Source organism: Camellia sinensis, chromosome 3 (genome assembly GCF_055761805.1).
Source record: "Camellia sinensis isolate YWXY chromosome 3, ASM5576180v1, whole genome shotgun sequence".
Classification (NCBI taxonomy): Eukaryota; Viridiplantae; Streptophyta; class Magnoliopsida; order Ericales; family Theaceae; genus Camellia; species Camellia sinensis.
In genome coordinates, this window is record NC_138963.1 from 178,891,910 (window position 1) to 178,963,998 (window position 72,089).

General features: G+C 36.9%; 2 protein-coding genes and 1 long non-coding RNA gene across 4 annotated transcripts; 2 read left to right on the top strand and 1 right to left on the bottom strand.

Moving 5' to 3' along the window:
- Nucleotides 1-23,162: 23,162 nt before the first annotated feature.
- On the top strand, nt 23,163-23,832 carry LOC145821202 (uncharacterized). The gene is made up of 3 exons (XR_014363233.1): nt 23,163-23,391; nt 23,507-23,646; nt 23,727-23,832. It is a non-coding gene; the product is annotated as an uncharacterized LOC145821202 (long non-coding RNA).
- Nucleotides 23,833-31,082: 7,250 nt separating this feature from the next.
- On the top strand, nt 31,083-33,858 carry LOC114293138 (uncharacterized). The gene is made up of 7 exons (XM_082918644.1): nt 31,083-31,409; nt 31,500-31,827; nt 31,940-32,021; nt 32,399-32,526; nt 32,906-32,949; nt 33,059-33,290; nt 33,386-33,858. Exons 1-7 carry the CDS (start codon nt 31,083-31,085, stop codon nt 33,856-33,858), a joined length of 1,614 nt encoding a protein of 537 aa, XP_082774770.1.
- A 10,298-nt stretch (nt 33,859-44,156) lies between these two features.
- Nucleotides 44,157-49,347, bottom strand: LOC114293129 (putative glucan 1,3-beta-glucosidase A). Of its 2 annotated transcripts, none has more exons than XM_082921559.1 (8): nt 49,063-49,347; nt 48,854-48,973; nt 48,526-48,726; nt 46,047-46,205; nt 45,686-45,855; nt 45,190-45,276; nt 44,732-45,084; nt 44,157-44,636 (listed from the first exon to the last, which is right to left on the bottom strand). In XM_082921559.1, exons 1-8 carry the CDS (start codon nt 49,255-49,257, stop codon nt 44,455-44,457), a joined length of 1,467 nt encoding a protein of 488 aa, XP_082777685.1. In that variant the 5' UTR covers nt 49,258-49,347; the 3' UTR covers nt 44,157-44,454. The 2 variants fall into 2 exon arrangements, with proteins under 2 accessions (XP_082777685.1, XP_028092962.2); XM_028237161.2 differs by having other exon boundaries at nt 45,190-45,345; nt 49,063-49,345.
- Nucleotides 49,348-72,089: the final 22,742 nt, after the last annotated feature.

Consider the following 72,089-nt stretch of genomic DNA (forward strand, 5'->3'; position numbering starts at 1 on the left):
TCCCGCTCGAGCGGCCAATCCCCTGCTCGAGCGTCCAACACTGCATAGGAAATACTGGATGGGTGTATTCCCCGCTCGAGCGTCAAAACCCTTGCTCGAGTGAATAGGCCAAAATCTGGGCAACTAGTTTTGGTTTCTAAACTCAACCAACCTGTAACAAACCTGCCCAACACATCCTATAACTCAAATACAAGGTAAGAAAGGATGTAAACAAGATAATGATCAACTACCAACATCCACGGACACATGTCCGGATCACTATACAACAAGGGTAAATCCGGGATCGCTATAAATGCTAAGTTCATCGTTGTGCTTGTTAATAATTTGTTGTACTAGTAGTTAATTTTATTAGGGTATCATTAATTTTAATTTGTAGAAACCTAATTCACACCCCCTCTTAGGTTGCTTTTTAGGTAACATTCTCATTAGCTAACTTCCATTTACTTTTTATTTTTCAATCCCACATCGGGAAAAGAATAAAAAAGTGAATTGTTTCACTTATATAAAGTGAATCTTATACTCATATTTATATAAGCAAAAAAAAAATTAGTAAGAAGCCTTATAATCAATATTTTTATTTTGTTTTTGTGTTTAATAAAACATGTACAATACTCCTAGCATATCACCCGTGCTATGTGAAGGTGTAATATGAAGGTGCTTTTGTAAATACAGTTTCAATATGCAATCCAATGTGCATATCCATTTAACTTTTATTTTACAATCTCACATCGGGAAAAGAAGAAAAAGTGAATTGTTTTACTTATATAAAGTGAATCTTATACACTTATTTATATAAGCAAAAGAAGATTTTTAGTGAGAAACTCTATAATCAATACCTTTTTTTTCTTTTTCTTTTTTTTGATTTTCTTAATTTTAAACATTAAAATTAAGAAAATCTATATTGGTTAACTTCCATTTAACTTTTATTGTACAATTTCACATAGACATTTTGATTTTAAAAATAATTTTGTATGAGATTTTGAAACTCTCATAATATTTAACTTTAAAATAATTACAATCCCGCACCTGGAAAAGAAATAAAAAGTGAGTTGTTTCACTTATATAAAGTAAATCTTATACTATCATTTAATATTATAGTATTATGCATGCTTCAGTTCAAGATGATTTAAATTTTAAAATAAAATTCAAAGGTTCTAATTAATTAATTTTGTTGTAAATTTGTTGGTCTTTTGACTTAGCCGATTAGGCTAAATCATTTTTGGTTTGACTGATTCACTAGTTTAATCACGATTTTAGCTGTTTTTTCAAAATATATTGCTTAGATTTGTTTGATTTGAAATAAACGAATATTGACCTAATTAAAAATTGAACGATTGAGATTGCTTGATTAGAAATGAACTTCCTGTCTAAACAACTGTTAACTTTTATTTTACAATCCCACATCAGGAAAATGAGAAAAAAATGAGTTGTTTCACTATATAAACCTTATGCTCCCATTTAATATTGTAATATTGTGTATGTTTCAGTTTAAGACAGTTTAAATTTTAAAATTAAAACAAAATTTAAAAGTTTTAATTAATTAATTTTTGTATTAGTTGATTTGTCCTTTGACCTAGCTGATAAGGTGAACCGTTTTCGGTTTGACTGATTCACTAATTTAACTGTGATTTTAGCGATTTTATCAAAATATATTAGTTACATTTGTTTGATTCGAAATAAATTAAAAATTGACCTAATTAAAGATTAAACGGCTAAGATTGTTTGATTCGAAATACACTTCCCGCCCAAACAATTGTTAACTTTTAAACAATTAAGAAAATCTTCATTGGCTAGTTTTCATTTAATTTTTATTTTATCGTCACACATCGATTAAAAAAGGAAAAAATAAATTGTTTCACTTATATAAAGTGAATTTTATACGCCTATTTATATAAGTAAAATGAGATTTTTAATGAGAAACCTTATGATCAATATCTCATACTAATTTTTTTTAATTTTCTTAATTTTAAACAAATAAGAAAATTCCAATTGCCTAGCTTCCATTTATCTTTTATTTTGCATAATATAAAAAAATTTAAATATACTTATCATATTTTTATTAAATAATATATTATTTTATCCCGTGTATAACACGAGTGATATGCTAGTCATGGAATTATATAAATATAGAGGGTGTAACTCATTTGCTTGGTTCTATTTTTCAAAAAAACACTTTTCAGAAAATTCTACTTTCTTATTTTCCGTGTTTTTTTTTGTTTTTACTGAATTTTTTTAATATTTTAAGAATTTTTTTTACTTTTTAGACACACCTAACATAAATACACCTAAAAAGTAAAAAAAATCTTTTAAAAATTTACTAAATACCAAAAATACAAAAAAAAAATACAAGAATTCAGTATATTTTTTGTATTTTTATGTATTTATTAATTTTTTTAAATATTTTTTCACAAATTTTTTACTTTTTAGATACATCTAAGTAAGGTGCTTCTAAAAAAGTAAAAAAAAAATGTTTAAAATTTTAAAAATATTCACTAAAAACAAAAAAACACGAAAACTAAAAAATTCAATTTTCAAAAAACTTAATCTAGAAAACTCAAACCAAACACACTGATTAGTGTTTGTCTTCCGTTCCATGTTTTTATTATTATTATTATTATTATTATTATTATTATTATTATTATTATTATTATTATTATTATTGTTGTTGTTGTTGTCGTTGTTGTAACGCCCTCAAAATAACACATTAAACCCATCAATATAGACATGCATTGGTAATAAAGATAAACATTCTTCTATTCATCAGAGTAGTTCTTTACAAAATTATTACATGTTAATCAACAAAAGCAAATGCCCTACGGGCTTACAGCTTCCCAAGTTAACACTTGGTTACAACAAAAGGGTGCTAACTCATTTACACATTAAGCCATTGGCTTGAATATACATGTAATACAAGAAATAAAACAACAAAAGTCCGCCTGCCTTTAGCCTCCCAAGCTACGTCCTTGGAGGTGGCGTGCTACCTGCACCTGAAAATGATATTCCCATATAGGGTGAGCCACAGCCCAGTAGAAATACACTAAACCAAATATGAGCAATGATTAAAAGATTAGCAGTTGATAGATGGCCAACACTGATACTTTCCTTTATCACACTTTACATTTTCATGACATACAAGTCCATATTACCATTCATTTTCCAATTTCTTTCAAATTCTCAATTTATAACCATGGCTCAGAACCTGGCCAAACAACTCATATGAGACAGTAACTCATATCAAACACTTCCCATTTCATAATAGATAAGCATATTAGCTATATCACACAACAACAGATAAGCATACAAGCTATATCATCACTTCCACAGATATGCATATGAGCACTATCACACTTCCAATGACAAGCATATGAGCTCTGTCAACACATTACTAGATAAGCATATGAGCTCTATCTACAGAGTCCATCCCCTATCTCCTCCCAACAACATCCGGTTTAGAGGTCCATCCCCTATCTTCCCCTAAACCGCGGAGTACATCCCCTATCTCCTCCAACACAACACAATGCATATAAACAATAATTATACACATCATTAACCAATACATAACATTTAATGTATTCATTCAACCGTCATACTCAATGACACATTCCGGTGATTAGTTTTAGTTTGCCTAATCATCATGCATTGTCTACAACAACCAAGACTATCCTCCACCGATAGCCCAAAGCAGTTATTTCTATACAGAAAATAAATGCAACAAATGGATATAAAATCGACATTCCCAACTAGGTGAGTGACATAAAATCTAACTACGCCCTTCAATCCCATGTATTCCCAATCGCAACATTTCCAATTCAATTCCTCATTTCTCACAATTAATTTTACAAATTAATCAACCAATGTAATTAAGGCATTTTCCATAATTAACATTACAACAATTAGGTTCCATTTTCATTAATGTCTTAACATTAATTTCACATTTTCCATGCCAAACATGCATCTAGGTTTGATATAGTTAAAACCCCAACTATTGTAAATTTACACAAAGCCCCCAAACTTTCACAAATTACTAAACCAACCCCAACATCTCAAAATACTAAGATTTAAAGACAAAGTTCATAAAGAGGAGTAGGATATCCCTACCTCAAAGTTTGAGCTCCAATGGAGATGAAGACCAAAACCAAAATGCTTCAAATTCTGAAATTTTCATATTAAAATGTAGCTCTCGACGATCAACACAACTTTCGTAAAGACCAAAAGTGAGCAAACAACTCCTACTAGATCAAATCTAAGAGAGAAGGGTCGGTTTTAGAGTGAGAAGCTCTGAAAATGGCTTTTTTTGAAAAGTAAGAGAGAGAAAAGATCTTGAAAAAGTGATCCAAAAGTCGGATCTCGGATTTATATAAAAGTCGCCCCGCTCGAGCGGCACTCACAGACTCCCGCTCGAGCGGCCAATTCCCCGCTCGAGCTCCGGATGCACACTCCCAGAACTTTTGCAGATAGGTCTCCCGCTCGAGCGTCCAACTCCCCGCTCGAGCGGCTCTCACACAAACCCGCTCAAGCGGCCAATCCCACGCTCGAGCGTCGAACACAGCACAGGAAATACTGGATGGGTGAAACTCCCGCTCGAGCGACAAAACCCCCGCTCGAGCGGACAGGTCAAAATCTGGGCAACTAGTTTTGGTTTCTAATCTCAACCAACCTGTAACAAACCTGCCCAACACATCCTATAACTAAAATACAAAGTAAGAAAGGATGTACACCAGGTAATAATCAACTACTATCAACCACGGACACATGTCCGGATCACTGTACAACAAGGGTAAACCCGGGATCGCTATAATTATAATTATTATTAGTATTAATATTATTATCCTACACCTTGAACTAGATTTTTTTTTTTTTTTTTTTTTTTACTTCCACTTCAAAGATGTGCATTTATTAATTGAGTTGTAATAAAATAATTCATTTTTATCCATTCAAATCTCTTTCTTCTTCTTTTTTCTCCTTTTTTTAGATAAATTATAAATACACCCCCCAAGATTTGCTTAAAATACGAATTTCCCCTTGTGATTTAAAAAATTACAAATACCTCCCTATCAGAATTTTTTATTTAACAGAATTAATTGAAAAATTAAAATTTTTAACTGTTCACCTATATAATAATAAAATTATTTGAATTATTAATTACAATTAAATTTTAAAGTTATTAAAAACTGTTAATTAACTTGATGATTTATCAATAAAAAGACTTATTTGTTATAAAATTAGAAATCTTATGGGGCATAATGTAATTTTCAGAATTAAATAATATATATTATCATATTTAAATATAATTATTATATTTTTATTAAATAATATATTATTTTATCCCGTGTATAGCACGGTTGATATGCTAGTCATGGAATTATATAAATATTAAGGGTGTAACTCATTAGAGTTTGTCTTCCATTCCATGTTTTATTATTATTATTATTATTATTATTATTATTATTATTATTATTATTATTTTGATCCTACACCTTGAATTAGATTCTTTTCTCTTTTTTTTTTTACTTCAACTTCAAAGATGTGCATTTATTAATTGAGTTGTAATAAAATAATTCATTTTTACCCATTCAAATCTCTTTCTTCTTCTTTTTTCTCTTTTTTTTTGGATAAATTACAAATACTTTCCCATCATAATTTTTTATTTAACAGAATTAATTGAAAAATTAAAATTTCTAACTGTTCACCTATACAATAATAAAATTATCTGAATTATTAATTAAAATTAAATTTTAAAATTATTAAAAACTGTTAATTAACTTGATGATTTATCAATAAAAATACTTAGTTGTTATGAAATTAAAAATCTTATGGGACATAATGTAATTTCTAGAATCACATAAAGTAATTTGTAATTAAAGTAAACCTCAAGAGGTGTGTTTGTAATTTACTCTTTTTTTTTTTTTTTTGGGATCAAATTATTTGATATTTACATGCCTCTAGTTCATTTTAAATATTCATGATTAACGGTCCACAAGCTGTTTTCCTCCTATCAACGGGCTAGGTCCATTGCATTAAAACTTGATGATCCTGGGGGATTTTTTTTAAGGTCCCTAATAATAACAATTTAGAGGATAAAGGACACCCAAAAAGATAGTCATGCATCAGGTCCCTAAAACAACTTGGCGCGCGTTTTTAATTATTTTGTGGACCAAAATACCCTTGCCAAAATCGACACATAAACAAACTCATTCCGACGTCTGAGTTACATTCCAAACATCCAGCATCTTCACGAACAGGAGAACAGCAGAATTAGGGTTTCAACATCATCTGCACCATCGACATTAGAGCTTCGTTATCTTCTCCAAAAATCATTCCCATTCCTTCCTCACAAATTTCTCTGACCTAGGTTAAAGCTTCGTTTTCACTGCTCATCATCATCTCAGTCCATCTTCGTCACGTCGCATCTTCATCTCGGGCCATATCAGCTCATCATTCAAGTTTCATCCTAACTCTGGTCAGTTTTTCTACAATACAACCAGATTTTCTCTGGAAACACAGTTAATAGCATTTTATAATAACCTTTCATAAATTAGGGTTTCAATTTCGTAATAAAAAGCTACCTGAATTTGGAAAAAGTTATTTCTGTGTATTTTGAACTTATTCTTCAACATGTTTGTGTGATTTTATCTGTAAATTTCTCTGGCATTTGAATTTCTTTGATTTTTGATTAATGTACGTTTCTTCTTTCAATTTTCTCTGGCATGTTTATTTTCACAAAAACAATTTTCTGTGTTTTTATCTTATTCTTGAACATGTTTCTGTAATTTTGTCTATAAATTTTCCTGTTCTGTAAATTTCTCTGTAATATGTATTTTTAATTGGAATGTCTATCTTAATCTGGAATGTCTATTGCTTTCTTGCCTGTCTTAAGTTTCTCTGGTATTTATAATTTTCTCTGACCACATCACATCACTTTCGTCCCTTGTGTGTCTTTGTCATTTTTAATTTTCTCTGGAATTTTAATATTATGGACTAGAATGAATGTTTCTTCTTTGAATTTTCTCTTCCATGTGTACTGTAACGCCCTCAAAATAATAACATTAAACTAACCACATTCCTTTATTTCATTGAGTTCCATTACATAAGTATTACATGTTAACATCAAAACAAAATGCCCTACGGGCTTACAGCTTTCCAAGTTAACACTTGGTTACAACAAAAGAGTACTAACTCGTTTACACATTAAGCCCTTGGCTTGAAGTTACATGTAATACATCAAAAGTAAAACAACTACATTATGTCCGCCTCTAGCCTCCCAAGCTATGTCCTTGGAGGTGGCATGCATCCTGTACCTGAAAATGATATTCCCATATAGGGTGAGCCACAGCCCAGTAGAAATGCACTAAACCAACCATGGACAATGATTAAAACATTAGCAATTGATAGTTGGTCAACACTGATACAATCACATAAATAACATATTTATGTCAACGACTTACAAGTCCCAATTACTTTTCATTTTCCCTTTAACAACAGATAAGCATACTAGCTCTATCATCATTTCCACAGATATGTATAAAAACTATATCTCACATTCAGATAAGCATAAAAACTATATCCACATTCGCAACAGATATGTATAACAACAATATCCACAGATAAGCATACAAGCTGTATCCACACTTCACAAAGATAAGCATATGAGCTCTATCTTCACTTCTCTAGACAAGCATATGAGCTGTGTCTACGGAGTTCATCCCCTATCTCCTCCCAATACCTATCCGGTTTAGAGGTACATCCCCTATCTTCCCCTAAACCGCGGAGTACATCCCCTATCTCCTCCACTACACATAATGTATACAAACACAATGGTTCTATATACAATCACCCAATACATACAAATAATGTATTCAATCAACCGTCAAGTTCCATGACACATTTCATTGATTAGTTTCAGTTTACTTAATCATCATGCATTGTCTACAACAATCACGACTATCCTCCACCGATAGCCCAAAGCAGTTATTTCTAAACAGAAAATAAATGCACAAATGGATATTCGATCAACATTTCATTCCTCATTTCTCACAATTAATTATCTCAATTAATTAAACAATGTAATTAGGCCATTTTCCATAATTACCATTTCAACCCTTAGGTCCCATTTTCATCAATGATTCAACATCAATTCCATTCTTTTCATGCCAAACATGCATCTAGGTTTATTAAGAATAAAACCCCAACTTTTGTAAAATTACACAAAAGTCCCAATCTTTCACAAAATTACCAAACCAAGCCCAACATCTCAAAATACCAAAATTTAAAGACAAAACCCATAGAGAGGAGTAGGATATCCTTACCTCAAATTCGGAGTCCCAAAGGAGAAGACGACAAAACCCAACGTGCTCCAAAACCCAAGATTTTCAGATTAAAATGAAGCCCTCGACGATCAACAACTTTTTTGTAAAGGCCAAAGGTGAGTAAATCACTCCTACTAGATCAAAACCTAGAGAGAAGGTAGAGTCTAGAGTGAGAGGCTCAACAATGGTGATTTTGGAAAAGTAAGAGAGAGAAGAGAAAGTGAAAAAGTGATTTGAAAAGTCACAATTTCGGGACTTTAACCCAGGTCTCCGCTCGAGCGTAAAACACCCCGCTCGAGCGTCCACTCACAGACTTCCACTCGAGCGGCCAACCGCCCGCTCGAGCGCAGAATGCACTCGCCCAGCACTTTTGCAGAACCAGGACTCCGCTCGAGCTCCCAACCATACGCTCGAGCGGCCACTCACACAGATCCGCTCGAGCGGCCAACTCCACGCTCGAGCGTACAACACTGCACAACAAATACTGGATGGGTGTATTACCCGCTTGAGCGCCAACACCTCCGCTCGAGCGTACAGGCCAAAAATCTGGGCAACTAGTTTTGGTTTCTAAACTCAACCAACCTAAAACAAATCCGCCCAACACATCCTATAACTCAAATACGAAGTAAAAGGATGTAAACAAAATAATAAACAACTACCAACATCCACGGACACATGTCCGGATCACGGTATAACAAGGGTAAACCCGGGATCGCTATAACCTCCCCCCCTTAAAGAATTTCGCCCCCGAAATTAAGCACAAGTTTTCAAAACAAGTTTTTCTTCATTTTAGACAATGTTACAATTTAACATTCAACAATTCGACCCATTACCGGTCATCCCATCCCTTTAACAAGAGACATATCACAATATGTAAACAACATATGTATTTTCAACATGCATTAACATTATGCACTATCTTTCCAATTTTAACAATATATTCAACACATATAGTGTCACATTCAACTTCCATATGAGGCAAGTTCCAAACATACTTCCAATAATCAAAACATTTCCAATGTTTCACAACTTAAGACATATATAAAAGCTCTTAAGTTCAATAAAAAGTAAAATTTAAATACAAGATTACATATCAACAAACAAGTCCGGATATTTCTCACGGACTCCCGACTCACGTTCCCAAGTGGCTTCCTCCACTCCATGATGTTTCCACAAGACTTTCACCAAAGGAATGGTCTTGCCACGCAGGACCTGATCCCACCTATCCAAGACCCGTACCGGTCTCTCCTCATACGAGGCATCCTCATCTACCTCTAAATCAGTCCAATCCAACACATGTGATGGATCTGGCTCATACTTCCGAAGCATACTCACATGAAACACGTCATGCACTCCGGACAACTGCGGTGGTAAGGCTAATCGATAAGCAACCTCACCAATCCTCTCAAGGATCTCAAAAGGACCAATAAACCGAGGGGATAACTTCCCACTCTTCCCAAACCTTATCAGGCCTCGTCTAGGTGATATCTTCAGAAAGACATGATCACCTACCTCAAAAGCCAAAGGCCTCCTCCTACGGTCGGCATAACTCTTTTGTCGACTCTGGGCTGTAACAAGCCTCTTACGGATAAGCTCAACTTTCTCCGTCGTCTCCCTAACTAACTCTGGACCCAACAAAGGTGCATCACCCACCTCGGCCCAACACACTAGAGACCTACACGGTCGGCCATACAAGGCCTCAAACGGTGCCATACCGATGCTAGACTGAAAACTGTTGTTGTAGGCAAACTCTACCAATGGCAAGTGCCTCTCCCACGTCCCACTGAAGTCCAGGACACAACCCCGAAGCATATCCTCGAGGATCTGAATAGTACGCTCGGACTGCCCGTCAGTCTGAGGATGATAAGCCGTACTAAAGGTCAACTTAGTGCCCAAGGCACTCTGCAAACTCTGCCACAACCTAGCAGTAAAACGAGGATCTCTATCTGAGACGATCGTCACTAGGACCCCGTGCAATCTCACTACGTCCCGAATATACAGGTCGGCAAGATGATCTACCAAATCTCTCACGCGCATAGGAATAAAGTGCGCCGACTTAGTCAACCGGTCTACAACCACCCAAATAGCATCACTACCCCGCTGAGTCCTCGGAAGACCTACAACGAAGTCCATAGTGACATGCTCCCACTTCCACTCGGCAATAGGCAAGGGTTGCAACAAACCCGCTGGCCTCTGATGCTCGGCCATCACTTGCTGGCAAGTAAGGCACTTCGATACGAAAACAGCCACATCTCTCTTCATACCCCGCCACCAAAACTGGCGACCCAAATCCTGATACATCTTAGTACCTCCCGGATGCACCGCAAGGCGCGAATGGTGAAACTCTCGGAGTACTTCCTCTCGACAAGACTCCGGTACAAACAAACGGTTTCGGTATCTCACACTCAGGTCGGGATACACCGTCAAACCCTTCTCAACTTTCCCACTGGAGATCTTCTCTCGGAGGGATTCTACCTCAAGGTCACCTCTCTGTGCCTCTAACACTCTAATCACAAGTGTAGGCTGCGCAACAACAGATAACAAGGTCGCAGCCTCGACAGATTCGCCCAGTAGCAAATCAAACTCGCCAAGTGCTCCCAACATCTCCCATTCCCGGATGGCTATACAAGCTACATCACTAATGGTTTTCCTACTAAGGGCATCGGCCACAACATTGGCCTTTCCCGGATGATAATGCAACTCAAAATCATAATCCTCGATGAACTCCATCCATCTCCTCTGCCTCAAATTCAAGTCTCTCTGTGTAAACAGATACTTCAAACTCTTATGATCCGAGAATACCTCGAACCTCTCACCATAAAGGTAGTGCCTCCAGATTTTCAAGGCAAAGATCACAGCTGCTAACTCTAGGTCGTGTGTGGGGTAATTCTTCTCGTGTATTTTCAACTGACGTGAGCCATAAGCTACCACTTTCCCCTCTTGCATCAACACACAACCCAAACCCTCTCGTGAGGCATCACAATAAACCGCATAACCCAACCCTCTCTCCGGAATAATCAACACCGGAGCGGTGGTCAATCTAACTTTCAGCTCTTGGAACGACTTTTCACAAGTCTCACTCCACACAAACTTGACTCCCTTCCGAGTCAGCCTAGTCAACGGTGACGCTAACCTGGAGAAATCTTTCACAAACCGACGGTAATACCCAGCTAATCCCAGAAAACTGCGGATCTCAAACACACTCTTAGGCTGTGCCCAATCTTGCACTGCCTCAACCTTGGATGTATCAACAGACACTCCTTCCCCGGATACCACGTGGCCTAAGAATTTGACTTCCCTCAGCCAGAACTCACACTTCCCAAACTTGGCATACAGCCTATGGGCTCTAAGTAACTCAAGCACCACTCTCAAGTGTGCCTCGTGCTCCTCCTCAGAAGACGAATAGATAAGGATGTCGTCCACGAAAACAACCACAAATCGGTCTAAGAACTCCCGGAAAATCCGGTTCATCAAGTCCATAAAGACTGCCGGTGCATTGGTAAGCCCGAATGGCATCACCAAAAACTCATAATGGCCATACCGCGTACGGAATGCCGTCTTAGGAATATCTTCCTCCCTGACCCTCAACTGATGGTAACCCGATCTCAAGTCTATCTTAGAGAAACAACGGGAACCCTTCAACTGGTCAAACAAATCATCTATACGGGGCATAGGATACTTATTCTTAACCGTAGCCCGATTCAACTTCCGGTAGTCTATACAGAATCTCAAGGCACCATCTTTCTTTTTAACAAAGAGTGCCGGTGCTCCCCACGGTGAAACACTAGGGCGAACAAAACCCTTATCGAGCAATTCCTGGAGCTGAACTTTCAACTCAACCAACTCTGCTGGAGCAAAACGGTAAGGTGCCATAGAAATCGGCGCCGTACCAGGCACTAAATCAATAGAGAACTCTATCTCTCGGTGAGGTGGCAAACTAACAAGATCTTCGGGAAAGACATCCGAATACTCACAAACCACCCTTGGCAATACAACCTGGGTCTCACCACTCTCACCACTCTCAAAGCTGGCAAGTAGACTACTAAGCTCACTTCGCCCTCGCGAATCATACCCCGGTGGCAAAACACTACCAACCCGGTCTCCCAAGAAATGGAACCATTCCCCGCTCAAGGTACATAACGTGACCCTCTGGCGGTAGCAATCAATAACAGCCCGGTATGACGATAACCAGTCCATACCCAAAATAACATCAAAACCCTTCATGGGCATGACAACAAACGGAAAAGGAAGCCTATAATCGGCGACCTCTATATCACATCCTCTAACACCCTGTTTCAGGATCAACTCACCACCCAAAGGCGATACCACACAAATAGGAGATGCTAACTGTGCTAACTCCAATTCCAAAACAGATGCAAATACAGCAGATACAAAAGAATGAGATGCACCCGTGTCTATCAACACATTAGCAACTGAGTTGCAAAACAGAAAAGTACCTCTCACTACTGATGGAGCCGGTACTAAATCCTGCGCGGTAACAGCATACACGCGCCCCGTAGGCCCCTGGTCTACCTGCTCACCTCTCGGAGCAAAAGACTGCTGCACAGACTGGGATGACGAAACTCCCGGATTGGCCCTCGAGGCCTGCACAGACTGAGCTGGCTGAAAACCCTGCGTCTGCCTAGAACCAGACGCTCCCGAAGTGGCACTCAACTGTGGGCAAAACCTCTTCATGTGCCCAGGTTGTCCACACTGATAACAAGTCAAGAGCTGCCCCCTGCCCAAACTCTGACTCTGCGGTCTAGCTGAAGAAGAAGCAGCTTTCTGACCCCCACCCTTCTGCGGGCAAACAGAAACCTTGTGACCCAGCTGGCCACACTTGTAACAAGTGAATTCCCCCTGACTGCCTCTCCCCGAGCCTACACTCGGCACTGGAAAGGTCGATCTAGAGACTGCACCCTGAGACTGCTGAGGGTTATAACCCTTCTGTCTCCTGCCATCACCCTGACTATCCTGGCTCCTCTTGGAGCCTCTCTGACCCTCATCCTCCTCCTGCATCATAAGCTCCATATGAGCTGCAGCATCCACTAGGTGTCTATACTCTCGAATATAAGACCCACCAATTCTCAACTTGAGGCCCCGCCTCAACTTCCGCTCAAACTCATAGCAACGGCGTTCCTCAGACGCCACCAGTTCAGGTGCAAACCTAGACAGACTGGTAAAAGTAGCCTCAAACTCGGCCACTGACAAGCCCTGCTGATTAAGCCGGCTAAACTGATCCCTCAGCTTCTCCCTAGCTGCTGCTGATAAAAACCTCTCCTGAAAAGCATTCACAAACGCCTCCCAAGTACCACCAACACGAGCTTTCTCGTACTTCCACCATTGACCCGCATCTCCCTTCAGTTGGAAGGATGCCAAGGTCACTTTCAGTGCTCCGTCCTCGATGCCAAGCATCTCAAACGTCTTCGTTGTCTGTTCGAGCCATTCATCTGCCTTAAGCGGCTCTTTAGGATCCCCGATAAACTCGTCCGGATTACACCGAAAGAACTCCCTCTTCAAGAAGGAAGGCCCTGTCTCAGCTGCCTGATTCCTAGCTCTAAGAATACCCAAAGCTCCCGCTATCTCTCTGGCCAAGGCACCCATAGCCTGCTGACCTACTGGCTCGGCCACAGTGGCCTGCCCAACCCCCTCCTGTACTGCCGGAATCTCACCAGGTAACGGTACTTCCTGCCTCGCAGGTCTACCACGCCTAGCACCTCTTCCTCGTCCTGACATCCTAATAAAGGCAACACAGAACATTAGCACATTCATAAATGTGCCGAAACTAAACACTCACGTCCTAATACATGGACAACTGTAATTCACTCCACATAAGCACATAAACACATAAGCACTTACGAATTTCATTTCCGGATAATGATAGTCTCGAGACGTTACTAGAGTTCCGGTTAGAAACAGCATTGATCAAGTGCTTTTCCAACAAGACTCCCAGAAACTCAAGGATCCAATCAATATCCCAGAAATTAAATCCCATACCCACATAGTCACATAAGCATGTTATCACTTAAGCCCATAGCATATGATACCACATTTAAGTCTCTATCAAGCGAGACAAACCCATTGTGATCCTAATCACTTCCCACGTACCCAAAGTATTCGAACCCGGTACGCTCTGATACCAAGTTGTAACGCCCTCAAAATAATAACATTAAACTAACCACATTCCTTTATTTCATTGAGTTTCATTACATAAGTATTACATGTTAACATCAAAACAAAATGCCCTACGGGCTTACAGCTTTCCAAGTTAACACTTGGTTACAACAAAAGAGTACTAACTCGTTTACACATTAAGCCCTTGGCTTGAAGTTACATGTAATACATCAAAAGTAAAACAACTACATTATGTCCGCCTCTAGCCTCCCAAGCTATGTCCTTGGAGGTGGCATGCATCCTGTACCTGAAAATGATATTCCCATATAGGGTGAGCCACAGCCCAGTAGAAATGCACTAAACCAACCATGGACAATGATTAAAACATTAGCAATTGATAGTTGGTCAACACTGATACAATCACATAAATAACATATTTATGTCAACGACTTACAAGTCCCAATTACTTTTCATTTTCCCTTTAACAACAGATAAGCATACTAGCTCTATCATCATTTCCACAGATATGTATAAAAACTATATCTCACATTCAGATAAGCATAAAAACTATATCCACATTCGCAACAGATATGTATAACAACAATATCCACAGATAAGCATACAAGCTGTATCCACACTTCACAAAGATAAGCATATGAGCTCTATCTTCACTTCTCTAGACAAGCATATGAGCTGTGTCTACGGAGTTCATCCCCTATCTCCTCCCAATACCTATCCGGTTTAGAGGTACATCCCCTATCTTCCCCTAAACCGCGGAGTACATCCCCTATCTCCTCCTCTACACATAATGTATACAAACACAATGGTTCTATATACAATCACCCAATACATACAAATAATGTATTCAATCAACCGGCAAGTTCCATGACACATTTCATTGATTAGTTTCAGTTTACTTAATCATCATGCATTGTCTACAACAATCACGACTATCCTCCACCGATAGCCCAAAGCAGTTATTTCTAAACAGAAAATAAATGCACAAATGGATATTCGATCAACATTTCATTCCTCATTTCTCACAATTAATTATCTCAATTAATTAAACAATGTAATTAGGCCATTTTCCATAATTACCATTTCAACCCTTAGGTCCCATTTTCATCAATGATTCAACATCAATTCCATTCTTTTCATGCCAAACATGCATCTAGGTTTATTAAGAATAAAACCCCAACTTTTGTAAAATTACACAAAAGTCCCAATCTTTCACAAAATTACCAAACCAAGCCCAACATCTCAAAATACCAAAATTTAAAGACAAAACCCATAGAGAGGAGTAGGATATCCCTACCTCAAATTCGGAGTCCCAAAGGAGAAGACGACAAAACCCAACGTGCTCCAAAACCCGAGATTTTCAGATTAAAATGAAGCCCTCGACGATCAACAACTTTTTTGTAAAGGCCAAAGGTGAGTAAATCACTCCTACTAGATCAAAACCTAGAGAGAAGGTAGAGTCTAGAGTGAGAGGCTCAACAGTGGTGATTTTGGAAAAGTAAGAGAGAGAAGAGAAAGTGAAAAAGTGATTTGAAAAGTCACAATTTCGGGACTTTAACCCAGGTCTCCGCTCGAGCGTAAAACACCCCGCTCGAGCGTCCACTCACAGACTTCCGCTCGAGCGGCCAACCACCCGCTCGAGCGCAGAATGCACTCGCCCAGCACTTTTGCAGAACCAGGACTCCGCTCGAGCTCCCAACCATACGCTCGAGCGGCCACTCACAAAGATCCGCTCGAGCGGCCAACTCCACGCTCGAGCGTACAACACTGCACAACAAATACTGGATGGGTGTATTACCCGCTCGAGCGCCAACACCTCCGCTCGAGCGTACAGGCCAAAAATCTGGGCAACTAGTTTTGGTTTCTAAACTCAACCAACCTGAAACAAATCCGCCCAACACATCCTATAACTCAAATACGAAGTAAAAGGATGTAAACAAAATAATAAACAACTACCAACATCCACGGACACATGTCCGGATCACGGTATAACAAGGGTAAACCCGGGATCGCTATATGTACTTTGAGAAAAAGTTATTTCTCTGAATTTTGATCTTATTCTTGAACATGTTTCTGTGATTTTGTCTATAAATTTCTCTGCTTTGTAAATTTCTCTGGAATATATATTTTTCTCTGCAATGTCTATTACACTCTTGCCCCTGTCTAAGTTTCTTTAGTATTTATAATTTTCTCTGACCACATCGCACCACTTTCCTCCCTTGAGTGTCTCTATCATGGTTAATTTTCTCTGGTTGTGTATGCAAATTTCTCTTGCATTTTAATATTATGAATTGAAATTTTCTCTGGAATGGAAATTTCCTCAAGAATGTGTAATTTTCTCCAGAATGTGCATTTTTCTTTGGTATGTTTATTTTGTTCAATTCTTGATTTCAATATGGTGTAATTCTCAGTGGCATGTTTACATTACTTTGTTTATTTTATCTTTGCTAATTGTGGAATGGAAATTTTCTTTCGCTTGCCATGTTTACTTTTTTCTATCATTCATTTTCTCTGGTATGTTTACTTATATATGTAATTTAAACAATTATCGAAAATTTCTCTCCCATGTTTATGATGCTGTGTTGATTTTCTCTGGCATTTAATTTTTAATGTCCAATTTTCTCTGGCATGTCAAATTTTCTCTGGCATGTCCAATTTTCTGTAATTTTTCCTTATTTGTAATTTTCTCTGCCATCACCAATTTTCTCTTTTCTGTAATTTTCTCCCTTATCTGTAATTTTCTCTGACATGTCCATTTTTCTCTAGGATTTAATGTTGACGTCTCTATGTTTTAATCATTGTCTAGAAATGGCAAAACGTAAAAGCAGCAAAACACCAGAAACACCAAGCAAAAAACAGAAACTCTCTCAGTCTTCTTATGGACTAGGATCAAAAACCAGCAGCAAAACACTAGAAACACCAAGCAAGAAAGAACAACTCTCTCAGTCTTCTTATCATCTAAGATCAAAAACCAGCATCAAAACACCACAAACTCCTCCCCCAAAACACACAAGTCCAAGCTGATGAAGCAACTAGCATCCAGATGAGTACCCTAACTTCAAAAGACTCAAGCTCAAGGGGGAAAAAACCTGTTAAACTCCACAGAAAGAGAGCTCACTACAGCATTCAATTCCGATCTAACCTCTCATCTGTCGTCTCCTTCTTTCAAACACTTAAATTCAATTCAAAACATCTTCTAAAGCTTCAAAAGACCCCATTCTGGTATTTCATCCAAGCTCTAACCACTGGAAGGATGGATCCAAAGAAATCTAGGAAATCCGATAATGATGTAGTTGCCATAATCCAATGTTACAATGAAAAAACAAAAGCATTCACAGTTAGGAAAAAGAACCTGACCTTTACAACAAATGACATGACCTTGATTTTTGGTTTGGAAGGAGGTAAAGGAGCCATGTCATTAAGATACTCTAAAAAGCCAAAATCTGTATTCCTCAGGAGAAGATTCCAAAAGCACACAAGGCTCACTGGTCCTGTTCTTAAAAATGCCTTGGTCAAAGCAATGAAAGGCAAGCAACCAACTGACTTCAAAGATGTAGCAATCATTGTTACATTGTACTTGTGTCTCACCTATTTTTTTGCAACAAGTGGGAATTCAATAGGTTGGGCTTTTATAAAGTATGTGAAACCTCTTGAATCAATGAAACAGTATGATTGGCCGGAAGCAATCACATCAACATTGATTGATTCTATCATGGCATTACACAAAACTCCAGAAAAAGTTATGGGGCGTGTCATTGCATTGCTGGTAAGTATAATATCCATTCCAATTTGCAGTTATCATACTTACAAATTTGTGCGTTTACAAAATTTTATTTACTTTCATTTTCATCACAGTATTGGCTATGTGAACATGCAACTATCATTGGCTCGGAAGACAGTAACACAACTGACTTCCCAAGATGTGCCAAGTGGAACCTGCAAACCTTGACAAAACAGTTGCAGAAGACACCAGTCCACTCTCTTGCACCTCGATAGGTTAGATTCCTATTGCTACTGAAATCTCAGTGAAATTCCAAAATTTCTCTGACCACTGCTTTGTTTCCCTCCTTGTGCATTGATTGATTAAGATCAATTTTCTCTGAACTATCAATTTATGTTTTCTTCTTTGCTTACCACTGGTCTATTTCTGCCATTGTAATCAATTTTCTCTGCATCCAAATTTCTCTGACCACAATTGTAACACATTAACTTATATGCCCTGATTGATTTTCTCTAATATCTGAATTATGTTGGTTGTTTCATAATTTTCTCTGGCCCATCAAATTTTATCTCCTTGTGTGTAATTCTCTCTGCCCATAACTTATGTGCCTTGCATCTTTGATAAACACTGTTTATTTCTACCCTTCTAATGAATTTTCACTGGAATTCAAATTTTTCTAACACAATTATAGTAAAACATTAACTTATATGCCTTGATTGATTTTCTCTAATAGCTAAATTATGTTGCTTGTTTCATAATTTTCTCTGCCTCACAAAATTAACTCCATGTCTCTAATTTTGTCTGGCCCATACAATTTTCTCTGAAGTTTGTTTCCCATTAGTATCATTTAGATGAATTTTATTTTCCTTATTTGAATTTTTTCTCTCAGTGAATTTTGTAACATTTCTCTAATAAAAGAGTCTCCTGTTACAGATTGATAACAAGCAGCTGGTCAAAAACCCATCAGAGGAGTTCTGTCTTGGCAAAAAGACGAAGAAAGAATTAAAAAAGGCAATTGTCAAATTCAAGGAGACATTACAAGATCCATCTGAAGATGGAGGGAATGAACAAGCATAAGGCAACACAGAAGAATACGAAGCCAACAATGGACAAGAACATCAAGCAAGCACCACAGAAGAAGAAACCAGCGAAGAAAGTGAAGAAATAGAACTAGAAGACAAAGAACAAAATGAACAGAAAAAAGAAGACAGTGAACAAGAAGATGAAGGAGAAAATGAACAACAAAAAGAGAACAAGGATGAAAGTGATGAAGAAGAAAATAACGAGCCGATGGACCAACAACATGATGGCATTTGTGGCGCAACAATGCATCAGCCTGAAGAATTTGAGGAATCAAAGTATGCCCAAATTGCTGATCTACGTCAAAGACTGAAGGCACTTTCTCAATCTAAAAAAGAAGAAGACAGAAATTGGATTGAATTACTTGCTAAAAAGGATATTTCAATAAGAATCCTGACATCACATAACTCAAAACTTCAAGAAAAAGAAAGCACAATCCGAATGAAACTAAGGATGTTGGAGGTTGAAAAAGCAGACGATACAAAAACAATTCAACAGTTGAGGTGTTCAAATTCGAAGCTTGAAACTGAAAATGCTAAATTGCATGAACAAGTTCAAGAACTATCCGTCCAACTAGCAACACAACCATACCGAACACTATAGCGATCCCGGGTTTACCCTTGTTGTACAGTGATCCGGACATGTGTCCGTGGATGTTGGTAGTTGTTTTTTATCTTGTTTATATCCCTCTTTACTTTGTATTTTGAGTTATGGGATGTGTTGGGCAGGTTTGTTGCAGGTTGGTTGAGTTTGGAAACCAAAACTAGTTGCCCAGATTTTGACCTGTACGCTCGAGAGGGGGTGTTGGCGCTCGAGCAGGGAATACACCCATCCAGTATTTCCTGTGCAGTGTTGGACGCTCGAGCGTGGGATTGGCCGCTCGAGCGGGGTTGTGTGAGTTCCGCTCGAGCAGGAAGTTGGAAGCTCGAGCGGAGACCTGGCTCTGTAAAAGTGCTGGGAGAGTGCATTCGGCGCTCGAGCGGGAGTTTGGCCGCTCGAGCGGGGGTCTGTGAGTGACGCTCGAGCGGAGTGTTTTACGCTTGAGCGGGGCGACTGGGTTTAAGTTCCGTGTTTTGACTTTTCAAATCACTTTTTCACTTTCTCTTATCTCTCCTACTTTTCCAAAAACACCATTGTTGAGCCTCTCACTCTAGAACTCTACCTTCTCTCTAGGTTTTGATCTAGTAGGAGTGATTTGCTCATCTTTGGCCTTTACAAAAAAGTTGTTGATCGTCGAGGGCTACTTTTTAATCTGAAAATTTCGGGTTTTGGAGCACGTTGGGTTTTGTCATCTTCTTCTTTGGGGCTCCGAATTTGAGGTAGGGATATCCTACTCCTCTCTATGGATTTTGTCTTTAAATTTTAGTATTTTGAGATGTTGGGGTTGGTTTGGTAATTTTGTGAAAGTTTGGGGCTTTTGTGCTATTTTACAAAAGTTAGGGTTTTATTTATAATAAACCTAGATGCATGTTTGGCATAGAGAAATGGAATGAATGTTAAATTATTGATGAAAATGGGACCTAAGGGTTGAAATGTTAATTATGGGAATTGGCCTAATTACATTGTTTAATTAATTGAGATAATTAATTGAGAAGAATGAGGAAATGAAATGTTGATTGAATATCCATTGTGCATTTATTTTCTGTTTAAGAAATAACTGCTTTGGGCTATCGGTGGTGGATAGTCGTGATTGTTGTGGACAATGCATGATGATTAGGCAAACTGAAACTAATCAATGGAATGTGTCATGGAATTTGACGGTTGATAGAATATATTAACTGTATGTATTGAGTGATTGTATATAGAACCCATGTGTTTGTATACGTTATGTGTAGAGGAGGAGATGGGGGATGTACTCCGCGGTTTAGGGGAAGATAGGAGATGTACCTCTAAACCGGATAGTATTGGGAGAAGATAGGGGATGAACTCCGTAGATACAGCTCATATGCTTGTCTAGAGAAGTGAAGATAGAGCTCATATGCTTATCTTTGTGACGTGTGGATATAGCTTATATGCTTATCTGTGGATGTTGTTGTTATACATATCTGTTGTAGAATGTGGATATAGCTTATATGCTTATCTGTGGATATTGTTGTTATACATATCTGTTGTAGAATGTGGATATAGCTTATTTGCTTATCTGAGAATGTGGATATTGTTGTTATACATATCTGTTGAGAATGTGGGTAGTGCTTATATGCCTATCAGTCGAAAAAGGGAAAATGAAAAGTAATTTGGACTCATAAGTCGTATGACATAAATATGTGATTTATGTGAATGTATCAGTGTTGGCCATCTATCAATTGCTAATATTTTAGTCATTGTTCATGGTTGGTTTAGTGTATTTCTACTGGGCTGTGGCTCACCCTATATGGGAATATCATTTTCAGGTGCAGGTAGCATGCCACCTCCAAGGACATAGCTTGGGAGGCGAGAGGCGGGCACATTTTTGTTGATTTACTTTTAATGTATTACATGTAAACTCAAGCCAAGGGCTTAACGTGTGTGAGTTAGTACTCTTTTGTTGTAACCAAGTATTGACTTGGAAAGCTGTAAGCCCGTAGGGCATTTTGCTCTTGTTGTTAACATGTAATACTTATATATAGAATTCTGATGTAATGGAAGAACGTGGAACTTTTACATATCAATGCATGTCTTATTTGATGCCTTCATTGTTATTATTTTGAGGGTGTTACAAACACCAACACAACTTCAACCACAAGGTCAGTGAAAATCTTGAGCCACAAAAAGTTATGTCCTTGTGTCAACATAACTCAGAGAAATTTCTATTTATTATAATTTTCTCTGTCATTGGTAATTTTCTCTGGAAGTTATATCTCTCTGAACACATTACTGCTCATTTCATTTCTCTGTATATTTTCTTATTCCATTTTTGGGGCATGTTTGATTTTCACTGTGTATAGTTGGAATGCAAGTCGAACAACAACCAACAACCCAACAAGAACAAATACCACACAAACAACAACCGAAACAAAAGAAGAAACTCTATGGTAACTGCAAAATATTGAACTAAATAAATTTACATATTGAAATATCATCTGTTGCTTCAGAGAAATTTCACTTTTCCTAATATTTTCACTGTCTACAGCCAAAAAAGATCCGACGTCAATGATAAAAAATTTAAAGGCAAAAGAAAGGAAGGAAAAGCAGCATGATCCAGAATTCCAATATCCCAAAGTTGCGAAAGTGACTAGAGCTTCAAAACAAGCTGCAAAGCAAGTTGAGCAAAGCACGAAGGACAAAGAAGTGCTTGATGCTGATGCGTACGTCTTGCCTCAACCTATAAACATCAGAAAATCTTGGGTCTTTCCACAAACTCTTCCAATTTCATGATTGATAAAAGATCATATAAAAGACATCTTGCAGCACATATCAAATGTGTCTAGGCTTGAGTAAGTACAACAAACAAAATAGAACATAACAAACAACAAATTACAAACTTATGTTGCATTAACAACAATTCAATCCCTTCTTTTTCATCTTGTAGAGCTTTAATTTGGACAAGTGAGTTGAATCTCATTACCTTTGAAGACATTGGAAACCTAATAAAGCAAAAAGAAATTGCCAACAATGTAAGTCTTTCCCTTTCATCAAAATTTCTCTGCAATGTTCCGTCAGCCTTTATAAAACAATATTACAATTATAAATCATATTTTTCAGGTCATTGATGGCTATAGAGAGATCCTTTTGGCTGACCAAATGAGAGAAAGACAACAACCAACCTCATTTTTTTTCACATCCATGTGCTTAGTATGTTACTACTATTTTATTTGATTTTCTCTGGAATTTACTTACTATTTTCTCTTCTTAATATACTTCTTGAAGCCAGTTGTGTTACTAGTCATAACAAAACCATTTTTTGATTTTCTCTGAACACAGAATTTCATCAAGATGATAGAAAATCAAACTTTTCGAGTGTCCTTATTTGACAAGCATATTGAAACAGCATGGAGGAACTACAGGTTCCTCCATTTCCCAATAAATACTGCAGGTAATGAGAAGTCCACACATGGAAATCACTGGACCTTGCTTGTCCTGGACAAACAAGACAATTTATGGAGGTTCTACAACTCACTGAGGCCAAGGAGGGATGATGCAGAAGACAAATATGTCAAAGATGCAAAACAATTGGTAACGAGTGCAAATTTCTCTGATCCATCATCATCTTTATGTGATGATAATTTTCATAGAATCCCATTGACTTGTCCGTAAATTTCTCTGTTATTTAAAAATTATTTTTTTGCAGCAAGATTACGTGGAGAATTTTTTGAAAGCTTGCCTTGAAAGAGACACTCAATCACAACCCTCTTTCAAATTAATAAACTCACAAAACACAAGTTACGACTTTGAGTATGTCAACAATGCTCCACAACAAGAAAGCGATTCGTAAGTTTCATACATCTATAAATAAGATAATCCGATTTGCATGTTTCTTAAAACTAACCATACCTATAATTTGTATGCAGTCTGGATTGTGGCCTCTTTGTCTGCTATATAATGAAACAATATAGCAAGCATGAACCTATCAGCTCCAAATTGTCCACACAAGAGATAAGGTTGATGAGGGCAGAACTCATAAAGAGATTTGTGACCGAAGTTGGCCAGTCATAGACTGAACCAATTGAAATACCTCCAGAAAAACCACAAATGTAATAGCGAAACTAGTGAAAGGAAGACAATGTACATATCCACACAGAGAAAATTGTCTCACATATATGTATATATCCTTTCTTGTTGATACATTGAAGGAATGATGATCCTTGACATATATGTATATATCCTTTCTTGGCTAATCTAAATTTCATTTTTTTTTTATTTCGACTAATGTAAATTTCATACCTATCGATGGTTAAATATATATATATATATATATATTTTATTGTCATTCACAGAGAAAATTGTCTGCAGAAATTTCTCTGGTATGAACTACCAGAAATTCATAGAGAAATTTAACTCGTATCGTCCCAAGGGGATGCCTATATGATCATGTAATCTGTAATACTTTGTGTTGGTACAAAATAATCATCAAACTCAACAAAACACAAAGCACACAGTAATTTTATTTGCCACTGGAAAATTTCATTGCATGAATTTCAAATTTCAGAACACAATGCCCAGATAGTTTTCTCTGATGGTGGAAAATTTCTCTGGATGAATTTGACAGAAAATGGAATTTCTGAGTTATGAATTTCTCTGGGTTGAGTGATTTGGAGAGAAGGAATTTCTCCGAGTTGGTGAGGAAAATTTCTCTGGCTTTGACACAAATTTCTGAGTTGAAGTGAGTCCAGAGAAATTCCAAAAGAGCTTAATTTTGTTTCTTGGTTGTACAATAATTTTTTGTATGCTCTGCCTGGTGTGCACATTTCTTGAAATGACTGATATGAAGCTACCAGAAATTTATAGATAAATTTAACTCATATCTCGCCAAAGAAGGTGCCTATATGATCATTCAATCTCTAATGCACTGTGTTAGTACAAAAAAATTATCAAATTCAAAAAACACAATCCACACAGTACTTTAGTCTGCCATTGTCAAATTTATGTGGATGAATATGAAGCTTCAAAACACAACACGCAGAATTTTCTCTGCCATAGGTAAATTTCTCTGGATGAATTTGACAAGTACTACAAACCCACTGCCTATAGTATATATCAACAAACACACTTTAACTGATATTGGAAAATTTCTCTGGATGAATTTGATTGATATTATTATATACACTGTCTAAAAAATACATTTCACAAAACAAAATACACAAAGTAATCATCAAATGTATTATTCGATCAATAAAATGTATAATCCTCAACTATTTAACAAAGGTTCCTTGCATGTCCTCTTATTATGGTGACCAATACTCTCACAACGACTACACTTAATCACCCTTTTAAACTCTCTAGTAGAAGCAATTTTGTTCTTCTTCGGCCTCCCAGCAGGTCTCTTGCTCAATGGAGGTAAAATCATAGCATCTTCAATGCTACACACAGGTTTTTCAACAGTTGGAACTGGGCCAATCGAAAACGAGTATGCTTGACGATACATATCAGCATGAAAAAATGGTTCAACAAATGAATTCAAATTCTTTCCACTCCTAAAAATTGCAGCAACAGCATGTTGACATGGATACCCATTTATTTCCCATTTTCAACATGAACAAGTTCTCAACCCAAGATTAACCATAACCGAAGGAAAACAATGCACTTCAAAGACATTATCAGATAATAAACTCACATTCCATGTCCTTCCGTCCAAAAAAGACTTCTCCAACACACTATCCGTACGAGGACACAGAATTTTATTCCATTTACTAGAGAGCAGCCTCCTATCAGACCTCATATTCATGATTTGCAACCGTATCATGTCCACCAAATTTGTTATTGGCAAGTGCCGAGCTTCTCGTATCCATGAATTGAATGACTCAGCAACATTTGAATACATCTCGCCATAATGTTTCCCCGCAAAATATGTATCACTCCAATTTTCATATGGTAAACTTCTCAAGAAAACACTCACAATGTCTCCTCCCTCACTTTTTAATTCATTTAACTTGAAATGAAATGATGCCTTTGTTAGAGCATATGCACATTCTGAAAACTTGGACACAATTGTCTCCCTAACCAAATTTGTGTTTCCACATGACAACTTATCCCTCAAATTTCTCTTTAGATGTTCCAGACAAAATCCATGAAAGCAGTTAGGGAAAAACCTAGCAATTCCCTCCACAATTCCACAATGTCGATCTGATATGAAACTTATCACCCTTTCTGATCCTAATACTCCACATAAATGTTCAAGAAACCAACACCAATTGTCTTTATTCTCAGCATCAACAACAGCAAAAGCTACAGGAAAAAAACCTACAAAACAAATAGGAACAAGCATATTAGATATACACATGCAGAGAAAAATAGAACAATAAACAACCAGAGAAGTTTGACACTGCCAACATCCAGAGAAAATTCACTTAGTGCCCAACTCCAGAGAAAATTCACACATTAGCAACATCCAGAGAAAATTGACTTAGTGACCAGCTAAAGAGAAAATTCACACGATCATAATATACAGAGAAAATTCACTTAGTGACCACCTACAGATACAATTCACACAATGACAACATCCAGAGAAAATTCATACACTGACCAAAATCCAGTGAAAATTCTCACAGTGGCCACAACAATAGAAAATCCACACAGTGGCCAAAACCAGAGAAAATTCACATTCACTCAATTCCTACATGTATAGAAAATTCAAATACTTAGATAAAATTAGATATATTTACAATTACCTTCATTCCCATCTTTCCCCATTGCAGCAAGCATAACTCCTTTGTATCGTCCTTTCAAAAATGTTCCATCAAGAAAAAGCAATGACCGACAATATTTGAAACCAGCAATGCATACATGAAAAGCCACAAACACTCTTTTGAAACGCTTATCTTCAAAACCTAACTCAAAACGATTCCCTGGATTGTTCTTCAATGCCTCATCAAAATACCACCGTAATTGATCAAATGACAAACAAGAATCCCCATATGTACTACATTTTGCTTTTTCAACACCCAACCAACCACAGTTATAACTGATTGAGACCCCATACTTGTCTTTCATTTCTTTCACAACATCCACTGGACGAGTTAAAGGTTTTGCACTTACCTCTTCAAGTATCAGCCCAGAAACTAAGCTGGAAGTCATCCTCGAATGTTTACTCGTACGAACCGCCACACCACACGTATGTTCATTGTTCAAAGTCCTTATGCAGAAGAACCCATTTGTTTTTTCAACAGAAGCATGTACACGCCACATACATCCCCTTGATTCCTTATATGTACATTCTGTCGTAACCCTCAGCTTGTCATTTTTAACATACGTAAACTGAAAACCAACCTCAATAGCATACTTGCATAAAAAAGTACGGAACTCAACCACACCACCCTCAAACTTTTGTCCAACACTCGTAATATTATTCCGCCAACTAGCCGACAATAACACCTTTTCTTCGTGAGAACAAAACTTAGAGAGTGAATTCCTTTCAACATCCACCAGCCTATCACACTCACCATCCACAACATCTACCCAATTAGACCCCACTTCATCCTCTTCATCAGAAGTACTACATCTACTAACTGAAACATCAACTATATCAACACCGCGTGCACAAACAACCCTCAACATATTCAGAAAATCAATATTATTTCGAACCATACAATTCGGATGGCCCAAAATAGAATATGAAATACACATAGTCTCAGGTTTCAAATTCTCCCATGTTTTACACAAAATGCCAACCAATTCCTCAAAATTCAATTCGCATGAAACATTAATGACAATAGTATTATTCTCATATTTGCACAGCAACAACACTGCACTGCCCATTGAAACTGAAACAAAAAACAGCAAAAATAATTTGTTTAACATAGAAACACTTCACAAGAACAACATAAAAGTCCAGAGAAATTTCTAAAAATTATAATTTTCTCTGAAATTAAAAATAAAAGTCCAAAGACATCTACAAACTGATATTCACCTTCAAGACGATAAAAAACAAAATCACAGAAACAGCGAAATTTACTGCTAATTATTAAACACAATTATAGAAAAAAAAAATCACATAGAATACAAGTCCAGAGAAAACTTTTCTCTGAACTACAAACTGAAAGTAAGTAACAAACTTACAATTTTCTCTGAACTACAAATACAAGTCGAGAGAAATTTATGAACTTACATTCACTTTCTCATATTCTATCTGCATTACAAACTTCTAATAATATGTCCATATGCACTTATAATTTCCTCTGGACTACACAAACAAAAGTGCAGAAAATGAAATTTCTCTGGTTTGAAAAAACATAGAACAAAACTTATCATTGATCAGCATGTTGATAAAAAACAGAGCACCAAAAATGAACTCTAAACATCAAAATCACCTACACTGTCAACACTATTTGAAATTGATCAAAAAACAAAGAATGAAAAATTAATTCCAAAAATAAAAATCAACTCTATCAAGCTGGCCTCTCTCTAAACAAAAATTCAAAACAAAAATAAAAATCCATGTGGAATCTAAATTGAAAACAAACCTAATTCAACTCCACTCAAAAACCTACGCGATCAACACACTGTCAACACTCTTTGAAATTGATTAAAAAACAAATAGTAAAAAATTAATTCCAAAAATAAAAATCAACTCTATCAAGCTGGCCTCTCTCTAAACAAAAATTCAAAACAAAAATCAAAATGCATGTGATATCTCCATCGAAAACAAACCTGATTCAACTCCACTGAAATTCTACGCGATCAACACACTGTAACACCACTGAAATCTCCGACGAAATCTCCAACGAAATCTACACGATCGTAGCAATCTTTCTCGTCAACTCCACTGAAATCTCCGACGAAATCTCCACTTCAAATTCGGTTTCCAAAATCTATCAGTTAAGTCAACAATATAATATTCAAACAAATTTATGTTATAAAGGAAGGGTAATTTAGGTACTTTATAACCTAAAATAAATTTGAGGGACCTTAGCCATCAAAACATATTATAAAGGACCTCTCCTCCTATCAAAAGTAGAGGAGAGACCTTAGGCCAATTTTCCCGATGATCCTTGCATCTATACCCTTCTAAGATAAGAGTACATGTCTACTGAAAAAGCCATCCCCCAAGCTTATGCAACTCACTGAGCAGGTAGAACTATTTTATTATTATTATTTGATTTTTGTCAATTCATGAAAGATTAATTATGATTATGAAAATAATTTACATCAAAATAAACAATTGCATATTTACAAATCCAATAATCAGCCCACAAAAATCACATAACCCAACCCAACCCAACCATCACCAAATTTAAAATAATTCTAGATACTTACTTTTATCTGTTCCGAATTTATCCAAAATGAAATTGTATGATTGTGATTGAATTTGTATGATACAAAATTCATGAATCTGAACCCCAAAATAATAATGCTAAATAAATTCTAAACAAATAAAAGTGAATTCATAATATTACTCCCAAATTTAAGTTTGTTTATACAGGGCCGAAATCCCCTCCCAGAAATATCTGGACTAGAGGGCCCACCTTTCCTTTTACGTACGTGAATTATGCTAAATGAATCAAATGGTCCAGCTTTGCTCCGCAAGAGCACTGAATTGAATAATTTCTCTTTTGGCTAATTTGGTCAGTACTATGACTTGTCCAGTTCTAAGGACGAGATGACATGGTTTGTTAAAATATTTTTCAAAAAAAAAAAAAATGTTAGAGATGTTTAAAATATTATTCTTCCATTTACTCATATTGTCATGACAGTGGTTAAATTTTAATTGATTAATTTTAGATAAATTAATAACTAACATGGATCAATCTACATCATTGGAGATAGGATCATGTTTTAGTGATCTTAAGTATTTTACCTTTTAAAATATATAAATATTTTTATTTTATTTTTAGGTGGGATGGTTTTGCAAAACTTCTGTTTGGTTGTTAATTCAAATCAATTTTCAACACGTGAGCTCGCGCATGATGTTTGGATGCGACGTTCAAAGTTGATTCCGCGTGTTAATTCAAATTACATTTTGAAAATCTGTTTGGCAGCTTGTATCTCCCTTTCAACATTTCTGCCTTCTTCATCGTCTCTGCAACTTTCATGTGAACCTCATCTACATCAGTCCTTCAGATTCATCACGGATGGCTTCTCTGTATCAAACATCCATGCTTCAGATTCATCACGGGTGGGTTTTAGAAGTCAGACTCATTTTATAAATAATGAATCCACCCAACCCGCTCTGTACTGGTATCATATTTCACAAATCGACTGAGTTACGATTTGTGCGTTGCGGACGATTCTTATTACGGGCAACCAAACAACGACGACTGCGAGGTGAAATTACTCACAAATTTATTTACATATTTTGTTATAGGGAAATTATTTGAGAAATTCATCTTAATTTATTTTTATTTTTTTCAGGTCAAATTTATCAAATTTATTGGCATCCGACGAGCAAACAGTGGCACATTCAATCAGTATACACATTCCATCACCGGCGATAACTATTCAACTCCCACTAATCTGGTAAATAAATCCTTCATCCTTCATCTGTTATCTGAAAATGATTTCAGACGAGTCGATAAATGATTTCATTCTTCATCCTTCATCCTGAACTATTTCAACTTTTTTGTTCTTCAAGAACAGTCAGTAAATCAATCTTCATCTGTTATGTATAAATGATTTCGGAGAAGTTGAAATCAGTTCCTAAATGGTTTATGAGAATTTGTAGAGGTGTATTTTCCATTTCAGATCGATTGTTATTTTAAATTATGAACTGTTTGAACCTTTCATCGATCAGAACCTGAAGCGGCAGTGCCTGGGACACCCGGCCAGTCGTCCCCCGGGTCGACCGGCCGGTCAACCACCCGGTCCTCCCACCTCTTCCGGTTTTGTCTTTCAGTTTTCCATTTCTTCCTTAATGGTTTGAACCTACCGGTCCTCCCCTCAACTGTTTGAACCTACCAGGCTTTTTTACTGATTTGTTTCCTACTATTTAAACACAATGTTAACTGATTTTTTTTTTATTATTTGTGGTTATATTTCTGCTATCTGAATGTTTTTTTTTTTGTGGTTATATTTCTGCTATTTAAATTCAATTAATCTGCTACGTACTTTTTTCGTCGAAATAAAATCATCTGTTCTTTTTCCTTTATCTGTGTTCTCCTTCAAACCATTTTGCGCTGTTATTCTTGTATATCCATCGCAGACTACTTTAAAATACTCTGTTATGCTTGTATATCCATCCCAAACTAGTTTAAATATAATTTGTATGTTTATAGATGGATGGAAATAATTTCGATGACAATGAGAACACCAAAATGTGGACGCCCAGAATTGAAACGAAATTAATAAATATGTTAAGAGATGAGGTTAGAAACAATCAAATAACGGGCCGTATTACTTCGTGGACAATTAGGCATTGGAATCATTATGCAAATCAGTTGCACAACATATATGGATTTCGGTATACAGGTGTCAAGGTGCGCCAAAAATATCAGCGATTGAAAGCTGATTACCAGACATTTAAGCGACTGCAGGCACAGACTGGTCTGGGATGGGATCCTATTATTGGCACTGTTGTTGCACCCGATGAATTTTGGGATAAGGTATTCCATTAATCTATACTATTTTCTAATTTTATTTTATACATTTCATGATATATACAGTGCTTAATTCTTGTTTTGTAATTGTTGTAGGCTAGTAGAAATGTGAAGAAGTTTAGGACAAAAGAGTTTGAATATTTTCAAGAAATGGCAGAAATTGTTGAAAATTGTTGTGCCACAGGGGCCCTGTCTCGTGCATCCACAGAAGGACCCCTTGACTCAGAAGAAGAAGATGACATGTTAAATAAATTTTGGAACGCTGATACTGGTGGGAGTAACGCTGGTGGGAGTAATGCTGTTGAGGCCATTCCTGTTGACTTATTTGGGGATAAGTATATGGATCCAGCAAAGGGCAAAAGTCACAAGAGGGGCCCTGCAACTAGCCAGACTGACAGTGGTCGTTCCAAAAAGTCACGGTCAAGTGGGTTTGATGATGTGTGTACAAGCCAAAACAGGACATTCACGTGCACAAGAAAATGAAACTAAGGCTGTAAGTGCAGGTGGTGATGATTATTCCCTTGATGCATGTCAAGTTGCGTTGCTTGAGCTTGGGGACATACCACCGTTGCAGTACGTTAGGGCACTGACACTGTTCAAGGATAAGAAATGGCGAAGGTTTTTTATGCGCACTCCTACCCATTTGCGCCTAGCCATGATCCTCGCTTTGCAGTGAACTGAGAAGTTCTGTTTTGCTTATGTTAGCAAATCTTCTTGACTGAACTGTTTGATGATTTCATTATTCCTGATTTGGTTTTTATTATTTTTCTTTTCATTCCATCATATCCTCTTTCCTTTTCTATGTTCGTATGTTTTTTTTTTTTTTTTTGAACTTTTAAGTTTTTTCTGTTATATTAAAACTATGTTCTGTTATTATAATATGACCATGTGTTAAATAAATTTTGTTCTCCTCTGAATTTTACTGTTTCACCAATAACGCTAACTGTTACAGCATGAATAACATATTTTATAATTATGCTTTTACTGTGATGTAGACAAAGGCATATGTCATCCGACAGAGAAAACAATACAATGGAGCTCTCATCAGAGGAGGATGAGATTCTTGATGATTTTATGGATTTTTTTATGATTGCTTTAATGCATGACCATATCAACGGGTCAAGTAGTCGCCGACCGTAGCGAACGTGTCCATTCAGAGGTGATGATTACATCTTCGGCATATTAAATGGCCATCCAGAAACAATGATGAACGTTATGCGAATGGATGCACAAACATTCATTTTATTGAAAGACACTTTACTCCATAATGCCTTTATCGATACTGAACATATGCATATCAGTGTGGAGGAATCTCTTGGAATTTTTTTATACACTTTTGCACAAAATGATCGCCATTGAATAATGGCAGATAGATTTCAACACGCCACGGAAACAATTTGTCGGCACATAAAAATTGTTATGCGGGCATTGTGCAAGCTTTCATCATTGGTTATCAAACCACGTAACCTAGAGGACATACCGGGAAAAATTTTAAATGACAGGAGGTTTTTTCCCTGGTTCAAGGTACGAACAATATGACTGTCCTGTAAGTTTGTTCATATCAATAAGTGTTAATAAATATTATTTTTTTTAATTATGAAAGTAATGTCGAAGTTTGTTTCGCTTTTAATATCAAACAAATATCTGTCAATTAGGATTGTGTCGATGCTATCGATGGCACATTGGTGGATGCATGGGTCCCTGCTTCAAGACAAAATACATTCCATGGTCGGAAAGCAACGGTATCGCAAAATGTACTCGCAGCTTGCGACTTCGATATGTTGTTCACATTTGTTAATTTTGGATGGGAAGGTAGCGCTCACGACAACGCTATTCTGGTTGACTCTATTACACGAGCTGATCTACAGTTCCCACACCCACCCAATGGTGAATGTCCCTGAATAACATACGGTACACTTTTTTCCTTGTCTATTTTTGTACATATCAATTGACAGAACTGTGTATTCATTATTTACATGTAGGCAAGTACTATTTAGTTGATGTTGGTTTCACGAACATGCCTGGATTTCTTGCCCCATTTCGGTCTCAACGGTATCACTTGCAAGAGTTTCGTGGCCATCATTATGCAGGACCTAAGGAATTGTTTAACCATCGACATTCGTCATTACGCAATGTCATAGAAAGAACATTTGGTGTTTTAAAGAAGCGCTTCCCAATATTGCGGTCCATGCCAAATTACAAGTCTACACGACAAGGGCCTCTCGTGATTGCATGTTGTGTAGTGCACAATTGGATCCGTTTGCATGCAGCTATGGATCCATTCTTTATGGAAGTTGATAATGAAATGGCTGCAGAAGCAGAAGCAGAAGCAGACGGGCTTGTTGGAGACCAAGCTGACTATGTTGACATGTCACAACATGGGTTAACGTCCCAATTGAACGTTAGGGATGTAATTGCTACTGCTATGTGGCAAAATCATGTTCACCATGCATAGAAAAGGGATGTGAACAAGGCAAGTGAATATCGTACTGACTACTGGTTGTAAATGCGTAATTATTTGACTAATTTTAGTCATTATGACACCGTTACTACATAACTTCTCCCAACCATCATTTCTATGATTTACTGACTTCTTTTATCTTCTTGTAGGATAACTAATATTGAGGACAACGATTGGGCTAAATGGCAATGAAACGAAATAAAGCACAAACATCATCGCATGGGCAATGAAGATAATGGTTTTCTTAGTACATGTGTACTGAAATATTGTTAGGTTTTATTCTTGGCAACTCCGTTTGACAAAACTCGTTTCGGTTGTATTTGTTTTCGCACCTTTTATTTCAGTGAGGCTACGAGTTTATTAGATGCGAATCCAACCCGAATCGTGCCTTTGTCAATTTCCATGGATCAAAACTGAGGTTGTAACAGGATCTAGTTTTCCAGATTTTCCAATTTCGGTCGTCCCGCTCAAGCGGGGAAAGTGACGCTCGAGTGGGGATTGCAAGCTCACAGCATCTCTGATTCGTCTGAAAAAGTACTAGATGGTGTGATTCGACACTCGAGCGTGGAAACTTCCGCTCGAGCGTGAAGCCTATATGAATCACACAATTTTTAAGCCTCCGCTCGAGCGGGAAGTCCCACGCTCGAGCGGACCACGCGAACACAGATTCTTGGATTTCTATAAGGAATTGGTTTTCTTCCAAAACTAGGATTACTTTGGATTTCTATAAGTAGTTGGTCTTCTTTCAAAACTTGGACAAGTCCTCCAGATCTTCTTTTTGGATTCTAAGGTTTATATTTGGGGATATTTTTGCTAGTTTTCTTTGATGTTTTGATTGAGTATTCAACTCATGGTTTAAAGAGTATACATCAAAGGATTTTTTTGTTTGTTCTATACAAAAGAGAGAGTTGTTCTTCGGTGGATTCTGAAGAATTTGAGCCTGAAGCTTTGGTGGATTTCGAAGTGGCTCATCGTCAAGACAATTCTGAGGTGAAGACGGGGTTGGAAGAGACACATAGAGGTTGGTTCAATTTGGGCGTGGATTCGCTAGGTAATTGAAAGTATACCTGTGTAATTCCTTTATATCTTCTTAGCGGATTGTTTTGTGGCTGTTGCCTGTGGTTTTTTATCACAATTGGAGGTGTCCAATTGTGGTTTTTCCACATAAAATCGTTGTGTCGATTTGTTTTGATTGTTTGATTGTGATTGTTATACACTGCTTAAAATTGATACATAATCACAAATCAACATCTAGGGGATTTCTAAATTTTTCAATTGGTATCAAAGCAAGTCGTTCTATTTTTTTAAAAAAAATTATCTTCTGGAACGAGATCTTGTTTGATTTGTGATAATGGATTCAATTCATGAGGGAAATTCTATGGCTCGATCACCCCTACTTGACGGATCCAATTATTCTTTTTGAAAAGCTCAGATGAGATCGTTTTTGAAATCAATAGATGAAAAAGTTTGGCAATCTGTCATGAATGGGTGGACCGAACCAACAATTACCGTTGATGGAGTAACTTTCCCCAAACCAATTGAAAAGTGGGACACAATTGATTACCAAAATAGTAGCTGGAATAGTAAAGCTATCAAGTCTCTCTTTTGTGCTGTCACACCTAAAGAGTTTAGTCGTATTTGTAATTGTGAAGTCGCAAAAGAGGCTTGGGATATCTTACAAACTATTCATGAGGGCACTCCTTCTGTTAAACGCTCAAAACTTCAAAGGCTCGCATCTAGTTTCGAAAACCTTTCAATGAAAGATAGTGAGACCTTTGTTGAATTTTATGCGAAGTTGAGTGACATTGTAAATTCCAGCTTCAATTTAGGTGAAAAAATACCAGAATCCAAAGTTGTGGGAAATATTTGAGATCCTTGCCCGATCGGTTCCAACCAAAAGTTACGGCTATTGAGGAGGCTCAAGATGTTGACAATCTCAAGCTAGATTAGTTGGTTGGAAATCTCCAAACTTATGAGGCACATAGGAATTTCAAAAAGAAACAAAAAGATATTGCTTTTAGTAGTGCTCATAGAGTTGGAGAGGATTCTGATGAGGATTGTGAGATAGATTCCAAGATTACGGCTGCTTTTGTTAAACAATTTAAAAAATATTTTTTGAAAAAGAATCCTAATCTTTTGGAATCTACTCGTACTCATAAATCTAAAGGCAAAGATAAACTCAAAATTAATTCTATAGCCAAGAAGGAGAAAGGAAAGATGCAGGGGAACTCTGAAAGACTCCAATGCTATGAATGCCAAGGAATTGGTCACTTTGCTTTAGAATGCCCCTCTCGTTTGAAGAAGAAGAAAGCCCTCGCCATCACTTGGGATGATGAATCAGAATCTGATGAAGATGAAAGTGACAATGAAGATCAAGGCGAAGAGGGACATAAACAATTCCTTGCTTTCATGGTGGCTTCTGAAACTGAAGGACGAACAGAGTATCCGAAGAGCCCAGTTGAGAATACCACTAATGATGAATCCTCGGGAAGTGATGATGAAGAGCTTGAGCAAGCTTATGAAAAGTTGTATAAGGGATCTCTTAAGTTATCCAAATTGAATGACAAATTCACTATGAAACTCAAAGCATGTGAAAGTGAGAATGTCAAACTAAAGGAGGAGATTTCCGAGGCTAGGATTGATGCCATCAAGATAGCTAATGATCGACAAGCTCTTTGTGCAAAACTCTTGACTTGTGAGACAGAGAGGAATGAGCTTCAGCAAATCTATGCAACATATGAAGAAAAAATTGAAACTCTCGAGATGTCTCAAGTTGCTTTGGAAGAACTAATGATCAAGAAAGAGGAGGAACTCAAGTGTGCTATGGCTACCATTGGTCTTTGGAATAGAGGATCAAAGACTTTGGACAATATCATTGGATCTCAACAAATTTGTTCTAACAAGAGTGGCATTGGCTTTGGTGATAACAAAGAGCAAAAACATAGTGCATCTACATCTCATGATACAAGAACTCAAGGAAAGTGAGAACAAAAACTTCAACATGAGGATGTACTTCTCAAACTTTCTAGAGTTGGTAAGGTAAAAGAAAATAAGGTACACCCTGTTTTTATTTGTCATCATTGCGGTATGCATGGTCATATTCGCCCTTATTGTTATAAGTTACATGGGAGAGTGTATTTGCCTAGACTTAGAAATAAGAAGTTGGAAACCATGTCGAGACAGGTCCCCATTAAAAGGGAAGGGAACCACAATGTCAAGACACCACCCAAGAACCGCAATGCTCACAACTTTGTTCGTACTAAAACAGTTTGGATGAGAAAACTTGACTTGTGTTAATTTGTTTTGTCATTTTAGTTTTTGGGTTTCTGTGTGTTTTTTTTTATCAATACATGTGTGCTAGTTCATTTTTTTTTTTGTCTTGCTTTAGTTAAAAAAAAAAATTTTTAAAAATCCAAAAAAGATTTTCTTAGTATGGTTTTGCAAGCTTGAAATTTTTAGTGGTCCTTGGTGCATATTGGAATTGATGAGAATAACCATTACATGTTAATATGTGTGTACTTTCTGTGGTCATTACTCATTTTGGAGTATGTGTTTTTTTGAATAGTATGTCTCATTCTATACACACTCTTGGATTAGCAAATATCGGAGTCTTCCGCCTTAGTGATTTTTTTTTTTTTTTATGGACTTCTAGCATTGTGTCTTTTGCTTTTCTAGAGGAATTGACCTATACTAGCATATCATGGATGATGTTGAGTCTCTTAACCACCTTCCATCTTTTTACACCTCCACGGCTTTCCCCTCAATTCTTTGCAGTCCAGCCATGAGGAAAAGGCTACCTCAGAGTCACCAACCAGGCCATCCTTATTATATCCATGCTTCTCTGGTTCGGTTTCCATACTCTTGAGCATGTCAGCCGCCAATGATTGTGCAAAAGAAAAAGAAAAAGAAAAAATATGCAAAAGAAAGAAAAAAAAATGAAAGATTCATTGATTGAGGGGGAGCCTCCGCCTTTACTCACCAAATACCTCTTGATTCCTACTGGTTTGACTTTCTTTTGTCGTGCTTAGATTCTCTTGTCGGAGGTCCAGCTTTCATATCACTACTAGGATTGAATCTAGTATTTGTCGAACTCCAAGAGTCACACACACACTTTTCTCATAGGATCTATGCTTTTCACATAATGCATCACTTTCTTTCATGAGGAATTTTCTACAGACTGTGCACATTGTGTTTACTAGTAATTATGCTTCTTGGATAATTTGTGTGTTTTAAGGTACAAATCTGAAATTCCTTTCTTGCTCCACCATATTATTTTTGTCGTTTTCTTCTTGTTCACTGTTTTCAATGTTTGTGGTTGTTTTTAGTGAGGGGGAATTTGGTTCACCTTGATTTGGGTGTGTAAGGGAGTTTGTTTTTTCATTGCAAGTGTTGTTTAGCATGAACATTTTGATATGTTTGGTAAGGGAGATTGGCTATATGTTTTGCATGTTGCTATGCACTGTTTGCGCTTCTTGTATGTTCCTGGTATTTATATCGTCATATCATTGCTTGGGTTGGTTTATGATCTTGCTTTTGTTGTTTGAGAGTTGTTGTTCATGAGTCTTAGTTTTCATCTATTCATGTTTTCCATCTCATGTTTCAAGATAATCGTGTCATATGTCTATTGGTTTTTTCCTATACTCTTGTGGGACTAATAGTTGTTTTGGAGATTGTGGCGCTAATAACTATTTTGTAGATCATGACCTTGAGAAAGAAGTTCACTTTTGTTGGCTGTTATGGGTTGGGGTGTTTAGGATTTTATTTGTTAGGTGTGTTTTGTCACGGCATTGCCAAAGGGGGAGATTGTTAGGTTTTATTCTTAGCAATCCCGTTTGACAAAACTCCTTTCAGTTGTATTTGTTTTCGCACATTTTATTTCAGTGAGGCGATGAGTTTATTAGATACGAATCCAACCCGAACCGTGCCTTTGTCAATTTCCATGGATCAAAACTGAGGTTGTAACAGGATCTAGTTTTCCAGATTTTCCAATTTTGATCGTCCCGCTCGAGCGGGGAAAGTGACGCTCGAGCGGGGATTGCAAGCTCACAGCATCTCTGATTCGCCTGGAAAAGTACTGGATGGTGTGATTCGACGCTCGAGCGTGAAGCCTGTATGAATCACACAATTTTGAAGCCTCCGCTCGAGCGGGAAGTCCCACGCTCAAGCGGACCACGCGAACACAGATTCTTGAATTTCTATAAAGAATTGGTTTTCTTCAAAAACTAGGATTACTTTGGATTTTTATAAGTAGTTGGTTTTCTTTCAAAACTTGGACAAGTCCTCCGATCTTCTTTTTGGATTCTAAGGTTTATATCTGGGGATATTTTTGCTAGTTCTCTTTGATGTTTTGATTGAGTACTCAACTCATGGTTTAAAGAATATACATCAAAGGATTTTTTTGTTTGTTCTACACAAAAGAGAGAGTTATTCTTCGGTGGATTCTGAAGAATTCGAGCCTGAAGCTTTGGTGGATTTAGGAGTGGCTCATCGTCAAGACAATTCCGAGATGAAGACGGGGTTGGAAGAGACACATAGAGGTTGGTTCAATTCGGGCGTGGATTCGCTAGGTAATTGAGAGTATACTTGTGTAATTCCTTTATATCTTCTTAGTGGATTGTTTTGTGGCTGTTGCCCGTGGTTTTTTTTATCACAATTGGAGGTGTCCAATTGTGGTTTTTCCACGTAAAATCGTTGTGTCGATTTGTTTTGATTGTTTGATTGGGATTGTTATACACTGCTTAAAATTGATACATAATCACAAATCAACATCTAGAGGATTTCTAGATTTTTTAAATATGTTGTTCATGCAATGTGTAATATGCAATTTTATGTATAGTCTAGCAAAGACAATTAAATATGTTGTTACTAATATGCAATGTGTTTCTTAGTAACTTTCATAAATAAATATGTTGTCATTAAATTAAATGTGGTGGTGGCAGATGGGTGGTGGGTGGTGGTGGTAGATGGGTGGTGGTGGGTGGCAGATGGGTGGTGAGTAGTGATTGGTGGTGGGTGACAGATGGGTGGTGAGTGGTGATTGGCGATGGGTGGTGGTGGCAAATGGGTGGTGGTTGGTGATGGGTGGTGCTGGCAGGTGGGTGGTTGGTGGTAGTAGGTGGTGGTGGTGACAAGTTCACCATTTAAAAGTGTAACAAATAAATAAATAATAATAATAATAACAATAATAATAATAAAATAAAATAAATTAAAATAAAAAATAAATTATATTTTATTGTTTTACATCAACTGATTTTATAGCAAAATATTATTTTATATGAAGAATGTGTAAAAATTCGCTGGGTACATCTTCAAGTAAGGGTGTATAATTTGTGTAAACGTTGGGGTATTCTTTATAATTTTATGTACAAAAGTTTATATTAACTTTTTTTTTCCTTTTCATAAAAAAAAAAGAATGTTTATTATTAAATATTATTAAATTGTAACTTGTTTTATTTAATTTCAGAACATTAATTTAATTTTATAAATTAATTGATGCAGACAAATTATTTAATAATTGTGTAATTTTTATTCATTTTATTCAAATGAAGGAATTCGTAGACATTTATGATGTACTATTTATTAATTTTTGTACAAATAATTTTTTCAATGCATAATCTTTTTGCACAAATTGTTATAACATTATAACTATGTAATTAAATGATTCCAAAAAAAACCCCTCGTTGTTATTCATTACATGAATAGAAAAGTTTATAACAAAATAACAAAAGTAAAACAATCACAACAAAACTCACCAAATAAATAACCAAAACAAAAAAGGGGAAAAAAATATAACCACCATATCTGTGAACCATTTTACTTGATTTTTAAACAAGTTAAGCATCCTTGTCAGGTGGTGTTGGAGGTGGAGGGAAATGCTGATGGTACAGCTGAGTGACTCGATGGTAAATCAGATCAATGCGGTTCCTTGTCAATTCAGCACGTCTCTCTGAGTCTACACGAAACTCACCAAATTGATGAATTAGTGAGTTCTGAGCGGTGGTAATTTCATCGAACCGAGTACCCAATGTATTGAGCTGATTAGCCATTTGTTGTTTCCATTGTAGGCGTTGATTGTACCGTTCTTGTTCCAAGGCTAAATAATCAGTCCAGTAATGGGGTTGTTCATTTGGTGGCATGGCATTGTCATTGGGTTCTTCCTCATCAGGTATTGGTTCATTTTCAAGATTAATAGAGCTCATCAAGGTGTCAGCACCCCCAGCTTGGGTCAGTGTATACTCAGAAATTGGTGAAGTGATTCTGATCCATCCTTCACCTTCAAGGTTCACATCATGGGCTTTGAAAATTATGGTTAACAAAGCTCCAAAAGGTAGTGACCGGCCACTCAGAGTATCCAATTTTGCAAGCATCATTTCTTTTACTAATATAAAGCATAAATCTAATTTTTGTCCAATTTCAAAACAATATAACAAGTAAACTTGAAAACATGAAACACTATTATAATGTCCTTTTTTGGGAGTGATATTTTCAACTATCCATCGATGGAGAATACGAAGGTGAGGTTTTAAATGGCTGACTTGTAAATTAGTGCCGCTAAATCGATTGTCACAAATTGTGGTATAAATCTGAGTGACATCATCAACAATTTTTTCTAATGCGACCTCATTTTGAAAATAACATTGTAAATCTCCTGTTTCGACTCCAATAATTTGTGCAAAACGACGGAGAGAGAGTGTGATTCTTTTCCCCTTAACATAAGAGGTAAGACTGAACGGTTCATTTTGTTGGTCACCCGATGTCAAGTGAACATAAAATAATCGTAGAAGAGGGGGATATATCTTATTTGGTAAATTATTTAATGGTAACCATCCCATTGTATCTAATTTGCCAAGTAAGAGTGAATCATATTGAGAAGGTAGTTTTACGTTTCTCCCCGTAACAATTGGTCGAGTAATGAAATGTTCATAGGCTTGTTCATGATGATATGTTGGAAAATCATTAGTTGGATAGCCATCATGTTGTTGCTGTGGTGGTGGTATAGGGTTTGAGGATTCACCAAGTTCGGGCCTGGTTCGTTTTGTTCTTGGCATGATTTTTCCTGGCATGATGACTGCAAAAGTGAAAGAAAATTGTATATTAAAACATATGAGAGGTAAGAAAAATGTAGGAAAAATATATCAACCATTAGTACATTTTTGTGCATACGAACTTATTTTTATGTAAAAAATAAATATAAAAAAATTTGGCGACAAAATTTAATTAGGCAGATGCCATAGAAATAGATTTTTATACAAAAAAAAAAAAATCGTAGGGAATGATATTTCTCATTTATATTGGTTTTGTTTCATATAGTTTATTATAACTTAGAAACTGATAATCAGAAAAATAAATGATAGTGTGACAAAATTAGAACAGAAATCAGAAAATATAACAGATGAAAATGGAACAGATATGAAACAAAGCCAACAGATACGGCGGTGGAATGGTGACTGAGCCGGGATGACCGACCGGATGTCCTGTGGGATGACCGCCCGGTAGACCGGTGGGATGACCGCCCGGTTGTCCTCCACTTCCCCTCCCTCACTCCCTCTGAAGCTAATGTCTGAAGCTAATATTTGAAGCTAATATGAAGATGAACTGACATCAAAACTAACCTGTAAATTATGAAAGTGGAAAAGGAGGACCTAATGAGATGGTGAATATGCTCTATTTGTCTAATTTTTGTTTTCTGATGTAACTGGAGAAGGTGTTTTTGAGATGGTGAAGTTGGTGTAGTAAACGGAATGAGATTCAAATTTAATAGAAAGGGTGAGGTTCAAAAGGTTCATGTTGTATTTTTTTTTTATTTACTTTTTATTTGTTAAATATTATATGTTTTTAATATTATTACTTTTTTAATGATATCACATCCGTGTACTGAATACACAGCTGCAACCTCTCCTTTTTCTTTACCTCAGTGTTGAACACACAACTATGAAACAATAGGGGGTAGGTAGTAAGTAAGTGAAATTACTATCTTACCCTTTATATTTTGTTCTATGTAACCACTTTCCATTTAAGTCAAGAAGGGCATAATAGTCATTTCGTATGTCAATCCCCACAATTATATGAGCTCAACGGGTACAATAATGCATTGCATTTCTGTTACCACATCTGGACGAAATTCATAACATGTAATAAATGGAAAAAAAAAATTGATAATGTTTTGTAAGATTCACGATATGATTTGTATTTTAAAATATTAAATTTAGTGTATTTATTCCTTCTTTATTAATATGTATTTTCAAAAGTTGTTGACTTTAACAAAATGTTAGAAAAAAATTAAAAACGTATTTTACAAATGAATTGATAGAAAAATTAATTGGCAGAAAATAATTGACACAGGTTTATTTTAAAATGAAAAAATTATTTCGAAAAAAAAATTATTCAAAAAAATTACAAAAAAAAAATAATTGACAAAAAAAATCAATTTTTAATTTCAGTATTTTAAAAATAGTTTGGTTATTATTGTTGATAAAAAATATGAATATCGATATATGAGTTGTGTGTTTGATGATAAATTATTGGTTGAATTAAGTTTTGAAAACTATTTTCAAAACACATCACCAAACAAATTTTCACCTTTCACATGTCATATCAAACTTTCAAAACTTAATTCAAAATACATCTTCAAAACACAATTCAACACTCTATTTAAAAACCATAACCGAACAAATTTTCTACACTCAAATCATAATTCTACAACCCACAAACTCAAAATACAACTCATACTCTCAACCCACAAACAAATTTTCACCTTTCACATGTCACATCAAACTTTCAAAACTTAATTCAAAATACATCTTCAAAACACAATTCAACACTCTATTTAAAAACCATAACCAAACAAATTTTCTACACTCAAATCATAATTCTACAACCCACAAACTCAAAATACAACTCATACTCTCAAATCACATTTACAAAACACAACCAAACGCAGGCTTATTTTCCTATATAGTGTTTGTTCGGTGAAAATAAAATAATATATATTTGAAATCCAAAGCAAATTACAGAGGCATATTTATGACTATTTCCATAATCCAAAATTACTCATCTCTGATTAAGTTGGGCCATTTAAATTCGAAAAATGTAACATGTTGGAGCAATTTTTATGGCCATTGTAACTCGTTCTCATTCTTTTTACTTCTCTGACAGGTTAATTATTTTAGCTAGTCTAAATTAAATAGATAAATTATACTTTTCACCTTAATGCCTTGTTTGATAAAGGTTTTTTTTTCTCTTTTCTTTTTAACTGTAAACAGTATCTTATTTGATTTACTAACAACACGTGATGATGTGAACCCATACAATAAGTCTTTCATTTCAAAAATTTATAAATCAATCAGTTGAGCAAATAGATCACATTGGACAGGAATTTTCTTTTATAGTGGAAAATGAAAAGGACAAGTTCACCAAAATAAGAGACCAGACTAGTGATAAAGCTAGGCATATCATGCCTTTTTTTATTACTATATCAAGCCTAATACTGGTATGTTTTCAAGGTAATACGGTTATTACATAAATGATCTTATTAATCAAACAGCTTATTGGTCATTTAATAGCCCAAATTGACAAGTGATTATATGCATTCTAAAGCTTGATATAATGATTGTTGATCATCCATTCCAGACTCCAATGATTGTTCACATTCTTCAGAGTCCAATAAGCCCACCCAAACGAAGCCTTCCCATACACATCCAACTGGGCATTGGCAAACTTTTGGTAATCCTCTTTTGTTGCCCCTTCAACATTCCATTCAGCTACCCACTCCCCTGCAAATTCCAACCACATAAATTTGAGGGGGGGAAACAATAAATAAATAAATGAAAAAAAAAATTATGAGCTGCATGAGTTCGGGATTGTATACCTATAAAAGTGAGAGGTCCATTAGATGTAGTAAGTTGATTCAACTCTGGTAATCGGTTGTTATAGATGAAATTAATGTTTTGTTGGACACTCATTTTGTCAAAGTTACTGGAGTAGAGATTGTAGTAATGTATATCAATGACTGATCCGTCTAAGCCACTTGCAAGAGAGAAGAATTCTTTTGGATCAGAAGTTGCTATACGGTTTGACATAATCACGTAAACTGTGGATGAGTACTTTCGGACAGCATTGTAACCAGCTCTATAGTACTTGTTCAGGCTTTCTAGAGTTGCTCCGGGTGAGAGAGGCTCATTGATCAACTCAACCGCATATAGGCGTGGATTATTAGCATACCTATATGTGTGCAAAAGAAAAAATTATAAGAGACCAATCGTTACCATATTGTTCTATGAAAGTCAGATATGGTCCAAAATGCATTATAATTAAGAATGGTTGTACCTGGAGGTCAGAAAATCTATAACATTTACTGTTTCTTGAATGTTTTGGTCCGATAGCCCCCATTCTTGAGACCCATCTCTAGAAGAGCTATGCTCGTAGCCATTTTGAGAACCAGGTGCAGCATGTAGATCAATAATGACATTAATTCTATATTTTCTACAAACAGAAGACTTCTATGAATCAAAAAATATCACTAGATATATATATATATATATATATTTTTTAAGGTGTCGACTTGTCCATAGCTAGCCTATCATGCTTAGAAATATGCCTAATTTAATTTTACAATGTCTAGTGCGAAAACAAATAATATTTTGGACAAGTTAGTATTGAAACACGCAAAATTGATGCTCAACTAAGCCCATTGTGTTTCAAAATTCTCACCACGATTGAGAGTGCGTTGGGTATAGGGCAACATGAATTTTTTATACAAAGATTCATGTGTTGTGATTTGCAGTTTTTTAGTTTTAGATCAATTGGGGGTTAAGAGACATACTGTGCCCAAATGAAAGCATTATCCAAGGCTTGCAAGGATCCCCCCACATAAGGCTGTGGAGGGGTTCGATCACTGGCTATCCACCACCCTACAGGAATTCTTACTGCATTTATTCCATTGCTTGATATGAAATTGAAGTCATCTTCAACTATGAATGTATTCCAATGCTCCTGAGATGTACACAACCCATCAAATTTTCTTAACGTATAATTATGATGGTAATTATATAAATCCCTCTAATCAGTTCTTTTTTTAAAAAAATACATCTCCTTCTAAGTAATAAGCCACTTTTTAGTGGGATTTTTACCCTGCCTCACTAACAAACTAATTATTTAATTAAATGAAATAAGGTGCTACTTACTGTCATAACTTGTGGTGCATTCACTGGACCATAACCATTCGTCAATTGGAATTCACCATGTAGGCCCCCAGTATTTGTAATGATGAAAACAGATTGATCGTCATTTCCCCAACTACCATCTCCTTTTGAATCAGCTGTCACAAGATTTTCTGTCTTTACCTACAAATTCTTATTGAGAAACTCAATAAGTAGCAATTTTTGAAGTAGATAATGAGATTTATGTGGCTATGTGTTTGAAAATGCCATTGTAGTCCTTTGTAATTTATCAATGTTAACACCGTCTCATTATTCTTACGTTTTTAACATTTTTTTCCCTCACCTGAACTCTAAAACAGATTGGCAATTTTTTTGAAGTCATCACAATCAATGTTTTGAAAATCGGACCGGTGAGTGAATCGGAAAAAGGACCGTGTGGACGAGTCACCGGTTTAACCATCGGGTCAAAGGAGTTGAACCGTGACATCATAATTAATATTATATAATTATAAATTATAAATAAATAAAAATATATATAAATACTCAAATAAAAATAAAAATAAAAATTACTACATAGTATTTATTAATAATATTTAATGAAATCATAACTGATGAGAAAAAGTTACTTTTTTTAAAGAAATTAAATTTTTTTTAACATTCCCTCCAACCAAACAAATTGATTGAATGCTATATTTAATTTTGGAGGGAAATAAAATTTTCAACTCTCCCACCAATCAATATGATTCAAATAATCTGATTGAATCTCACATAGAATTTTGTAAGTTCTCTTTAAAAAATCTTTTCCTATAAATAACAATAAACTTTCATAATCTCCTCAAACTTCTAATGAGTCCTCCTTATGAGAGGAGACTCTTGAAGTAAGAATTTCTAGTCAAAATTTTGAAATATATATAAATATATAAAGAAAGAAAAAAAAAAAGTTAAAGACATAATTTTTATAAAAAAAAAAAAGAGGGCCGACCCTCAAAACTCGGTCTGGGTCACTAGTTCTACCAATTCGACCGCCGGGTCTGTCGGTTTTTCAATTTTACACCAGTTTTGCCCTTAGTTTGGGTTTAGAGGGTTTCTCGAACCGGAACAAGGGCAGGTCCAACCGATCTGACCGGCCGATCCGATCCAGATTTCTAAACAATGATCACAATCTATTGCCCTCCCTATTTTGCGAAGTTTGGCCTTCTAAGGTATGTATAGATAATTTATGAATAAAAAAATAAAAAAATAAAAAAACAAAATTGCAAGAAACTATTTTTTCCTTTTCTGATTGGGTTAGGAAAACGAAAAGGATGATGGGGACTATCTGGGTGGTTAGGATAACAAAAAGGAGGATGGGGGCTGTTTGGGCTGTGGATCCATCACGGGTCCGTTTTGATAATCTAAACTGTTGATTTTGTTGAACACTTCGTGTATTTCATGTACAAAAAAATTAAGTTGATCTGGTAACTATAACTTATTCACTTTATCGTGTTTTTCATTAAAAAAATAAACGATAATTGTGTTTTTAAAAATAAATCATATATTTTTTTGATAACAAAAATAATAAATTGAACAAGTTGTAGCTAACAGATCAATCCAATTTTTTTGTGTGGATGAAATATACAAGATGTCTAACAAAATAAACAGTTCGAATCATCGAAACAAGATCTGTGAGTAGGCCCACGCCAAACATCCCTCTCCAATTTAGATTTTGGATTTGAGAGAATCCTCCTCTTAATGAAAATAATATATATTTATATTTATCAATACGATTCTATTAACGTGGGTTCTTAAAAACATGTTAAAAAAACAATGGTGCTACATACACTAAGGTCAAGTTTGGCATGTTGAAAAAAATTCAAAGAGTTAAAAAGTTATCACTATTCACCAAAAGTCAAAAATTACGGCTGCACAACTCTCAATCCTAATTTTTTCGTACACACTAATTTATACAATTTTTTAACACACATTTTTTCATAAAAAGTCAAAAAGTTAACCCAAACAGTCATATTTTTTTCCTCAACTTTTTAGTCTAAAAAATCAAAAAGTGCACTTATTTAGGACATCCCAAACAACCCCTAATTAATATACTAATTAATGTACTAGCATATACTTGAACATTGCCACTTCAAAACTATGGCCCCACCCATTATGCAAATTATGAAGATTCAAAACCTTTAAAATTATGTCACATAATCTATTAGTACACTAATTAGTATATCAATTGATGCATATAACTTTATTCTAAAAAAATTAAAATATTTGTACATTTTATATAAAAATATATATAATAAAAATTGTATGAATATTTTTGGTGAAATATATTTTATATAAAAATATATATAATAGTCGTATAACAATTTGACTAAAAATGTATTGGGTCAAATATTACAATTAGACTTACAGGGTAAAAGAAAAAGTGACAGTTTCCCCAAAAAAAAACAAAAACAAAAAAAAAAAAATATATGTATGCCAGTTTAATTTAAATTATTGAAGAAATAAAGGAAACCTGTAAGAAGAAGCCATTAGGAGCTTTTATCCGAACACGGTTCAAATCATTAGAATTTCTGACAATCTCAAACGTTTCGGATCTACCCGGAGTGTCTGCAACAATAGCTACCATGTCGATCCCATTTCCACCACTATCTACTCCCACAAATTGTTTGTTGAACACCCTTAATTGATAGTTCGTCTCATTGATCCTCCACAACTTCACAACAACAATGACAAAAAATAGAGAAATTAAAGTAATTTTACAAAATTTAATTCAGACCCATCAAAGAAACATAAAGTCATCTGTGTTTTTTGACAAAAAAATAATAATAATAATAATTTACTTTGAATGTTTCCCAACTAGAAGCAACAGTCCTGTTGGCAACTACGATTGAACCTCCGCCCGTTTCGGCGCAAAGGTATTTTCCAGCCGTTACTGCTTTAAACTGCAGCCCAGTCCCATCCTAATCGTCAAAATTCAAAACAAGATTGAGCCGTTAGAAGATGAGAATCAAAACCAATAAAGTTTGGATGTTTTTGTTTGTGTACAAACCAAGAAATCTTTGTTTGGAATGCCATCGAAGAGAGATGGTTTGATCCATCCTTCTGCGACCAGCCAACCTCCAAGATTAACGGCTCGGATTTTGAAATTGGGAGTAAGCCTCCCATGAGAAAGAGAGAGTATAGAACTGAGGAATATACAAAAGCATAGGAGTGTGTGTCTTCTTGTTGAATGTGCTGTTGCCATTTTGATCCTTCTCCAATTTCTAGTGCTAGTCTCTCTCTGTTTTTTTTCTTTTGTCTATGGGTCTCACTCACACATTCCTTGCACAGGCACACACAAATACATCTATATATATATATATATATGAAAATCTAGTGGTAACCGTTATGTAAAAAAATTAATAATATATTTTTATATAAAATAATATAAATAGTTAAATTTTTATATGTAAATTATGAAAATAAAGAAGATTCAAATTTACAATTTAAGTTTCACAATTTTATTAAAATTGATTTATTATTTTTTAATTTATCACAGATTTAATTATATAACTTTCAACCATCCTTACTAAAATTGCAAACTTAGGTGAGTTCCACTCAAGCAACTAAAGTCGAGCTTAAAATTTTTTAAAGATTAAACAACATAATTTTCAAACATTCAAATTAAATTTGAGTGGATTTGGGCAAAAGCACCAAATAACCTAAGTAACCAAAACAAAATTATATATATAAATATATAAATTATTTGCTAATTTATTTTTTAAAATAATAAATAAAATTAATTAAAAATTTAATATTAATGAACAAAAGAAAAAGAATCATACTTAAGATTTCCAATAGAATTTTTCTTGAAAATATTTAAAAAATACACCTTTTAAAAATGGATCATCGAATAAAGGATTGTTTGGCAAGTGCCATATAAGCTCACTTTTTTATCTTTGTATTTTTTTTTGGATCACATCACATCTCAACTTTTCTACATATCTTTTCGTAAAAAATAAAAAAGTATAATTATCTTTTTTAAGTCACATCACATCTCTACTTTTCTATACATATTTTCGTAAAAATTTAAAAAGTATATTTATTTAACACTTCCCAAATTACTACTAAGTTTATATGGAAAAATTTTATTTTTTACAATGACATAAATAATTTAAATATGATTTTATAGAAATTCTTTTTAATTTCAAAATTACAATAAAATATTAAATAGAATAAAAACAAATTTCTTACAAAATAAAAGTAAGAAATAAATTGTAAGAAGAAAATTTAATATGGTATTTTCATTTAATCTGAAAATAATTCTAAATAAACAATAAATTATCACCTATAACCTTTTTTAAAAAAATAAAAAAGTTTAACGAACTATCACTTTTGATAAAAAAAAATAAATAATAATAATAATAATAATAATAATAATAATAATAATTTAGCATTTCTTTCTAATTTATTTTAGCAAAAGTGACTTTTTAACAATTTGAGTCAAAGATATCTTTATTCTTTATTTTAATTTCTTTAATTGATAATTGAGATAATAATAATATATATATATATATATAACAAAATCCACCATGTTTGTTAAGTGCTAAAAAAGTTATGTTTTGTTCTTTTGTTAAAAAAAAAAATTATATTAAAAAATATTATTATTCAATTCCTTATAGTTTAGAAAAATATAAATTTTTTTATAAAATTTAAAGCAAAAAAAGAAGAAAAAATTCGTAGTGATTAATAATTTGAACAAATGTATTTAAAACAAATTATATTTAGATCAAGAATATTATGACACATCATTATGACACATGTGAATATTGATCTCATTCTAATTATAGTAATATAATTTGAAGAATAATTTAAAATTGAAATTTTATTTTATAATATAATAAAGGATGCAAAATTTAAAGAATGAATATTGATCTCATTTCAATTGTCGTAATATAATTTAAATAAAAATCCAAATTTGAAATTTTATTTTAAGAATATAAAATTAATTTATAAACTAATCATATCATAACAAGTATCAACAAAAATTTTAAAAAAAAAATTAAAAATGACAAAAAAGAATTACAACTTTCAACCTTAATGAAATGACACTATTTTGCAATTCTAATAATATATAAATATATAGATATATAGATAAATTATGGAATAGATCATTATTTAAAACTTATATATATATTATGGGATAAATTATTATAATTTTAAATTTAAATTAATGGAATGCTTTCCATATAGTGCCCCACAAATTTGAATTTTGAAATGAATTAGTATACTTTCTATTTTTTATTTTATATATTTGATATACTTTCCATTTGAAAGTCATAAATCAAGAGATATTAATTTTTTTTTTTTTTTTGAATGAGAGCTATAAAGGAGTTTTTTTAATTATTTAAAATCAAAAAATTAGAAATTTTAGTTTGAGATATTGAAGCTCTCACAAAACTTGTGGTTAGAAATCCCCTTTTACTTATATAATATATAAATAGATAAATAGATAAATAGATAGATTTAATAAGAATTTATATTTGTTTTAGATATTTTTTATATATTACTTTTTTTTTAGATTTTTTATAAAAATAATTTAACAATCTCATCACTAACCATAGTGTATGGGAGAAGTTGAAAATTGTGCAGTACTAGGTATAAGAGAAATCAAAAAGACTTGTGGGTTAATTTAAGTCAATAAATGCTGAATTTTTCTTTTAAATCAAAAAATTAAAAAATTTGTAACACTCCAAAACTAATACATAATGAAAGTGCATCAACCACTGCTCCTTACGGTAAACCGGAATAAATCCCTAATGCTTGCATTACATGATCATGAGGTTTTTACAAAATAGTTCCACATGCGAATATACATTCAACGATTTCTAGCACATGAATCTATAGCATGTAGAACATTCAGTCAAAGTAAATAAATACCCTCAAGGGCTACAAATTTTATAACGATTCTGCTTTTGACCCGTCACTTGTTGTATTCCAGACTTAGGTTTATGGTTTTTGTGTGTCGTTTATTGTCCTTGGTCTTTATTCCTTCTTAAATTTGGTTATTTGAACGTGTTGAGTGTGTTTGGAATAGGTTGGTTGCTTGGTTTTCAAACCTTGTATTGCCCAGAATTTTGATTCTCCACTTGAGCGGCCTTTCTTTCGCTCGAGCGAGATTTGCAAACTTTCAGTACTTTGCATGTCTGTTGAGACTTGGGAAGAGAGGGAGTTTGCCCTAAAATGATTAAAATAATTATTTTGTATAAATAAATGAAATTGGTGTTATAAACATGAAATTAGACGAGTATTGAAGTACATGGTGGAATTAAGTAAATGGTACGTTTCATCTTTGGAATTTTTGAATAAATTATATATCTTGAGATTGTATATCTGTTTAGAAATAACTGTGTTGGGCTATCGGTGGAAGATAACTATAATTGTTGTAGAAATTGTATAAGGATTAGATGAATTAAAACTAATCCATAGTTGGTTATTATTGAATATGATCATGTTGTAAATACATTGTATATGTGTGATTGTTTGGGAGGAGAAAGGGGTGTACTCCACTGTTTGGGACGAGAAAGAAGATAGACTCCATGATAATTAAGTTGGCCGAAGTGTCCTGGGTGAAAGTCCCGAAATTTATACATGGGTGCCGATCCCGCGGACAAAATTTTCGTAAAATGGCAGATTGAAGTGTTTGTGTGTTAATGGTGTGATTGTAGAACCATTGAGTTGTAGTTTCATTTGGGTTATTAAAAAATAATAAAATTGGCTCATGTATTAAAATGAATTGAAGGGGAATAAAATGAAATATGGACTTGGTATTCTATGATTATATAAAAATGTAAATGTTTTATCCCTGGCATTTTATGTACACATTGCATTTATATCTTCGTTAAATCTCATATATTGTGTTAAATTATTCCTACTGAGCTGTGGCCCACCCTATTTAGGTGAAACCATTTTCAGGTGCTGGTGACATGCCTCCACCAAGGCAATAACATTGGAGGGACTCTCAGGAAGCAAGAGCTTCTTTGTTTTGTTTCACTTTTTGTATAGCCTAGGGCTTTAATTGTATGAGCTAGTCTCACTTTTGTTGTAACCAAGCCAAGACTTGGAAAGGTGTAAGCCATAAGGGCATTTATTTATGCTCAACTCTTTTGCACTATTAATATTATGAAATAAAAGAACTTTACACTTTGATTCATGTCGTTATTCATATATATTTGGGTTGAACTTATGGTTATATTTTAGGGGCGTTACAAACTCCAAGGCTTAAGCCCAGTTGCACAAAATGATTACTCGAACCCATACAAGTATAGCCCTTGGCTTGCAAAAATATAATCACAACAAAACAAGAGCTTTTGTGCTCTCAACCTACACATCCACACCCTAGTTTGGCGGAATCACCACGTTTTTTCCTGCATTAAAATCCCATAGGATGAGCAAAACGTCTAGTAGGAAATTCTTAACAAAGTATATATATTTTATACAAGTCTCATAAATTCAAATGCACATGCCATGCCATGACTTTTAAAAAAAAATCATCTTCATTCTTTGAAAACCATCATGCACAATGAAATCTTAAACCTACAACAAAATTCTACAATTTTAAATCAAGTTCAATGGGGCGGTAAATACAACTCAGATAATCCCTAAGTTGGTGTCTGCAAGTAGACATAACTAGTACTACCAAATCCCCTGTAACGCCCTCAAAAAATACATATAAACCCAACATTCAAGACACCCATAGACATGAGAGAATAAAGCATATTTCTATTTATCAGAGTATTCATTACAAAAGTATTACATGTTGACAACATAAGTAAATGCCTCATGGGCTTACAACTTTCCAAGCTAACACTTGGTTACAAAAAGAGAACACTAACTCAAATACACATTTAGCCCTTGGCTTCAATTCACATGTAATATCAAAAGAGAATAACAAAAACAGATCTATCAGCCTCAAAGCCTCCCAAGCTACGTCCTTGGAGGTGGCATATCACCTGAACCTGAAAATGATGTCCCATATAGGGTGAGCCAACGCCCAGTAGAGATATGCTAAACATAATATGAGCGATAACTAAAACATTGACATTTGATAAATGTTTAACTCATATAAATAGACGTACATCTCTTTCATAACCAATCCACATTCATAGACATATATATATATCAACCCTTTTCACTTTCAATATCCAAACCAATTCACAGATATGGTTCTCTATTCATCCAGACAATTTATAATGAGATTACTACTCACGTCATTAACCTTTCAATACTTCCATTCATAATCACTTACTATGAGACTACAACTCATATCAATAATACTTCAACACTTCAATTCATCTACGTTATGCAAGCGTAATCAAGATTTCGAGACTTTCACCCTGGACACTCCGGCCAACTTAATTATCAATGGGGTTCATCCCCTATCTCCTCCCAAACAGGTTTGAAATTACATCCCCTATCTCCTCTCAAACCTTGGAGTACATCCCCTATCTCCTCCCAAATAACATACATATATAATGTATTTAAACACTTATCATATACAATGATCAATCAATACACATATTCGATGTATTATTCCAATCGTCATATTCAATGACATATTCAATGTGATTAGTTTCAATTTTTCCTAATCCACATACAGTGTCTACAACAATCAAGACTATCCTCCACCGATAGCCTAAAGCAGTTATTTCTAAACAGGTAATAAATTCATTAGACAAATAAATTATCAACAATTTCATAGGTGAGTGATTAACTAATCCAACTACACCATTCAATCTTATAACTTCCCAATTTCATGGTTTATAACTCAATTTCATATTCTCATGATTAATTTCATTAATTACACCAATGACCCGATTAAACCCAACTAGGGCATTTTTCCCATTTTCTCAACATTGACCCAAAGGTCCAAATATCATCAATGAACTTTAATGACCTCATTTTAAGACCCATATACACATGTATAGTTCAAAAGGAACAAAACCCCTCTTTATATATTTCAAGTTTTGAAACCCTAACACCCCAAATTTCCCAACTTCAACATTAAATCAAAATGGCCACAAGTTTATGTCAAAGGCCATAAATATGAGTAGTTATCCTTACCTCAAGTGAAGAGACTCAAAGGAGATGCTGAAGAAACTCGAATGTGCTCTAAACCCAATGATTTTCGGATCCAAACGAAGATCAAGCCAAGCTCCACACTTTATATAAAGGGACTAAGGTAGAAGATCACTAGAGCTAGATGATTTCGTAGAGAGATGATGTATTCTAGAGAGAGTGGAGCTCTCCAATGAGGGTTTTGAAAAGCTAGAAAGAGAGAGAGAGTCGAAAAAGTGATTTAAAATGACACAGTCGCGATCTGATATACGTATAGTCCGCTCGAGCGGAGAATAGGACGCTCGAGCGTAAGACACAAAAACTAAACCCGCTCGAGCGAAAAAGGACTCGCTCGAGCGCCAAGGCACAACAGCAAAGCACTACCCACTCGAGCGCAAATAGACCCGCTCGAGCGTAAGGAACTCCGCTTAAGCATGAAAAACACTTCTGCAGTATATTTGCAGATGTACAAAATGCTGAAAGGATGCAAACTCCACTCAAGCGCAACAAGACCCGCTCGAGCGGATCATCAAAAATCTGGGCAACAAGATTTGAGACTAAAACTCAACCGACCTGTTCAAAACACGCCCAAGACATTTCTAAACTCAAATACAAAGAGTTAAAGAGTGAAGACGAGATACAGACAACAACGACAACAACAACAAATGACAGGGAAAATCGGGATCGCTATATCCCCACTTTACTGGTAGCTAACCGGAAGGCATGTGGTACCTCCTCCACGCGCGTTTTCGGTCTTTCACCCTGGACACTCAGGCCAACTTAATCAATTTCATCTACACCCCCTATCCGGACTTACCAACGTATTTACCCCAAAATATTTCAATGATATCTTATTCACAACATTCCTTTCTCAATACAAATGTTTTCAAATCTCAATTCAAAATTTGTAACAACCAAATAATTTGAAATACCAATGCAATATACATCAAGGCATTATAATATAGTCTTCCATTTGCAATATTTTCTACACAATTTCTCCATTTCAATCACAATTTCCATTTCCATTTCCAATGCAATTTCATATATAGATTTATATCTATCCAAGTGTGGCAACACTTCCATATGTCATGCCTTCCCAACAATTCAATCATTACATGACTATATACACATTTTTTAATAACCAGTTCAAACCAATTATTCATCATAACCCATGAAATTCTTTTCATTTCACATTGTCATAATATTTATCAAAAATCAAGTTCATAACCTAACCACATTTTGTCACGACCTGCTCCCCGTACCCAAGCGTTAAGTATCGTGATGGCCAGTAACTAAAGTTACCTCCGGCCAATTCTTGAACAAATAAATAAACGCAAGCGGAAGAAATATTTACATAATGGTTACCAAAATAATCATTGGAGCTTCTATTTTTATTACAAAATTAAATTGACCAAAAGGCCGATATGTACATATAAAAAAAAATAACATTAAAGTGTTGTGTGTGTCTATTTCGTAGCCCCGCATCTAAGACTTTCCAAAAGCTATTTCTGAATTACATGTTTCCTGAAAATTGGTAAACAACTATAAACACATGGCAGAGTAAGAAATATTATACCAAGAGTATAAGAGACATGAAATAACCATGGATAGTTAGTTACGTTAAAACATTTACATAACTCAGTTTGGTAAATAAATCATTAGTAACCAAATCATTTAAGTAGTAGAAACGGAAATACAGATATTATGTAAGTAAATGGCCATAAGCATGGTACCGAACAGAATAGAACAGTGCAGAGGTCACAGAAGTGACAGTCAGAACAGAGGTACGAATTCAAGAGGTGGCTCCTACGGATTCTAGAGGTGGCTCCCACAATAGTGTAGCACTTAGTTCCGCACAGCACTTTGGTCCGCACAGAACATAGGTACGGATTCAAGAGGTGGCTCGTACGGATTCTAGAGGTGGCTCCCACAATAGTGTAGCACTTAGCTCCACACAGAACAGAGGTCAATGGATCAAAGAGCCACAAAGTAACCAAACAAAGGCCACTGGTTATTTAAGTCTCTCAAGGCGTGAGACTCCCGTGGTGGTATTTACAAAACATAATTGTTTATAAGGTCATAGTCAAATATTCTTTAAAATATAAATAGGCATATCCATGGGTTTCCTTTTAAGCAAATAGGGTTCAGAAATAAAACCACGTAACTGAAATCTTTATAAAAACATAACTTTTATTAATATATTAATAAAACAGAACTTGTGTAAAACATATTTTGGTAAGTCAAAATATAGGTAAAATATATTTTGGTGACTCAAGACATAATAAAACTCACCTTAACTTTAATATCTCACTATTTCTTTCTACTATTAAAAACCCTTTCAGCTTCCATTATTTTTTTCTTCTTTCTCTCTTTCTTTTCTTTTTCTTTTTCTTCACCCAGCCGAATCACCTCCTCCTTTTATACTTGGGCTTAACAGGTGACTCATCCTATAATTAATTTCCTAGGGAATGATTCACCACATCTAAGGACTTAAGACTTAACAGGTGTTTGGCCACCTTTCACGATATTTCACTTTTGCCCATTAGTATTGTTATTATTATTATTATTTATATTTTGACCCTTAAATTTTTAATAATTATATTATTTTACAAAATTACACATAATAATATATAATAAATTATATATTTTCTAAACTGAGATTAAATAATATTAGTATAAATTCTACAGAATAATTAAAAATTTGAGGTGTCACAATCTTCCCTCCTTTTAAAATTTCGTCCTTGAAATTTGTCATATGTAACCTATCCGCTACGCACTCTGATAAATATTTATTAGATGATTAATCTGATAGAAAATACTACCTCAAAAAAAATTACAAAAAATAACTCACTGTCGAGTTGTCAAAAATTGTTTTGGGCCAAAATAAGAAATAAGGAGCGATTTTAAAAACTTTTCACTCGTTTTGTTTATGATAAAAATAAATAAAAATGAGAACACAATGACAAAATTATATGCAAGAATTGAAAATTTTGAGATGAACTTTTCATTGATGGGAAATAGTTTCAGAATTAGTATCGTTATAATTTGAACCCACTCTTTTTAAAAAACTTCAAAATAATTTTTTTTTTTTTAATACTAAACTGAAAATTATATGTATTTAATTATATAATAATTGTGGTGAGTGCTTGAGCCCGATATCCTTTGTTTCTTTTCCTTCTTTTACTGTAATAAATATAAATTATATCTATTATCCTTCACAAATTAGGCACACTAAAAAAAAAAATTATTATATATATATATATAATCATATAAAATTATAATATAATTCAATCGACTAACAAAATATAATATTTATGTACTAATTACCCGTTATCCCACTTCTTAAATGTACATGTGTCCTATGCTCCAATGATGAATTTTTCTTTTCTTTTCTTTTCTTTTTTTTTTTGTTTTATGAACCATTGCTCTGATACCATTTGTCACGACCTGCTCCCCACATTCAAGGGTTAAGTGTCGTGATGGCCAGTAACTAAAGTTACCTCCGGCCAATTGTTGAACAAATAAATAAACGCAAGCGGAAGAAATATTTAAATAATGATACCAAAATAATCATTGGAACTTCTATTTTTATTACAAATTTATATTGACCAAAAGGCCGATATTTACATATAAAAAAAATAACATAAAAGTGTTGTGTGTGTCTATTTCGTAGCCTCGCATCTAAGACTTTCCAAAAGCTATTTCTGAATTGCATGTTTCCTGAAAATTGGTAAACAACTATAAACACATGGCTGAGTGAGAAATATTATAATAAGAGTATAAGGGACATGAAATAACCATGGATAGTTAGTTAGGATAAAACATTTACATAACTCAGTTTGGTAAATAAATCATTAGTAACCAAATCATTTAAGTAGTAAAAACTGAAATACTGATATTATGTAAGTAAATGACCATAACCACGGTACCGAACAGAACAGAACAGAGCAGAGATCACAGAAGTGACAGTCAGAAGAGAGGTACGAATTCAAGAGGTGGCTCCCACAATAGTGTAGCACTTAGTTCTGCACAGCACTTTGGTCCGCACAGAACAGAGGTACAGATTCAAAAGGTGGCTCGTACGGATTCTAGAGGTGGCTCCCACAATAGTGTAGCACTTAGCTCCGCACAGCACTTTGCTCCGCACAAAACAAAGGTCAATGGATCAGAGGGCCACAAAATAACCAAACAAAGGCCAATGGTTATTTAAGTCTCCCAAGGCGTGAAACTCCCGTGGTGGTACTTACAAAACATAATTGTTTATAAGGTCATAGTCAAATATTCTTTAAAATATAAACAGACATATCCATGGGTTTCCTTTTAAGCAAATAGGGTTCAGAAATAAACCATGTAATTGAAATCTTTGTAAAACGTAACTGAGAGGGTAATTTTTGGGAAAAATTGGGCCGAGCTGCGAGTTGGGCTTTGTGGCCCAAAGTGCGAAGGACTAAGTAAAAAGGCCGTAATGATTACTCTGGCCCAATAAAAATGCAAAAGGTTACTCCGACCCAGGAGAGGCAAGGTTACTCCGGCCTAGGAGAAACAAAGTTACTCCGGCCCAGAGAGGTAAAATTACTTCGGCTCAGGAATTATAAAGATACTTCGGTCTGGGAACGATTTAGAGTTATGCCGGTCTTGGAGTTATACCGGCCGAGAGTCATTAGTTCGGTCTAAGACCGTACCATTGGTTGAACATGGGAAAACCGAGATAAGGATAGAGTTGAAAGTGGAACCGAACTAAGAATAGTTCGGTTTACTCAGTGGATCTGCATAGCCAAGCTTATTTCGGTCATATAGTAGTTTGGCCAAAGTAAAAACCATCCCACTTGGTTTAAGCAGTGGGGGAGGGTGTAAAAGGATAAGCATTATCCTTAGGAGTATGAATCCTAGGAGGACTCTGCATGAAGGAATAACAGTCCTACTAGGATTGTGCCACAGGAAACTTATAAAAGCTCACAAACATCACCTTGGAGGAGGTAACAGAACACAACACAATTTTTTTCTGAGAACATAGAGCTTTGTCTATTTGTCAAGTTTTCTGACTTAGGCATTGGAGAGGTTTCCGGCACACACCCGCCGGCTAGCTCACGTTTGTGTTTTCAGGTGAGAAAGCAACGTCGTACGGAGGAGCGTGGACTTAGTCAACAGGATTATACGAGAAGGCGTATTTCTTTCCCGTACAATTGGCGCCGTATGTGGGAAGAACAGACAAGAACAAAAACCTCTTGACTAAGCTTCTCCTTTTCTCAATCAATGGCACACATTGAGGAACTACCGCAGTCCGCCGTCGACGAGCTAACTCCAGATGGGGGCACAAGGCGTGAAGGATTGCCCTCTGTCCCTCCCATGGCGGACTTGGAGCCCCAACAACATAACTCCAGACGGGGTGGCAGGGGAAGGAGGAATAACAGCCCTCGTCACTCTCAAAGTCTTGACAGGCAAAGGAGGAGGATTGATCCTCAAGCCCTGGAAGATTGCGTAAAGGAGCAAGATGAACTAATCCGGAAGATGGCGGCGGACATGGAGGCTTTGAAACGCCAGATGAAGACTAAAGATGTGGCGACAGGAGAGGGGCGCAAGCACAAGACGCCCCCTCGCCACTCAGAAAATCGTAGTAGGAATACTACACCCTCCCAAGGAGAGAGCAGAAGCCTCAGGACAGGCGACACTCATTCCTTATCTTCCAGGACTCGTCACTCCAAGTTTGAGAGGACGAGATCCGAAAGATCATACACTGAAGGAAGCACGTATTGGCCTTCGCACTCACACCAAACCAGATCTAGACAGACAAAGTTGCCCAGGTCATCCGACTTACGAACCGTGCTCGAAGAAAAAGCACGATGCAAGGAGGATGCCAGGGCGCGAGATCCACACCGAGTTTCTGCCTTACAGCGGTTAGCTCCTCGGACGCATGGAAACGTCGAGGTTGGAATGCCAATACCGCGCCCTGCCTACGAACCAACGGACAAAGCCTTAGCAAGACTGCAGACTTCGCCGTTTGTTCCAGCAATCGAGAACGCACCCCTACCATCAGGCTTCCTTCAGCCGAAATTCACCACATATGAAGGGAAGACGGACCCGTACTCACACTTGAGCCACTTCCGCCAAGTCATGGCTGTATACAGACGAAACGAGGCCTTAATGTGCATACTCTTCCCATCAAGTCTTGGCGACCTAGGCTTGACTTGGTTTGAAAAGCTCCCAGAGGGCAGCATAGCCTCCTGGGCTCAACTGGCAGAAGCATTTGTAACAAGGTTTCGAACAAACACTAAAATGCCGGTGGAGATAGACCAGTCACTCTCCATCGACATGGGGGATAAAGAAACCCTTAGATCCTACAACAGTCGCTACTGGGAAAGTTTCAATCAGATTGGGGACTGCCCCACCAATCTTGCCATTGCGCAGTATAAAAGAGGCCTTCCAGTAGGGAACAGACTAAGGGATTCGATCACCATGACGCCACCCCTCACTATGGAGGCCCTGATGGAAAGAGTGCATCAACACATCAGGGTAGAAGAGGATGGCGCACGTGCCAAAGCAAAATCTAGTGCAACTGCAGTACCAGAAAAGAAAACCCCAGCAAAGGTCAATACAGTAGATCGGCAGAATAAAAACGGGCGTGGCAGACGAGATAACGGAGAAGACCCAGACAAAAGATGGTTGAGAATCCGCACTGCCATAACAACGGTGTTCAAAAAACCAATATATCGGATTCTGAGCAAAATAAGAGATGAGCCTTTTGTCAAGTGGCCAGCCAAGCTAGGGGAAGCTCAGAAAGACTACGACGACAGATCACGGTGCACCTTCCACAAAGAAAAGGGGCACCGAACTGAGAATTGCACACCGTTAAGACAACACTTGGAAGAGTTGGTGGCAGCAGGCCACTTGGACAAATATATTGAAGGAGGGACGCAACCGGCCCCCCAAGATCTTAATAACCATCCCAATAGAATGCCAATCGACGCACCGCCTCAAGGTATTATCAATGTCATACATGGAGTTTTTGAACCTGAGCACGTATGCGAGCTCAGAGGATCAATTAAAAAGGCTGAGCACTTTAGAGAAGTGCTAGGTGCCCAACCAGCCACCAAGAAAGGGAAGACGAAGGCAACAAACGTCATGTCTTTTTCGGATAAAGACCTGGATCGAATATACTGTCCTCACAATGATGCTCTGGTTGTCACTCTCCGAGTCAAAGATTTTGACGTCAAGCGGATTCTGATTGACCAGGGTAGTTCATGTGAGATCATGTACTACGAAACATTCAAACAGTTGAAGCTACAAGACAAAGACTTGGCGCCTGCAGTTTCTCCCCTAATTGGATTTAACTCCATGCCAGAGTGGCTCGTCGGCAAAATAATCCTTCTAGTCAGAGCAGGAAGCGTAACAAAACAAGTGGAGTTCTGGGTATTGAAGGTCCCCTCCACTTACAACATCATCCTGGGCAGAACATGGTTGCATGCCATGCGATCGGTGGCGTCATCTTACCACCAAGTAATGAGGTTCCCCAACGACACCGGTATAATTGAAGAAATCTATGGAGATCAAATCATGTCAAAGCAATGTTTCGCCACGGTGAATGGCAGCCGCGCTGCCAAAGGATATGTTCATTCGGTGGAAGAACCAGAAAGTAATGAACTATTTGCAGACGTCGGTAAAGAGGCTGATCAGAAAGCGATGGAGGACTTGCTGGAGGTTAAAATAGATGAGAAGAACCCGGATAAGTTCTTCTTGCTTGGCTCATCGTTGTCCAGCGCTGAGAGATTAGAGGTCTTGGAATTCTTGACCTCTAACATTGAAGTGTTTGCCTGGACGCCCTACGACATGCCAGGCATTGATCCAAACTTTATCAGTCACCAACTCAATGTCCACCCATCCGCCAGACCAGTCATACAACGCACACGCAGATCGGCACTCCACCACGCCGAAATAGTGGCAGAAGAAGTAGGCAACCTACTAGAGGCAGGAGCAATTAGAGAAGTGCACTACCCAAGATGGATCTCCAACACAGTCGTAGTGCCAAAAAAGAATGGTAAATGGCGTGTCTGGGTCAACTACAAAACGGTCAACAAGGCCTGCCCAAAAGATAGCTTTCCTCTACCAAGGATAGATCAACTGGTGGACCTAACGGCAGGGCATAACCGACTTAGCTTTCTGGATGCATATAGAGGCTACCACCAGATCGCCATGCATGAACCAGACCAGGAGGTCACATCCTTCACAACACCAAGGGGATTATATTGCTACAAGGTCATGCCCTTTGGCCTAAAGAACGCAGGGGCGACATTCCAACGGATGGTCACCAAGATGTTCGAACCATTGTTAGGCAGAACAATGGAGGCTTACATCGACGACATGGTGGTCAAAAGCAAGGATGAGAATGACCATCTTAAAGACCTAGGCGAGATGTTCCAGATCTTGAAGAAACACAAGTTGCGCCTCAATGTGTCCAAATGCGCATTCGGAGTTGGATCTGGCAAATTCTTGGGCTTCCTTGTGACCAACCGGGGTATAGAAGCAGACCCTTCTCAGATTAAAGCAATCCAGGAGTTGGAGAGACCAAACTCAGTCAAAGAAGTGCAGCATCTCACTGGTATGGCGGCTGCGCTCAACCGGTTCATAAGCAGGTCATCAGACAGACTACGACCATTCTTCCAAGCTTTAAAAGCCAAGTTTGAGTGGGATGAAGAATGCGACCAAGCTCTGGAAAGCTTGAAGGAGTACATGTCTTCCCCACCACTACTTGTTACTCCAGTACCTGGTGAAGAACTCTTTTTGTACCTGGCCGTCTCTCAGCACGCAGTTAGCGCAGTGTTGGTTCGTGCAGAAGGAATACAACACTTGCCCATCTTTTATGTCAGCAAGACATTGTTGGGAGCCGAAACAAGGTACTTGCCCTTAGAGAAACTAGCATTAGCATTAATGATGGCATCCAGAAAATTGGCACACTACTTTCATGCCCACACCATAATCGTCCTCACAGCTTTTCCACTAAAAGCTTTGTTTGAAAGGGCGAATTTTTTTGGGCGAATCTTAAAGTGGGCAGTAGAGTTGGGACAATTCGACATCAAGTTCCAACCCAAGACCGCAATAAAAGCCCAATCTTTGGCAGACTTCGTCGCAGAGTTTACTCCTGGAAGTCATCATATCTGCCCAGTCGACCTAACTGACACAACCGAACTAGGGACGGAAGTTGACGCCGGAATAGCGCAACCCCTAGTAGAGGGTAGTCAATCAAGCACCAAGGCAGACCATACTAAGGACAACAAGGAAGAGACAAACAAAGGCTCACCAACAGTTCAATCAGAGGACGAAGGGCAGACAGCAAACTTGGACCTTGAAGAAAACACCATCCTTGACCCCACGACATCATCTGACCCCTCCACTTGCTGGAAGTTATTCGTTGGAGAGATGTGGAAGCTCTTTGTGGATGGAGCATCCAACCGGCATGGTGCAGGACTTGGCATAGTCCTCATCTCCCCAGACGGCCTGGTTATAGAGCAAGCAAGCAATCAACCTTGGCTTCCCAGCATCCAACAATGAAGCGGAATATGAGGCGCTTCTCGCAGGAGTCAAGTCAGCACACTACATGAAGGCCACCGAACTAATGGTTTACAGCGACTCATAACTGGTGGTAAACCAAATTTCTGGCGATTACGAAGCAAAGGATGGCAGAATGGCCAAATACCAAGAGCTGGTCAGAACAGAGATCAAAAAGTTCGATGTAGTAAGGATAGAACAAATTGGCAAGGAGGAAAACAGCAGAGCAGACGAACTAGCAGGCTTTGCCTCGATGGCAGATGCATCTACCCCTCATCCATTGCTCATCGACTACTTACCAAGACCAAGCATAGAAGACCCTGAAGCAGGAGAGGTATGTTGCGCAGAACTAGGCCCCTCTTGGATGGATCCCATCATCCTGTTCCTAAAAGACGGCATCCTACCAGAAGAGAAAAAAGAGGCCAACAGAATAAGGGCAAAGTCGCAGCGATTTTGGCTATCTCCATCTTTGGCATTATACAAGAAGTCATTCTCAGGGCCTTACCTAAAGTGCGTTCATCCCAGCAAAGTAGAAGCATTCTTGTTTGAAATACACGAAGGAGTATGCGGAAGCCATCAAGGGGGAAGGTCGCTAGCTTACAGGGCCATTTCGCAAGGTTATTGGTGGCCATACATGCAGGCAGATTCAGAGAAATATGTAAAGAAGTGTGAAAAATGCCAGAAATTCGCACATCAAATACATCAACCAGCCAGAGAACTCCTACCATTGACTAGCCCATGGCCTTTCGCAATGTGGGGTTTGGACATCGTAGGACCACTCCCAACAGCACCCGGCGGCAGGAAGTTCTTTCTCGCGGCAACAGACTACTTCACAAAGTGGGTTGAAGCAGAAGCATTGGCATCAATCAAGGAAAAAGATGTAAAGAAGTTCGTCTGGAAAAACATCATCACTCGATTTGGCATACCAAAGGCCCTAATCTCAGACAATGGCACTCAATTCGACGGCAGAATCTTCAGAAGCTTTTGTGAAGAGTACAAGATAGAGTTCTACAATTCTACACCAGCATATCCTCAAGCAAATGGCCAAGCAGAAGCATCAAATAAAGTCGTCTTGGATGGACTAAAGAAAATACTAGAGAAGGCAAAAGGCAAGTGGGTAGACGAACTTCCTCATGTTTTATGGGCATACCGCACCACACCTCGGCGATCGACAGGAGAAACACCATTCTCCTTAGCTTACGGAATGGAAGCAGTAATCCCACTAGAAGTTGGCCTCCCCACAATTCGAAGCGAAAATTTAGAACTCGACCTCGCAGAAGAAAGAAGAGAAAGAGCACTGGTTCACATCGCCGCATACCAACGAGAGTTAATCAGAAAATACAACAAAAAGGTGCATCCAAGACAATTCAAGATTGGCGATTGGGTACTGCGCAAAGTAATGGGAAACACTTTGATCCCAGGAGATGGAAAGTTAGGGCCAAACTGGGAAGGTCCTTACAAGGTGGTTGGGTTAGCAGGCAAAGGGGCATACCACCTAGAAGACAAGGATGGCAAGGCAATCCCTAGGCCATGGAATACGGCCAATCTCAAGTTATTTTACTTTTAGCTTTTCTTTTTCAAACATATGTAATTTTTTCTTCTTCCTTCAATAAAACAAGCAATTCTTTTCAGCACAAGTTGTTCTTTGTAAAAGTTAGCCTTAGTAAAGATTAGGTATATTGCAAGCATTCTATTCTAAGTTAGCTGGAAAAACTAACTTAGAGGTTGGCTGAATTAAACCAACACCCTTCCTAAACCCAGGATAAAGATCCAGGTTGCAGGACGTTTGGTCGGAATAACCAAACATTGTTCTAAGTTAGCTGGAAAAAACTAACTTAGAGGTTGGCTGGATTAAACCAACACCCTTCCTAAGCCCAGGATAAGGATCCAGGCTGCAGGACGTTTTGGTCGGAATAACCAAACATTGTTCTAAGTTAGCTGGAAAAACTAACTTAGAGGTTGGCTGGAATAAACCAACTCTTGTTACTCATCAGCCGAAGTAAGGGAATGGCTGAAGAGTGGTTGGCTGAATAAACCAACACTTGTTACTCTTCAGCCGAAGTAAGGGCATGGCTGAAGAATGGTTGGCCGGAATAAACCAACACTTGTTACTCTTCAGCCGAAGTAAGGGTATGGCTGAAGAGTGGTTGGCTGGAATAAACCAACACTTGTTTCTTTTCAGCCGAAGTAAGGGTATGGCTGAAGATTGGTTGGCTGGAATAAACCAACTCCTGTTGCTCTTCAGCCGAAGTAAGGGTATGGCTGAAGAGTGGTTGGCTGGAATAAACCAACACTTGTTTCTTTTCAGCCGAAGTAAGGGTATGGCTGAAGATTGGTTGGCTGGAATAAACCAACTCCTGTTGCTCTTCAGCCGAAGTAAGGGTATGGCTGAAGAGTGGTTGGCTAAAATAAACCAACTCTTGTTACTCTCCAACCAAAGTAAGGGTATGGCTGAAATTGGATCGGCTGGATTACACAAACTGAAAACTCCTCAGCCGAAGTAAATATATCGACTAAGGAGTGGTTGGCTACTGTAAGTATAGTTTAACCAGCTAAAACCGAAATAACAATTGGAGTAATAGAAGACATTACAAGTGCAAGCATATGAATCAGAAACCGGAATAAGAGTCCAACAAAATTTTCATTGAAAAGCAAGTACAAGAGGAACATAGCCCGGTTACAAAGAAAAGGTAACAAAAAAGGAGAAAAAATCAGGAAAAAAGTTCTTCAATTTCGGCGTCAAAAGCCGCATCACCATCAACTTGAAGACCGGTTTCAAGAGGAAGTTCGCTCTCGGTTGCCAGGATGGTTTCGATTGGAACCACGGTGTCACTTGGCTGTTCAATAGGTAGGTCCTCTACCATGGGCTCCAACCGAAGTGATGGGTCTGCACTAACAACCGGAATGTCTTCAGAAGCGGAGGAGTCATCAGAATCTGAGTCTTCCAGAAACTCTTGTTGCAAGGCATCCGCATACTCCGCAAGGGACTTCGGTATAAAGTAAGCTGGAGGGTTGAAGACCTCGGTCTGTTGATCATGACCGAGCTTCTCAACAGCCGCCCTCCAGCCGCACTTGAAGAACAGCTCCTTGGCAGCGTCGCACTGTTTGACATAGGCATCTTCTGCCTTCTTGTAACCCTGCTTGTAACCCTGCTTTTCGGCTCCCTCCGCGCTCTTTTTTAGTTGAGTTATTTTGGTGTCTTTTCTCTTCTCAAGCATCACCAACTCCCACAGATACTTGTCTTTCATAGCGATGGCGGCTTTCTGCTTCTCCGCTTCAGCCGAATTAACCAGATCGGCAAGTCGGCCGTTCTCTGCTTGCATCTCGGCCATTTTCTTTTCAGCTTCTTCTAGCTCGGCCACCTTTGCCTCGGCTTCCGCCATTGCCTGCCTTGTGGTTTTTCTAAGCTCTTGGACCTTCTTGTACGTAATGTTATTTTTTTGTAAGGCCTGACAGAACGAAGACTTTCCTTAAGCCGAAGTAAAAGTTTGAAAATTTAGACAGAAGAAACGGACAGAGCTACTTACCAAAATCATGGACTTCGATGTAGACCGGATTGACTTCATTTCGGTGTTTAATTGCTTTAGGTGGTGCTCCATGTCCTTGGGGAGGCACACACTTTTGGCCAGGTTAAAGGCCAATTGATGATCTTTTTCAGCCACAACCGAATCAGAATCTTTGATATCTCGGTCGTTGAAGGTTAGCTTCGGAGCCCAATTAGAAGATTCAGCTCGGTCGGTTTGCTCCGGTTGGAGGATAGGTTGAGGACTTTGGGGGATGGATTCAACCTCATCGACAAGTTGCTATTCGGTCAATGTAGATCGGGCGCGTTTGGAAGGGAGAGATGAAGAAGGCCGTTGAGAAGGGAGGGCCACAACGGCGGGCTGCATTTCAATAGTTGGTGGTACTTCGGCCCTGGTTGTGGCGGTTAGAAGGGCCCTAACTCTGCTTTTCTTTGCCATCTCTTCTTCAGCGGTTAATGGGACAAGTCGTATTTCGGGCAAGGTTTGGTCCGGTTCAGGTGCTTCTTCAAGAAGGAAATCGGTCACTCGGGCTTTTCGACGACCGCTATATCTGTAGGTCGGCTCAAAGTTTAGAAGTTTAGTCCAACTTCTTTCCTTAATCCGTAGTGCGGCTCGAAGTATGTTCAGATTTGGGTAGCTATAATGGGATGCAAGATGAGGTGAGTCTGCAAAAAATATACAACTGTTAGATCGGTCATGACTCCTGAAACCGAAGTAAAAGAAAAACATGCATAAAACCGAAGTAACTTTACCAGGTTCTCCTTTCTTCCAGTTAATACTTCGGCCTGGGATTTGGGCTTGGTGATCCTCAAAATTGCCCGATACCCAGAAGAAGTCATCGTCATTAACATCCTTATCTGGTGTATCTTTTATTATCTTTTCTCTACGTCGGCGTATCCTAAGGTAATAAACCCAGCCATCATCTTTGGAACCTATGGAGTACTGGTGGAAGATTTCGGCTAAACCGAGGTTCAGGCCTGCTTGGCGGTTTAGCTCGGCAATACCCATTATTATCCGGTATGTATTGGTGGATAGCTGGGTTGGGCATAGTCTGGTTTGCCTAAGAAATTCACAAATTAAAGGCTGGACCGGGAACCTTAGTCCGGTTTCTATAATGGATAAAACAGTAATGGGGACAAAGCCTTGGTTATTCCATGGAATGGTTTCCTTCTTGGCTAGGGTAAGGTGTACATCGTCTGGAATGCCATAATCCCTTCGGAATTCGGCCATACCACCAGGGGTCTCTACCAAGTACCTATACTTACCCATTTGTATAATTTACAAATAAGTTATATCGGTGCAAAAATTGTGCCCAGTAGCTCGGTTGAGCGCACGCAGGAGTGCCTGGGTAACCTAAGTCTGCAAAGTAGAAAACAAAGGGGTTAAGCACAGATCATTGGACTGTGCTACAAATTAAAAGCAAGGTAAATGAGCCCTATTTCGGCTTTGTGGGCTGGTTCTGTTTCGGTTTTGCACAATACTCGATAGTTCGGTTTGAACCTATTGTGCGCAAGATCGGTTTTCCTTTAAGGATTTGTTATCTCGGTTTGAACAGTGGGTTTTTTGCTTCGGTTAAGCCACTAGGGGCAGCTTTCTATGTTTGGTTTAGAAACTAAGAAAGCTGGCTTAGCCCCAGAGGCTTAGCTCGGTTGAAGACTAAGGTTCTTAGTTTAAAATATTCAGGCTTCGTTCGGTGATCTTATTTCGGCTAAAGTGAATCGGAAGGTTATTTTTTGAAACTACTGACATCTCTACAAGTTCTAGTTCGGCTATTGACTGAAGTGATCTGCCTATATAGACAAACAGTACCCTAGATCGGTCGCTACATTATTTTGGATCTAAGACTAGTTTTTTATAGAAATTCATACGCGCATGAGTTCTGCTAGTGTTTTTTCATGAAAATACAGAGGCAAAGCAGAAAGGGAAGAACATGTTTTGCAAAAATACAGTAAACCAAATGTATAGAAGCAGATACGAAAGCAAAAACAGGGAAGGAAAGTAGATTCGCTTACCAGATTAAAGAAGAAGGGACTGAAGATGAAAACTGTTGCAGCAATGGAGGGCACGAACACAGCTAGCTCAAAACTCAGGGCTCAGGAACAAGAGAAAGAAGAAGAAGGGAGTAAAGTAAATGATTGGAAAAGTGAAAGGGTGGTTTTGTGAAAGAGGAGAGAGAGGAAAGAAGCGGGAACTGTTCAAAAATTGCGAAACACGAAGACGGCGTTGACAGCTGCCTTCTACGAATGGGAGCGTGCCACGTGTATACGGAAAGGGAAGCGTTACAGTCGTGATTGAAGAGACGTTTTAACCGGACAAAGTAAAGCCCGAAGTAAAATTAGCTCGGCTTAAGGGCCCGAGGGTTTTTGGCTCGGCTGGAGAGGCTAAAGGGTTTTTAGCTCGGCTGGAAAGGCTTAATAAACTCTAGCTCGGCCAGTAGACTGGTAATCCCAATCATGTTGCGCAGATGGAATTAAGGGGCAATTGAGAGGGTAATTTTTGGGAAAAATTGGGCCGAGCTGCGAGTTGGGCTTTGTGGCCCAAAGTGCGAAGGACTAAGTAAAAAGGCCGTAATGATTACTCTGGCCCAATAAAAATGCAAAAGGTTACTCTGGCCCAGGAGAGGCAAGGTTACTCCGGCCTAGGAGAAACAAAGTTACTCCGGCCCAGGGAGGTAAAATTACTTCGGCTCAAGAATTATAAAGATACTTCGGTCTGGGAACGATTTAGAGTTATGCCGGTCTTGGAGTTATACCGGCCGAGAGTCATTAGTTCGGTCTAAGACCGTACCATTGGTTGAACATGGGAAAACCGAGATAAGGATAGAGTTGAAGTGGAACCGAACTAAGAATAGTTCGGTTTACTCAGTGGCTCTGCATAGCCAAGCTTATTTCGGTCATATAGTAGTTCGGCCAAAGTAAAAACCATCCCACTTGGTTTAAGCAGTGGGGGAGGGTGTAAAAGGATAAGCATTATCCTTAGGAGTATGAATCCTAGGAGGACTCTGCATGAAGGAATAACAGTCCTACTAGGATTGTGCCACAGGAAACTTATAAAAGCTCACAAACATCACCTTGGAGGAGGTAACAAAACACAACACAATTTTTTTCTGAGAACACAGAGCTTTGTCTATTTGTCAAGTTTTCTGACTTAGGCATCGGAGAGGTTTCCGGCACACACCCGCCGGCTAGCTCACGTTTGTGTTTTCAGGTGAGAAAGCAACGTCGTACGGAGGAGCGTGGACTTAGTCAACAGGATTATACGAGAAGGCGTATTTCTTTCCCGTACAATAACTTTTATTAATATATTAATAAAACAGAACTTGTGTAAAACATATTTTGGTAAGTTAAAACAAACATAAAATACATTCTAGTGACTCAAGATATAATAAAACTCACCTTAACTTTAATATCTCACTATTTCTTTTTACTATCAAAAATCCTTCCAGCTTCCATTATTTTTTCCTTCTTTCTCTCTTTCTTTTCTTTTTCTTTTTCTTTTTCTTCACCCAGCCGAATCACCTCCTCCTTTTATAGTTGGGGTTAACAGGTGACTCATCCTATAATTAATTTCCTAGGGGATGATTCACCACATCTAAGGACTTAGACTTAACTGGTGTTTGGCCACCTTTCACAATATTTCACTTTTACCCATTATTATTGTTATTATTATTATTATTATTATTTATATTTTGACCCCTAAACTTTTAATAATTATATTATTTTACAAAATTACACATAATAATATATAATAAATTATATATTTTCCGAACTGAGATTAAATAATATTAGTATAAATTCTACAGAATAATTAAAAATTTGGGTTGTCACAATCTTCCCTCCTTTTAGAATTTCGTCCTCGAAATTTGTCATATGTAACCTATCTGCTGCGCACTCTGATAAATATATATTAGATAATT

Bases quoted from the DNA above. Each gene is read 5' to 3' on its own strand.
- LOC114293129 (XM_028237161.2), bottom strand. From the start codon at position 49,257: ATGGCAACAGCACATTCAACAAGAAGACACACACTCCTATGCTTTTGT. The intron at 45,856-46,046 runs GTAAGTAGCACC...TGTACATCTCAG, and splicing joins ATGCACCACAAGTTATGACA to GAGCATTGGAATACATTCAT. The intron at 44,637-44,731 runs GTATACAATCCC...TGGAATTTGCAG, and splicing joins TGGACCTCTCACTTTTATAG to GGGAGTGGGTAGCTGAATGG.
- LOC114293138 (XM_082918644.1), top strand. From the start codon at position 31,083: ATGGATGGAAATAATTTCGATGACAATGAGAACACCAAAATGTGGACG. The intron at 31,410-31,499 runs GTATTCCATTAA...TAATTGTTGTAG, and splicing joins CCGATGAATTTTGGGATAAG to GCTAGTAGAAATGTGAAGAA. The intron at 32,022-32,398 runs GTTTTTTATGCG...ACTGTGATGTAG, and splicing joins AAGGATAAGAAATGGCGAAG to ACAAAGGCATATGTCATCCG.